The sequence below is a fragment of the Pristis pectinata genome, chromosome 10 (assembly GCF_009764475.1).
Source record: "Pristis pectinata isolate sPriPec2 chromosome 10, sPriPec2.1.pri, whole genome shotgun sequence".
NCBI classification, from domain to species: domain Eukaryota; kingdom Metazoa; phylum Chordata; class Chondrichthyes; order Rhinopristiformes; family Pristidae; genus Pristis; species Pristis pectinata.
Window position 1 is genome coordinate 450,011 of NC_067414.1, and position 72,089 is coordinate 522,099.

The window sequence follows — 72,089 nt, forward strand, 5'->3', positions numbered from 1 at the left end:
CGCCTCAGACTAACTAACGCCTCCCTCCCACATATCCCCTTATTATAAGTTCCTCCATATGCTTATCTAACAATCTCTTGAACTTGACCAACGTATCAGCCTCCACCACCACCACCCCAGGCAGCGCATTCCATGCACCAACCACTGAGTGAAAAACCTCCCTCTGATATCTCCCCTGAACTTCCCACCCATTATTTTAAAGCTATGCCCTCTTGCATTGAGCATTGGTGCCCTGGGAAAGAGGAGCTGGCTGTCCACTCTATCTATTCCTCTTAATATTTTGTATACCTCATGTCTCCCCTCATCCTCCTCCTCTCCAAAGAGTAAAGCCCTAGCTCCCTTAGTCTCTCCTCATAATCCATACTCTCCAATCCAGGCAGCATCCTGGTAAATCTCCTTTGCACCCTTTCCAATGCTTCCACATCCTTCCTATAATGAGGCAACCAGAATTGGACACTGTACTCTAAGTGTGGTCGAACCAGAGTTTTGTAAAGCTGCATCATCACTTCGCGGCTCTTAAACTCGATCCCACAGTTTATGACAGCTAACATCCCATAAGCTTTCTTAACTACACTATCTACATGTGAGGCGACGTTCAGTGATCTGTGGATATGAACCCCCAGATCCCTCTGCTCCTCTACACTGCCCAGAATCCTGCCATTTACCTTGTGCTCTGCCTTGGAGTTAGTCCTTCCAAAGTGTACCACCTCACACTTCTCTGGATTGAACTGCCACTTCTCAGCCCAGCTCTGCATCCTATCAATATCCCTCTGTAAGCTTCAACAGCCCTCCACACTATCCAAAACACCACAACCCTTGTGTCATCTGCAAACTTGCCAACCCACCCTTCCACCCCCTCATCCAAGTTATTAATAAATTTCACAAAAAGTAGAGGTCCCAGAACCGATCCTTGTGGGACACCACTAGTCACAACCATCCAATCTGAATGTCCTCCCTCCACCACAACCCTCTGCTTTCTACAGGCAAGCCAATTCTGAATCCATGCGGCCAACCCTCCCTGGATCCCTTGGCCTCTGACCTTCTGAAGAAGCCTACCATGTGGAACCTTATCAAACGCCTTACTAAAATCCATGTAGACAATATCTACTGCACTACCCTCATCAGTCTTCCTGGTAACCTCCTCAAAGTCCCCTATCAGGCTTGTGAGGCAAGATTTTCCCTTCACAAAGCCATGCTGGCTGTCCCTGATTAGTCCATAATTCTCTAAATGCTCATAGATCTTCTCTCTTAGAATCCTTTCCAACACCTTGCCCACCACAGATGTAAGGCTCACTGGTCTGTAATTCCCTGGACTATCCCTACTACCTTTTTTGAATAGGGGGACAACATTTGCCACCCTCCAATCCTCTGGTACCATTCCCATGGACAACGAGGACTCAAAGATCCTAGCCAATGGTTCCGCAATCTCCTCCCTCGCCTCACAAAGCAGCCTGGGGAATATTCCTTCAGGCCTCGGGGACTCATCTGTCCTAATATTTTCTAACAACTCCAACACATCCTCTCTCTTAATATCTACTTGCTCTAGAGTTCTACCCATATAGACTCTGTGTCCGAGCCTCCATTATGTCTCCCCGAGTGCAGCTGATATATTATCTCCAATTAGCATTGCAACTCCTCCTCTTTTACCCCTCTCTTTTCTTCTTAAAACTTCAAAACCCTGGTACATCGATCACCCATTCCTGTCCCTCCCTCAACCAAGCCTCTGTTATGGCCACAAAGTCATAGTTCCATGTACTGATTCATGCTCTTAAGTTCATCACTCTTGCCCATAATACTCCGAGCATTAAAGTACAAACACTTCAAACCATTCGTCCCATCACATCTGTTATCAGGAATCTGCCTAATACTACACTCCCTGACATCAGCCCTCCTGCCCGTTCCCTCACTTACTGACCTGTTGTTCTGGTTCCCATCCCCCTGTGAAGCGAGTTTAACCCTTCCCCAGATGCATTAACAAACCTCCCTGCCAGGATATTGGTTTCCCTCCAGTTCAGGTGTAACCTGTCCCTCTTGTGCAGGTCACCCCTTCTCCAGCAAATGTTCCAATGATCCAAAAATTTGAAACCCTGCCCCTGCACCATCTTCCCAGCCACTCATTTGTGCTGTCATCCTGTTCTTTCCTTCACTAGTTTGTGGCACCGGGAGTAATCCGGAGATTACTATCTTGGAGGTCCTGCTCTTCAGCCTCCTTCCTAACTCCCTATACTCATTTTTCAGGACCACTACCCCTCTCTTGCTTACGTCATTGGTACCAATATGCACCACGACCTCTGGCTGATCACACAACCCTCCCCCCCCCCCCCCCCCCCCCCCCCCGCCACACCTTAAGAATATTCTTTGACCGCTCCAAGACATCCAGAACCCTAGCACCCAGGAGACAACACATCACCCTGGCATATCTGTTGCGGTCACAGTCTCTTGTCTGTCTCCCTGACTATCGAGTCCCCTTTGACTATCGTTCTGCCTGACTTCACCCTTCCCTTCTGAGCCTCAGAGCCGAGCACAGTGCTACCGGCCTGGCTGCTGCTGCTTTGCCCAGATAGGTCATCCCCCTCAGCAGTATCCAAAGGGGTATACTAGTTGCTGAGAGGAATGGCCACAGGGGGATCCTGTACTGACTTCTTTTTTTCCCCCCTACCTCTCTCAGTGATCACCCATCCACCAAATAAATCCTGCCCTCTGGGTGTAACCACCTGCACAAAAGACCAGTCTATGATTCGCTCAGCGTCCCAGATTCTCCTCAGTTCATCCAACCATAGAACAAACCATAGAACAATACAACACAACACAGGCGCCTTGGCACACTATGTTGTGCCAACCTTCAAACCACACTTAAGACTATCTAAACCCTTCATCCCACATATCTCTCTATCTTAAATTCCTCCATATGCTTATCTAACAGTCACTTGAACTTGTCCAATGTATCAGCCTCCACCACCACCCCAGGCAGCGCATTCCATGCACCAACCACTCCCTGGGTGAAAAACCTCCCTCTGACATCTCCCTTGAACTTCCCACTCATTACCTTAAAGCCATGTCCTCTTGTTTTGAGCATTGGTGCCCTGGAAAAGAGGCGCTGGCTGTCCACTCTATCTATTCCTCTCAATATCTTGTATACCTCTATCATGTCTTCCCTCATCCTCCTACTCTCCAATGAGAATAGCCCTAGCCTGGTAATCCATGCTCTCTATCCAGGCAGCATCCTGGTAAAATATCTCCTCTGCACCCTTTCCAACACCTCCACATCCTTCCTATAATGAGGTGACCAGAATTGGACACAGTACTCTGTGTGGTCTAACCAGAGTTTTGTAAAGCTGCATCATCACTTTGCGGCTCTTAAACTCGATCCCACAATTTATGAAAGCTAACATCCCATAAGCTTTCTTAGCTAACCTATCTACATGTGAGGCGACTTTCAGTGATCTGAGGATGTGAACCCCCAGATCCCTCTGCTCCTCTACACTGCCCAGAATCCTGCCATTTACCTTGTACTCTGCCTTGCAGTTTGTCCTTCCAAAGTGTGCTACCTCACACTTCTCTGGATTGAACTCCATCTGCCACTTGTCAGCCCAGCTCTGCATCCTATCAATATCCCTCTGTTAGCTTTGACAGCCCTCCACACAATCCACAACACCACCAACATTTGTGTCATCCGCAAACTTGCTAACCTGGCCTTCCAACCCCTCATCTAAGTCATTAATAAATATCACAAAAAGTAGAGATCCCAGAACTGATCCCTGTGGGACACCAATAGTCACAGCCCTCCAATCTAAATGCACTCCCTTCACCACAACCCTCTGCTTTCTACAGGTAAGCCAATTCTGAATCCACACGGCCAAGCTTCCCTGGATCCCTTGGCCTCTGACCTTCTGAAGAAGCCTACGATGTGGAACCTTGTCAAACGCCTTACTAAAATCCATGTAGACCACATCCACTACACTACCCTCATCAATCTTTCTGGTCACTTCCTCAAAGAACCCTATCAGGCTTGTGAAGAAAGATCTTCCCTTTACAAAGCCATACTGGCTGTCCCTAATCAGTCCATGATTCTCGAAATGGTCATAGATCCTATCTCTTAGAATCCTTTTTAACAGCTTACCCACCACAGACGTAAGACTCACCGGTCTGTAATTTCCTGGACTATCCCTCCTAACTTTTTTGAACAAGGGGACAACATTCGCCACCCTCCAATCCTCTGGTACCATCCCCGTGGACAACAAGGACTCAAAGATCCTAACCAATGGTTCAGCAATCTCCTACCTCACCTCACGAAGCAGCCTGGAGAATATTCTGTCAGGCCCCGGGGACTTATCTGTCCTAATATTTTCTAACAGCTCCAACACATTCTCTCTCTTAATATCTACATACTCTAGAACATTACCCTCACCTACACTGTCCTCAACATCATCAAGCCCCCTCTCCTTGGTGAATACTGAAGAGAAGTATTCATTGAGAACCTCACCCACTTCCACAGCTTCCAGGCACATCCTCCCACCTTTGTCTTTAATCGGACCTACCTTTACTCTGGCCATCCTTCTGCTCTTTATGTACGAAAAAAAAGCCTTGGGATTCTCCTTAACCCTACTCGCCAAAGCCTTTTCATGTCCCCTTCTCGCTTTCCTCAGTCCTTTCTTAAGTTCTTTCCTTGCTACTCTATATTCCTCACGAGCCCTGTCCGATCCTTGCTGCTTACACCTTGTGTATGCTGCCTTCTTCTTCCTAACTAGTAGATCCACCTCTCTCGTCACCCACAGTTCCTTCACCCTGCCATTCCTTCTCTGCCTCACCGGGACAAATTTATCCCTAACATCCTGCAAAAGATCCCTGAACAACGACCACATCTCCATAGTACATTTCCCTTCAAAAATGTCACCCCAATTTACACTCCCAAACTCTCGCCTCATAGCCTCATAATTCGCCTTTCCCCAATTAAATATCTTCCCGTCCTCTTTGCTCCTATCCCTGTCCATGACAATTCTAAAGGTTATGGAGCAATGGTCACTGTCCCCCAAATGCTCACCCACCGATAGATCTGTCACCTGACCTGGTTCATTACCTAAAATTAGATCTAATATGGCATTCCCTCTAGTCGGCCTGTCAACATACTGTGACAGGAATCCGTCCTGGGGACACTCAACAAACTGCGCCCCGTCTAAACCTTTGGCACTAAGCAGGTGCCAATCAGTATTTGGAAAGTTGAAGTCTCCCATTATAATAACCCTGTTATTTTTGCATCTTTCTCCCTCCTGTCTCCCAATCTGCTCCTCAGTATCCCTACTGCTACCAGGGGGGCCTATACAATACTCCCAGGAGGATAACTGCCCCTTTCTTATTCCTAACTTCCACCCACATTGACTCTAGAGAAGATCCTTCTGCATTACCTACCCTTTCTGCAACTGTAACAGTGTCCCTGACCAGTATCGCCACCCCTCCTCTTCTCCCCCCCCCATCCGTTTTAAAACACTGAAAACCAAGAATATTCAATATCCATTCCTGCCCTGATGTCAGCCAGCTTTCTGTGATAGCCACAAATATCATAGTCCCATGTACTTATCCAAGCTCTCAGTTCATCTCCCTTATTCCTGATGCTTCTTGTATTTAAGTAAATGCACTTTAGCCCATCCCCCTTACTACTTTTACAGCCTGTACTCTGCTTCTCCTTCCTCAAAGCCTCTCTACCAGTCAGATATGACTTTCCCCATCCCCTTCTTCCTCTGACCAACTCCTCCGGTTCCCTTCCCCCTCGCAATCTAGTTTAAACCCTCCTGAACCACCCTAGCAGACCTGGCCGCAAGGATATTCGCCCCCCTGAGGTCTGGGTGTAACCCGTCCTCTCTGTACTTCACAGAAGGTACAGGTAAATTGATGTAAATCGAGGTAAATCGATGGTTAAAATAAAATAAGATGTATGATTTCTTTATTAGTCACATGTACATTCCACGAAACACACAGTGAAATGCATCGTTTGCGTAGAAGTGTTCTGGGGGCAGCCCGCAAGTGTTGCCACACTTCCAGCGCCAACATAGCATGCCCACAATTTCCTAACCTGTACGTCTTTGGAATGTGGGAGGAAACTGGAGCACCCGGAGGAAACCCACACAGTCACCGGGAGAACATACAAACTCCCTTGTCACAGCTCTTTAAGTTGGGCCATTGAGCTTTTCACAATTGCCTAAGTCAGTGGAGAGAGGCTTGGCATCTTTTAAAGGTTTAACTAGGATGAAATTTTAGAGTGGGGTCTGATCCACAATGTTGAATCTGCCAGCGAGCCAAGGCTGACAATGTCAAGAATTGTTTTGAATTTTCTGTGTTTGTGTTCTTTCTATTTTTAAATTGGAATCATTAGTTTTCAAGTGAATAATTGGGAGAATATTTGTTGATTAGCAATGATATGTACCATTTTTATGTCCATTATAAATCTTTCCAGAAGAGATCAAGTTTGTAGATGTGTTCCTGAAGCCGGATAGGGACAATTGGTTTGCTCAACAAATCCTGATCTGTTTCCACAGTTTGCATCACAGGTCTCTTAGATTTTTTGTGGGGTCTTGAAAGGTGTAAACATTTGCAAATTTAGCAATGCAGGTTGTTATAAAGTACAGTGTCTTACCAGATGTTAAGAATGCTGAATCAGACACAGATGGATTTCAGATGTTGCATCACAACAGATGTTGGCCTTACATTTCAACAAATAATTTACCTGAGAGAAGTAGTTTCTCCTGTGCATAGCTCCACGTTGCTGTCTGTCGATGCAAACACGGTTCTGTGTATTTTCTGTAGATTTATACCAACATTGACAGACAAATAAGCAGAATGCTTGAACTCTAAATTCAGAACCATAGACCTTACCTACACCTGGATTAGCAGAGGATTACTCTGTCTTCTCTCGATTACTGAAGAAATGTCCAGTTAACAATGAAGGCCATTTGCTTATTTGCCAGGATTATGATAAATTTTGACCAAATATAATATTTTGGAGGTTTCTCTGATTATATTACAGAGTTGGAAAGGATTTTTCAGTTTTTCTTGAATAGGCTGTAAGTATTTCCTGCTGTATAACAGTGCTTCACAGAGGACTAGGGGTTCAATTAAGATGACTATGAGGTGTTGCACTTTGGAAACTCAAATCCAGGTGGGACTTTCACAGTGAATGGTGGGGCCCTGGGGAGTGTTGTAAATCTATGGGCACAAGTACATGGTTTCCTGAAAGTTGAGTCACAGATAGACAGTGATGAAGAAGATGTTTGCCATGCTGACCTTCATCAGTCCGGGCATTGAGTGTGGGTGTTGGGACATTAAGCTGCAGTTGTACGAGACATTGGTGAGGCCGTACTTGGTGTATTGTGAACAGTTTTGGTTACCCCGTTGTTGGAAATGTGTCATTAAACTGGAAAGAGTGCAGAAAAGATTTACAAGGACATTGCCAGGACTTGAGGGACTGAGTTATAGGGAGATGTTGGGCAGGGTAGGAGTTTATTCCTTAGAGCGTAGAAGACTGAAGGGTGATCTTATAGAGGTGTATGAAATCATGAGGAGCATCGATAAGGGTGAATAGGGTGAATACACTCTGTCTTTTTCCCAGGGCTGGGGAATCAAGAACGAGAGGTTTAAGATGAGTGGGGAGAGATTTAATAGGAACTTGGGCAACTTTTTTTTACACAAAGGGTGGTATGTGTATGAAATGAGCTGCTAGAGGAAGTGGTTGAAGCTGGTACAATAACAACTTTTAAAAGACACTTGGACAGGTACATAGATAGGAAAGGTTTAGAAGGATATGGGCCAAATGTGGGCAAATGGGACTAGCTTAGATGGGCATCTTGGTCAGCATGGATGAGTTGGGCTGAATGACCTGTTTCTGTGCTGTAATACTCTATGATTTAGGGGTGCATCAGCGATGTATATGGTTGCACCATGCAGTGATGTGATGGTAGGACGATTGCACTTTATGTGTTTATATAAACCTAATGCAATGAAAATGAAACAGTGGATCATAAAAATTCAAATAGAAAAGAAGCAATGTGTATTTGTCTGGGGTCAGGTAATGTTTGAAGAGGGTTGCTTATTAGAACTCTAGATGGGTACTTGGATCAATACCATTTATAATTTCAATCAAAATTGGTGTCAGAAATTTACTTTGTTTGCTATTGATTCCAATCTACAATGGTTGGATTGGAACAGCAATCGGGGGCTTTTTAATTACATAAAAATCTACAAGTGGGCAGAGAAAGTGACATGTTTATACCAATTAAATATAGAGTTTGTGGAAGAAAAAAATAATGTTAATGAAGCAGTGACCAGAATTGAATGCAATAATCCAGATGGAGCCTGACCAGAGTTTTACCAAGCTGCAACATAACTTCCTGACTCTTCAACTCAATGCCTTGACTGATAAAGGCAATTAATCCATTAAGGAGCATTTGTGTTCCAATTGTGAAACACTCCATTAACCAGCCTTTCGAGTGTCAGATCCATTCCTTGCCAGGTATCAGGCGGAAAAAGATGCACTGCATTCATGGGGCAAGTGAACCATAGAACAATACAGCACAATACAGACCCTTCGGCCCACCATGTTGTGCTGCCCTTCAAACCACACCTAAGACTATCTAACACCTTCCTACCACATATCCCTCTATCTTAAATTCCTCCATATGCTTATCTAACAATCTCTTGAACTCGTCCAATGTATCAGCCTCCACCACCACCCCAGGCAGCGCATTCCATGCACCAACCACTCTCTGGGTGAAAAACCTCCCTCTGACATCTCCCTTGAACTTCCCCCCAATTACCTTAAAGCCATGTCCTCTTGTTTTGAGCATTGGTGCCCTGGGAAAAAGGTGCTGGTTGTCCACTCTATCTATTCCTCATAATATCCTGTTTACCTCTATCATGTCTCCTCTCATCCTCCTCTCCAATGGGTAAAGCCCTAGCACCTTTAATCTCTCCTCATAATGCATACTCTCCAATCCAGGCAGCATCCTGGTAAATCTCCTCTGCACCCTTTCCAACGCCTCCACGTCCTTCATACAATGAGGTCAGAGCATGGAAGTAATTGTTAAATCAATGCTGAAATCTGAAGTTGAAGAGAACAGAAGGAAACATAAACCTTGGAGATGTTAACAAGCTAGCTGAATGAGCACTGATTGTCCAATTGAATGATCACACCTGAGTCTGATAGTAATTTTGATTTGCATTTAACTAGTTGGAACTGACACTGTGTAACACATAAACTGGAGGAATGTACAAGAATGGAAAGGACATTGCTGTTTTTTAACTTTGGTAAGTGCTACAGAGTTCTAAATAATATTGAGGGGGAATCTGAAGGGGAACTTCTTCATTCAGAGGGTTGTGTGAGTGTGGAACGAGCTGCTAGTGGAAGTGGTGAATATGGGTTCAATTGTAACATTTAAGAGAAGTTTGGATAGGTATATGGAAGGGACGGTTTTGGAGGGATGTGGTCTGGGTGCAGGTAGAAGGGACTATACAGGAGATCAGGTGGCATAGGCTGAAGGGCCTGTTTCTGTGCTGTAGTACTTTAAAAAAAGACTCTTGAAATAGTTTTGCTTGGGATTTTACTCTTGATACAGTTCAATTCCATCTCTGGATGATGGGGTGAAGGTAGACTTTTATCCTAGGTGATCTTGAGTTTGAGAAGTCTCTGTTGAATTCCTAGTGGATGTGATGTAGGTACAAACCCATCTATTTCAGTAGTAATGGGCAGCATCATTCAGCCAGATTGAAGAATAGTTGATGTGGAAGATGGAAAAATAAATACCTCAAAGTCGAGTTTATTGTCATGTGCACCAGTACATGTGTGCACAGGTGCAATGAAAAACTTATCTGCAGCAGCATCACAGGCACAGAGCATCAGAGACACAATATTCATAAAAACAAATTAAACACAAACTATACAAGAAAGGACATGATTAGAACAACAAGAAATAATGTCCATTGTAGTGCAAAGTGGTCACAGTGTTGTTATACTGAGGTAGTGATTGAGGTAGTGCTGGTTTGTTCAAGAAGGAATGGTTGAAGGGAAGTAGCTGTTCTTGAACCTGGTGGTGTGGGACTTCAGGCTTCTGTACCACCTGCCTGATGGTAGTTGCGAGAAGATGGCATGGTGGGGATCTTTGATGACAGATATTGTCTTCTTAAACTGGTGCCTCATGTAGATCCTAACAATGGTGGGGAGAGATATGCCTGTAATGCATTGGCCTGTAAAGGTGTATCAGGTTACAACTGGCCCAGCCAGTGCCCTTACACACTGCACAGGCTTTTGGTGATGCCACACAGTGCACCAGGCATCTTCACATTTGTGACTTCCACACTAACCCTCATCTGAGTGTTCTGGGGCAGAATTAGGAGGTGTGCAGGGCAAGTTCTTTTATACAGTGCTGGTTGCCTGGAATGTACTGCCTGGGGTGGTGGTGGAGGCAGATACAATAGACATGTTTAAGAGACTCTCAGAAAAGCACATGAATATGCATATCCTCATAAGACTTGTTCTCCAATCCAGGCAGCACCCTCTGCACCGTCTCTAAAGCTTCCACATCCTTCCTATAATGAGGTGACCAGAACTGAACCCAATGCTCCAGTGTGGTCTAACTAGAGTTTCATAGTGCTGCAACATTACCTTATGGTTCTTGAACACAATACCCTGACTAATGAAGGTCAACATATCATACACCTTCTTAACAACCCTATTGACCTGCGCGGCAATCTTGAGGGATCTATGGACATGGACCCCAAGATCCTGCAATTGCACCACACTGCTAACAGTCCTACCAATAACCTTGTATTCTGCCTTCAAACTAAAGGTAGAGGAACCATTAGGAACTAGTGATCACAATATGATTGAGTTCAGTTTCAAATTTGAGATGGAGAAGCTGATAACTGGTGTATCAATATTTCAGTGGAACAAAGGAAATTACAGTGGTATGAGAGAGGAGCTGGCCCAAACTGATTGGAAGAGTAAACTAGTTGGAGGGACGGCAGGGCAGAAATGGATAGAATTTCTACAAGAAATAAGGAAAATGCAGGGTAGATATATTCCAAGAAAAAAGGTTTTGAATGGAAAAATGGCACAATTGTGGATAACAAGAGAGGTGAAGGCTAAAATAAGAACAAAAGGGAGGGCATACAAGGAAGCAAGAATTAGTGGGAAAACAGAAGACTGGGAAACTTTTTAAAAACCTGCAGAAAGCAACTAAGAAGGTCATTAGGAAAGAAAAGATGAATTATGAAAGGAAGTTGGCAGATAACATTCGAAAGGATACTAAGTTTTTTTAAATATATGAAGAGTAAAAGAGAGACATGGGTTGATATAGGACCAATCGATAACAGTGCAGGAGAGATTATAATGGATGATAAAGAGATGGCAGAGGAACTAAATGAATACTTTGCATCGGTCTTCACTGTGGAGGACATCAGCAATATACCGGATAGTCAGGGGTCTCAAAGAAGGGAACTGAGTTCAGTTAAGATTACTAGAAAGAGGGTGCTAGGAAAGCTAAATGGACTAAAGACTGATAAGTCTCCCGGACCGGATGAGGTGCATCTCCGGGTTCTGAAGGAGGTGGCTTTAGAGATAGTGGAAGCACTGGTGATAATTTTCTAGGAATTGATAGACTCTGGCATGGTTCCAGAGGACTGGCAGGGTGCAAATGTAGTTCTGCTGTATAAGAAAGGTGGGAGGCAGCATAAATGAAATTACAGACCTATTAGTCTGACATCGGTGGTGGGAAAGTTATGAGAATTGATCCTCAAGGATGAGGTTATGGAATACCTAGAGGTGTAAGGCAAGATAGGTCCAATCTAACACGGTTTCATGAAGGGAAGATCCTGCCTGACCAACCTATTGGAGTTTTTTGAGGAAATCACAGGTAGGGTGGATAAGGGAGAAGATGTAGATGTTGTGTATTTAGACTTTCAAAAGGCCTACGACAAGGTGCAGCACAAGAGGCTGATTAATAAGATGAGAGGTCATGGAATTACAGGTAGGATATTGGAAAGGGTGGAGCATTGGCTGGTTGGCAGAAAGCAAAGGGCGGGAATAAAGGGATCCTGTTCTGGTTGGCTACCGGTTACCAGTGGTGTTCCGCAGGGGTCAGTGTTGGGGCCGCTTCTTTTTACCTTGTACATCAATGATTTGGATGATGGAGTAAATGGTTTTGTGGCTAAGTTTGCAGACGACACCAAGATAGGTGGGGGAGTAGCGAGTATTGAAGAAATAGGAAGGTTGCAGAGAGACCTAGATAGTTTAGGAGAATGGACAAGGAAATGTCAGATGAGATTCAATGTTGAGAAATGTGCAGTTGTACACTTTGGAAGAAGAAATAAATGGGCAGATTATTATCTAGAAGGGGAGAAAATTCAAAGTACAGAAGTACAAAGGGACTTGGGGCTACTTGTGCAGGATATCTGAAAGGTTAACCACCAGGTCGGCTCGGCAGTAAGGAAAGCGAATGCTTTGTTGACATTCATTTCGAGAGGTACAGTGTATAAAAGGGAGATGTTGATGAGGATCTATGGGGCACTAGTGAGGCCTCATTTGGAATACTGTGTGCAGTTTTGGGCCCCATATCTTAGGAAGGATGTGCTGATGTTGGAGAGGGTTCAGAGGAGATTTACGAGGATGATTCCTGGAATGAAAGGATTTACGTATGATGAGCATTTGTCGGCTCTTAGACTGTACTCACTGGAGTACAGAAGAATGAAAGGGGACCTCATAGAAACATTTGGAATGTTGAAAGGACTGGACAGAGTTGTTGTGGCCAAGCTGTTTTGCTTGGTGGTTGAGTCCAGGACCAGAGGGCACAATCTTAGAATTAGAGGGTACAGGTTTAAAACAGAATTGAGGAGAAATTTCTTTAGCCAGAGGGTAGTGAACTTATGGAGTTCTTTGCCACGTACAGTAGTGGAGGCCCAATCATTGGAGGTGTTTGAGGGGGAGATAGATAGTTATCTAATTAGTTAAGGTATCGAGGGATATGGGGATAAGGTCAGAAATTGGGGCTAGAAAGGAATATTTTTTTCTCTCTCATGGACATTCCTCCATTTATCATTTTCTTTTTCCCTTTTTTTGTCCTTTGGAGCAGACTCGATGGGCCGAATAGCCTACTTCTGCTCCCTTGTCTTGTGATCTTGTGAAATTTGATCTTCCAAAGTGTATCACTTCACACTTCTCAGAGTTAAAATCCTTTCTTTCTTTCTTTTTCAATCTTTTTATTAAATTTCAAATTAATATACCTAACATTAGTGATTATACTCATGGTGCAAAGAGATCGGAATTACAATAATAACTGTTGATATATACACTCACGGAGTGAAGTATATGAGAAATGTATAATCTGAACCTTCCAATCTCTTACTAAGTGAGCATGATACAAAAGAATTTGAAAACAAATTTGATTACATAAAAAGAGAATCACAAAATTAAAAAAAAATAAACAAAAGCCAACCAAAAACTTCAAGAAAAAAAAAGCTGGACTGTTATTTCTTCAGTTAAAAAAACATTATTATGTCGTTAGCTCCGTTCCCCTATATTCAAATAAATAGCAAGTCCCAATTTATATGCAATTACCATTTAGATTAGTGACTGATTAATTTACATAATTGGGTGTTAAAATTACCAAGAAGCACAAGGACTTACTCAAAGTTAACTTTTTACCCTTAATCGATCATGTTAAACAATTATTTACTAAATGGTCCCCATTGTCTCTATCATTGATTGGTCGAATTAATACGGTTAAGATGACTATTTTACCAAAATTCTTGTATTTATTTCAGGTGGTAACAGCCTTCATCTCGAAATCCTTTGATACTATGATTCTAAAATTCTTTCATATATGTAGAACCATAAAACAATATGGCACAATACAGGCCCTTCGGCCCACCATGTTGTGCTGACCTTCAAACCACACCTAAGACTATCTAACCCCTTCCTCCCACATATCCCTCTATCTTAAATTCCTCCACATGCGCTGGCTGTCCAGTCTATCCGTTGCTCTTAATATTTTGTATACCTCTATCATGTCTCCCCTCATCCTCCTCCTCTCCAATGAGTAAAGCCCTAGCTCCTTTAGTCTCTCCTCATAATCCATACTCTCTAATCCAGGCAGCATCCTGGTAAATCTCCTCTGCACCCTCTCCAACACCTCCACATCCTTCCTATAATGAGGTGACCAGAACTGGACACAGTACTCTAAGTGTGGCCTAACCAGAGTTTTGTAAAGCTGCATCATCACTTTGCAGCTCTTAAACTCGATCCCATAATTTATGAAAGCTAACATCCCATAAGCTTTCTTAACTACCCTATCAACCTGTGAGGCAACTTTCAGTGATCTGTGGATATTAACCCCAAGATCCCTCTGCTCCTCTACACTGCCCAGAATTCTGCCATTTACCTTGTACTCCACCTTGGAGTTTGTCCTTCCAAAGTGTACTACCTCACACTTCACAAAAAGTAGAGGTCCCAGAACTGATCCCTGTGGGACACCAATAGTCACAGCCCTACCTCCACCACAACCTTCTGCTTTCTACAGGCAAGACAATTTTGAATCCACATGGCCAAGCTTTCGCGGATCCTTTGGCCTCTGACCTTCTGAAGAAGCCTACCATGTGGAACCTTGTCAAACGCCTTACTAAAATCCATGTAGACCACATCCACTACACTACCCTCATCAATCTTCCTGGTCACCTCCTCAAAGAACCCTATTAGGCTTGTGAGGCAAGATCTTCCCTTCACAAAGCCATGCTGGCTGTCTACATCAGTCCATATTTCTCCAAGTGCTTATAGATCCTATCTCTTAGAATTCTTTCCAACAGCTTACCCACCACAGACGTAAGGCTCACCAGTCTGTAATATCCTGGACTATCCCTACTACCTTTTTTGAATAAGGGGACAACATTTACCACCCTCCATGCCTCCGGTACCATCCCCATGGACAATGAGGACTCGAAGATCCTAACCAACGGTTCAGCAATCTCCTCCCTTGCCTCACGAAGCAGCATGTGGAATATTGCGTCAGGACCCGGGGACTTATCTGTCCTAATATTTTCTAACAACTCCATCACATCCTCTCTCTTAATATCTACATACCCTAGAACATTACCCTCACCTACACTGTTCTCAGCATCATCAAGACCCCTCTCCTTGTGAATACTGAAGAGAAGTATTCATTGAGGAGCTCACCCACTTCCACAGCTTCCAGGCACATCCTCCCACCTTTGTCTTTAATTGGACCTAACTTTACCCTAGTCATCCTTCTGCTTTTCACGTACAAGAAAAAAGCCTTGGGATTCTCCTTAACCCTGTTTGCCAAATCCTTTTCATGTCCCCTTTTCGCTCTCCTCAGCCCTTTCTTAAGCTCCTTCCTTGCTACTCTATATTCCTCATGAGCCCTTTCAGATCCTTGCTGCTTGCACCTTATGCGTGGAACCCTCTTCTTCCGAACTAGTTGTTCCACCTCTCTTGTCACCCATGGTTCCTTCACCCTGCCATTCCTTCTCTGCCTCACCGGGACAAATTTATCCCTAACATCCTGCAAAAGATCCCTGAACATCGACCACATCTTCATAGTATGTTTCCCTTCAAAAATGTCACCCCAATTTACCTTCCAAGTTCTTGCCTTATAGCCTCATAATTCACCTTTCCCCAATTAAATATCTTCCCGTCCTCTTTGCTCCTATCCTTGTCCATGATGTCACGAACCAGCAACAAAAGAAACACACTGAGCATGATTCAGTGTTAAAAACTATTTTATTAATCACTACTTATGATAATACGTAAAATAAAAGTAAAAATGTTAGTATGTTAGAATTCAAAAATATTAAACCTTGAACGTTAACCCCAAAACTAAACTCTTCGTGCGTGTGTGTGTGTGTGTGTGTGTGTGTGTGTGTGTGTGTGTGGCAAACTCCAAAACTCCCAGTTCCGAAATGGTTCTTAAAGTTCAGTTCCGCAAGCCATAAGGTGAAACATGAGCAAGGGCTTCTTCAACAACCACCGTTGTCTGAAGATAAGATGTAGATGTAGAAAAACATAGAGAGAGTACATATGAAATCCAAATGTTCCACGATGGAACCCAAACGACACTCCAGTGTTTACTCGGTAGTGACTTCCTCACCCTGAAAAGCATCCGAACCGTGGTCGTCCACACACAAATACCTGTTTCCTTCTACAGGTCAGCAACAAAGTGAACTCCACCGGATTACTTCCAACTTCCATACATGGATTTCAGTGGCAAACACAGTTATTGTTTCTCATCCATCGATAGAGAAAACAAGCAGGCTGGTGTCTCTCTCCCTTCTCTCTCTCTCTCTCCTTCTTCTTCTTCTAACCTCTTCAACAACGTCATTACGTCCTTTATCTTCTATTGACGTAAGCACGCCCCACACACACATACACACACACTCTCTATCTTAAAGGGACTTTCACTGAGTCCGTAACAATAACAATTCTCAAGGTTATGGAGCAATGGTCACTGCTCCCCATATGCTCACCCACTGATAGTTCTGTCACCTGACCCGGTTCATTACCTAAAACTAGATCTCATATGGCATTCCCTCTAGTCGGCCTGTCGACATACTGCGTTAAGAATACATCCTGGACACGCTTAACAAACTGAGCCCTGTCTAAACCCTTGGCACTAAGTAGGTGCCAATCAATATTTGGATCCTTGAAGTCTCCCATTATAATAACCCTGTTACTTTTGCATCTCTCCAAAAACTGCCTCCCAATCTGCTCCTCAGTATCCCTACTGCTACCAGGTGGCCTATAGAATACTCCCAGAAGGGTAACTGCCCCTTTCTTTTTCCTAACTTCCACCCATATTGACTCTGGAGACATTATCTACCCTTTCTGCAGCTGTAACTGTGTCCCCCCCATCCCTTTTAAAACACTGAAAACCAGGAGTATTCAATATCCATTCCTACCCCAATGTCAGCCATGTCTCTGTAATAGCCACAATATCATAGTCCCATGTACTTATCCAAGCTCTCAGTTCATCTCCCTCATTCCTGATGCTTCTCACATTCAAGTAAATGCACTTTAGCCCATCCACCTTACTACTTTTGTAGCCTGTACTCTGCTTCTCCTTCCTCAAAGTCTCTCTACCTGTCAGATCTGACTTTTCCCCATCCTCTTCTTCCTCTAACCTACTCCTCCGGTTCCCTTCCCCCTCGCAATCTAGTTTAAAGCCTCCTGAACCACCCTAGCAAACCTGGCCACAAGAATATTGGCCCCCCTCCAGTTCGGGTGTAACTCGTCCTCCCTGTACAGGTTCTGCTGAGTTAAAATCCATCTGCAACTTCTCAGCCCAGCTCTGCATTGCGTCAATGTCTTGTTGTAACCTACAGCAACCTTCTGCACTATTCACAGAACCACCAACCTTTGTATCATCTGCAAATTTACTAACCCACCCTTCCACATCCTCATCCAAGTCAATTATAAAAATCACGAAAAGCAGGGGTCCCAGAACAGATCCCTGCGGAACACCACTGCTCACCAACCTCCAGGTAGAATATGTTCCATCTACCACCCTCCTCTGTTTTCTGTGGGTGAGCCAATTCTAAATTCACACAGTCATGTTACCCTGGATCCCATGCCTCCTGACGTTCTGAATTAGCCTTCCATGAGGAACCTTATCAAACGCCTTACTAAAATCCACGTACACCACATCCACTGTTCTACCTTCATCAATGTGCTTTGTCACAAACTCAGAGAATTCAATCAGGCTCGTTAGGCATGACCTTCCCCTCACAGAGCCACGCTGACTGTCCCTAATCATCCTATGCTTCTCCAAATGCTCATAAATCCTGTCTGTAAGAATCTTCAGTAATTTGCCCACCTCTGAAGTAAGACTCACTGGTCTGTCATTCCCAAGGTTAACCCTACTCCCTTTCTTGAACATTACATCCTTGCTTTATCTTCTGGACTTCTCAAACTGAATGCTAACATTGCATTTGCCTTCCTTGCTACTGACTCAACCTGCAAGTTAACCTTTAGGGAATCCTGCACTGGGACTCCCAAGTCCCTTTGCACCTCCGATTTCTGAATTCACTCCCCATCTAGAAAACAGTCTGTGCCTTTATTCCTACTGCCAAAGTGCATGACCGTACACTTCCCTGCACTGTATTCCATCTGTCACTTCTTTGCCCATTCTCCCAACCTGTCCAAGTCCTTCTGCAGACTCCCTGCTTCCTCAACACTACCTGCCCCTCCACCTATCTTTGTATCATCCGCAAACTTGGCCACAAAGCCCTAAATTCTGTCATCCAGATCATTAACATATAACGTGAATAGTAGCGGTCACAACATCGACACCTGCAGAACATCACTGGTCACCAGCAGCCAACCAGAAAAGGCCCCCTTTATTCCTACTCTTTGCCTCCTGCCAGTCAGCCAATCTTCTATCCATGCTGGTACTTTTCCTGTAATACCATGGGCTCCTATCTTGTTTAGCAGCCTTGTGGGGCACCTTGTCAAAGGCCTTCTGAAAATCCAAGTAAACAACATCCATTGACTCTCCTTTGTCTATCCTGCCTGTTACTTCCTCAAAGAATTCTAACAGGTTTGTCAGGCAAGATTTCCCCTTCAGGAAACCATGCTGACTTTAGCCTATTTTATCAGGCTAACTGGCCTATAATTTCCTGTCTTTTGCCTCCCTCCCTCCCTTAAAAAGTGGAGTGACATTTATGATTTTCCAGTCCTCCAGAACCATTCCTGAATCTAGTGATCTTTCAAGATCAATACTAATGCCTCCACAATCTCTTCAGTCACCTCTTTCAGAACCCTGGGGTGCAGTCCATCTGGTCTCGGTGACTTTTCTACCTTCAGACCTTTCAGCTTCCCAAGCACCTTCTCCTTGGTAATCATGACTACACTCCCTTCTGCCCCCTGGCTTTCGAATTTCTGGTGTCTTCTACAGTGAAGACTGGCGCAAAATACTTATTCAGTGCATCTGCCATTTCTTTGTTCTCCATTACTACCTCTCCAGCATCATTTTCCAGTGGTCTGATGTCCACTCTTTATATATCTGAAAAAACTTCTGGTATACTCTTTTATATTATTGGCTAGCTTACCTACATACAGTATTTCATCTTTTATCCCCTTATTGGGCTTTTAGTTGCTTTCTGTTGGTTTTTAAAATCTTTCCAACCCTCCAGCTTCCCACTAATTTTTGTAATATTGTTTGCCGTCTCTTTTGCTTTTATGCTGTTTTTGACTTGCCTTGTCAGCCACAGTTGCCTCATCGTCCCTTTAGAATGCTGTTGCATCTTTGGGATGAACTGATCCTGAATCTTCTGAATTACTCCCAGAAACTCGTGCTATTGCTGCTCCATCGTCATCCCTGCTAGGGTCCCTTTCCAATCAACTTTGAACAGCTCCTCTCTCATGCCTCTGTAATTACCCTTACTCAATTGTAATACCGATACATCCGATGTTTAGCTTCTCCCTCTCAAACTGCGGGGTGAATTCTATCATATTTATGATCACTGCCTCCTGAGGGTTCCTTTACCTTCAGCTCCCTAATCAAATCTGCTTCATTGCACAACACCAAATCCAGAATTGCCTTTTCCCTAGTGGGCTCAACCGTAAGCTGCCCTAAAAAGCCATCTCATAGGCATTCTACAGATTCCTTCTCTCAGGATCCAGTACCAACCTGATTTTCCCAATCCACCTGCATATTGAAATCCCCCACGACCACCGTTAAATACCTTTTCCTATTTCCTATTGCAAACTGTACCCCATATCCTGGCTACTATTCGAAGGCCTGTATATAACTCCCAACAGGCTCTTTTCACCCTTGCATTTTTTAACTCTACCCACAAGGATTCTACATCTTTTGATCCTATGTCACTTCTTGCTGAGGATTTGATTTCATTTTTTAACCAACAGAGCCACGCCCACCCCCTCTGCCCACCTGCCTGTCTTTTCAATAGGATGTGTATCCTTGGATGTTTAGTTCCCAATTGTGATCTTCTTTCAACCATGACTCTGTGATGCGCACAACGTCATACCTGCCAATTTCTAACAGCTATGAACTCACCTACCTTATTTCGTACACTGTGTATGTTCAAATATAACACCTTCAGTCCTGTATTCACCTCCCTTCTTCTCAAATTTGCTTCCATGTTGCCTGAAGTTAAATTTTTATTCCTTGCACTTCACATTTCTTGCACTTTAAATTAGTTGGATAAAGCATCAGAATTGGTACGTCCTATATTCAGAATTCATCGAGTCTTTAAGATAAGATGCAGTTGTACAAGACGTTGTTGAGGCTGTGCCTGGAGCATTGTACACAGATTTGGTTACTCTGTTATAGGAAAGGCATCATTCAGCTGGAAAGAGACAAAGGTGTACGAGAATGTTGCTAGGACTTGAGGGAATGAGTTATAGGGAGAGGTAGGACAGGCTAGATCTTTATTCCTTGGAGTGTGGGAGACTGAGGAGTGACCTTATAGAGGTGTATAAAATCCTGAGGGGCATAGGTAGGGTGAATACACACAGTCTTTTTCCCAGGGAAGGGGAACGAAAAACTGGAGGGTATAAGTTAAAGGTGAGAGGGGAAGGATTTAAAAAGGGAACTGAGGGGAAATTTTTTCGCACGTGGTGGTGCATATATGGAATGAGCTGCTAGAGAGGCAGGTACGATAACATTTGAAAGACATTTGGATAAGAATAAGGAAAGGAAAGTTTTAGAGGGAAGAGCTCTCATGATTTTTATAAATGACTTGGATGAAGACGTGGAAGGGTGGGTTAGTAAGTTTGCTGATGATACAAAGGTTGGTGGTGTTGTGGATAGTGTAGAAGGTTGCTGTAGGTTACAACAGGATATTGATAGAATGCAGAGCTGTGCTGAGAAGTGGCAGATGGAATTTAACTTGGAAAAGTGTGAAGTGATACACTTTGGAAGATAAAATTTGAAGGCAGGATACAAGGTTATTGTCAGGACTCTGAGCAGTGTGGAGGAACAGAGGGATCTTGGGGACCACGTCCAAAGATCCCTCACGGTTGCTGCGCAGGTTGATAGGGTTGTTAAGAAGGTGTATGATGTGTTGGCCTTCATTAGTTGGGGTATCAAGTTAAAGAGCCGCAAGGTAATTTTGCAGCTCTATAGAATTCTAGTTAGATTGCACTTGGAGTATTGTGTTCAGTTCAGGTCGCCTCATTATAGGAAGGATGTAGAAGTTTTAGAGAGGGTGCAGAGGAGATTTACCAGGATGTTGCCTGGATTGAAGAGCATGTCATATGAGGATAAGCTGAGCGAGCTAGGGCTTTTCTCTTTGGAGAGAAGGATGATGAGAGGTGACTTGACAGAGGCGTACAAGATGATAAAGGGCATAGATCGAGTGGACAGTCAGAGACTTTTTCCCAGGGCAACAATGGCTAACACGAGGAGACATAATTTTAAGGTGATTGGAGGAAGATATAAGGGAGATGTCAGAGGTAAGTTTGTTTTTCCACACAGAGTGGTGGGTGCATGGAATGCACTGCTGGCAGAGATTGTGGGGGCAGATACATTAGGGGCATTTAAGAGCCTCTTAGACACATGAATGACAGAGAAATGGGGGCTAAGTGGGAGGGAAGGATTAGATAGATATCGGAGCAGGATAAAATGTTGGCAGAACATTTTGGGCCAAGTGGCCTGTTCTGTGCTGTAGTGTTCTATGTAATGCAGGCACGTGGGACTAGCTTCAGAGGGCACCAAGGTTGGCATGGACGTGTTGGGTCAAAGGGCCTATTTTGGTGCTGTATTCGTCTTTGACTCTGTAAGTCGGTGAATGAAAATCTTCACTAAAGCTCCCAGAAAAACTGGTGATCTTCTGGACAACTATTTACTTTGGTGACATCAATGAGACTACTTTTGTCTACCTTTGTGCCAAAGGTACCTTTGTGACTGAAGACTATTTTTGTGACTGTTTTATCACTTTGCTCCTTTGTGCTCGCCATCACTGCACTTCATTGCTTTTAACTGAAAAGGACCAAGAACCCAAGGAGGGGGAGGTCACGCACCTCCTCCTCCTGATTTCCAAACCCATCCACGTTGGTTCATTTTGGTAGGTCAAATATGTTGGCGGAATATAGTATTAATTGTAGGATTCTTGGCAGTGTGGAGGATCAGAGGGATCTTGGTGTCCGAGTCTATAGGATGCTCAAAGTGACGGCGCAGGTTGACTCTGTGGTTAAGAAGGCATATGGGGTATTGTCCTTCAATCGGGGAATTGAATTTAGGAGCCGTGAGGTATTGTTGTAGCTATATCGGTCCCTGGTCAGACCCCACTTGGAGTATTGTGCTCAGTCTGGTCGCCTCACTACAGGAAAGATGTGGAATCCATAGAGAGGGTGCAGAGGAGATTTACAAGGATGCTGCCTGGAATGCGGAGCGTGCCTTATGAAAGCAGGTTGAGGGAACTCTGCCTTTTCTCCTTGGAGAGACAGAGGATGAGGGGGGACCTGATAAAGGTGTATAAGATGTTGAGAGGTATTGATAAGGTAGATAGTCAGAGGCTTTTCCCCAGGGCTGAATTGCTGGCCACAAGAGGACATAGGTTTAAGGTGCTGGGGAGTAGATATAGCGATGTCAGGGTTAAGTTTTTTTACTCAGAGTGGTGAGTGCGTGGAATGGGCTGCCGGAAATGGTGGTGGAGGCTGATACGATAGGGTCCTTCAAGAGACTTCGATAGGTATGTGGAGCTGAGTAAAATAGAGGGCTCTGGGTAAGCCTAGTAATTTCTAAGGTAGGGACATGTTCAGCACAGCTTTGTGGGCCGAAGGGCCTGAATTGTGTTGTAATTGTTCTATGTTCTCCATTTCCCATTTCCTAAAATCCTTGAATCATTTTGTAACTAAAAATTCATCAACCTCAGCCTTAAGTAGGCTCGGTGACCAAGCATTCTCAGCTCTCTGCAGCAGGGAATTTCAAACAGTTTGACAATTTTAAAAAAAATCATTCAATTCTGACATTAGAGGTCAACCTGTAAACTTTGAAGAGGGAGAGTTCTGAATGTCAAGTATCCTTTGTGTGAAGGCAGGCATCCCAACATTACAATTGCATGGTTCCAGCTTTAATTTTAAGTTTATGTCCCTTTGTTTCAGACTGTCTCACCAGGGGATAGTTTCTTTCTACCCTGTTAAATCCTTTAATCACCTTAAACCCTTCAAGAAGATCACCTCTTAATCTTCTATTATTGGACCAAAACCTTAAATACATTAAAAGGATTAATTCTGCATATAATTCTTGATGGCCTTTTCCATTATAAATGATTTTGTCAACTGTTTCTACTATTAATTCCTTGTCAACATTTGTGATGGAAATTGCCCAACTAAAACTGTCACACTGTGGTCATATTTTTTTAACTAGTGACAGCCTTTGCTCGGTTTTGCATCTGAAACTAAGACGATGTCAGCTGAGAACAGACCAATGGACTAATGATAAACTTGTAGCAGGGCAAGATTATTCAGTTTTCTTTGAGCCTTACAATGAGTTCATGGCTGATGCATGACCCACTGCAAAAAAAACCTTGATACATTTGGTTAACAAAAATCCATCATTCTCACATTTAAGATTGACATTGATTTTGTATCAATTGATAATTCGTTTGTTATTGTCACATGTGCCAAGATGCAGTGGAAAAACTTGGTTTTGCAAGTCATCCATGCAGATCATTTCAAAACATGAATGCATTCAGGTAGTACAAAGGGAAAGGCAATAACAGAATGTAGAATAGAGTGTTACAGTTACAGAGAAAGTGCAGTGCAGGCAGACAATAAGGTGCAAGGCCCACGATGAGATGGATTGTGAGGTCAAGGGAACCTTCTTATCGTAATAGGGAACCATTCAATAGTCTTATAACAGCGGGATAGAAGCTGTCCTTGAGCCTGATGGTATGTGTTTTCAAGCTTTTGTATCTTCTGCCCGATGGAAGGGGGGAAAAGAGAGAATGACCGGGGTGTGTGGGGTCTTTGATTTTGTTGACTGCTTTACAGAGGCAGTGAAGTGCAGACAGAGTCCATGGAGGGGAGGCTGGTTTTCGTGATAGATTTCATAGGGTGAGTGCACAGTCTTTTTCCCAGGTTTGGGGAATCAAGAACAAGAGGGCATAGGTTTAAGGTGAGAGAGGAATAATAGGGACTTGAGGGGCAACTTTTTAACCGAAAGGGTGGTCAGTATATGGAACAAGCTGCCAGAGGAAGTGGTTGAGTTGGGTACATAACATTTAAAAGGCATTTTGAACAGGTACATGGACAGGGCAGGTTTAGTGCAATATGGGCCAAGCATGGACAAGTGGGACGAGCTTAGATGGGCATCTTAGCCAGCATGGACCAGTTAAGCCGAAGAGCCTGTTTCTGTGCTGTATAACTCTATCGATCTGTCTTGGGATTGTTATCAGTGTATAAGGTAGTCACAGTGTATAGGGGCCATGCCATCATCTTGCAGTTACTGTCGGGCAGGAGGTACAGAAGCTTGAAGTCCTACGCCACCAGGTTCAAGAACAGCGACTTCCCTTCAGCCATTTGGTTCTTGTACAGACCTGCACAACCCTAATCACTACCTCAGTATAGCAGCACCACGACCACTGCAAAACAATATCCTTTGTTTTTGTTCTAATTGTTTTATTTCTTGTAAAAATTGTGTATAATTTATGCTTGTGAATGTGGTATATCTAATGCTCTGTGTCTGTGATGCTGCTGCGAGTAAGTTTTTCATTGCCCCTGTGCACACATGGACTTGTGCAGATGACAATGAACTCGACTTTGACTTTAATTTTCACAGTTCAAAATATTGTGGAACTGAATTACACCAAAGTTAATCGACGGTGCTGATTTTAATTTGTGCATAATTCACCTTGCTCTGTTTGTAAACAAGAAGCGCCTATAATCAGTCACTTGAGACCATCCTCCATACCATGGACGTTGACAGCCCTAACACCATAATTACAGGCCTTGTGGGCAAATGTTAGCATCCTTTTTGTCACGGTGAACCAGGAATGGCTCACGACTGAGGTTCACCTTACCCATCATTTGTTCTTTGTTGCTGTTTAAGCCAAAGCCATGGTTCATCTCTTTGCCCTGATTTGTAGAGTGGTGTTAATGTGTGCAAGATCTGGCAAAAACCTGGAAAAATATCCTATAAACAGCAGACCCAAGTTCCCCAACATTTCTCTGCTTTCAACTATTCAGTCTTGCTGCCATCTTTCTCTTGACAGGCTACAGTCCATTCTACTCTACCTGTCAGATCAAATAAAAGTCAGTCGAGTTTATTGTCACATGTACATGTATGCACAGGTGCAATGAAAAGCTCATTTGCAGCAGCATCACGTCCACTTTATCATTAGAGACACAAGGAAAACATAATTGAAACAAATTATACAAAAAAGAACGCAATTAGAACAAAAAAGAACAAAGTCATTGTAGTGCAAAGTGGTCATGGTGCTGCTGTACTGAGGTAGTGATTAAGGTTGCGCAGGTTGGTTCAAGAACCGAATGGTTGAAGGGAAGTCGCTGTTCTTGAATACCATATCTCTTGGCAGTGTCTCTGGAGAGAAAGGGAGACCTCTTCCCCTCACCTTTTTATACTGGCTATTTCCCCTCCACTCTTTCAGTCCAGAGGAAAGAGGCAGTCGATGTTTCGAGTCAAGAAGCATTGACCGTCTATTTCTTTCATCTGGACTGAGAGTAGAGGGGAGATGTGTCCATTTCTCTCCGTAGATGCTGCCCGACCTGTTGAGTTCCTCCAGCTTTTTGTGTTGCTTCAAACTCCAGCATCTGCAGTCCCTTGTGTCTCCAGTCTAATATCCATGATAACTTGAAAAATATTAAGGAATGTTTCCTCCCTACATGGAGGCTTTGTGTTTGCATATAAACCTCGGAGTATTCATTGACAAATGAATTTGTATTGCTCAGTTCTCTTCAACTAAACAAGTACTTGGAATAAGTCAGTGTCTTTGTTCCGGGGACCTCTCACTGGGATGTAGGCAGAGCATGCGTGTCATCTTCCAAGTGGAATAAAGTTTATTGTCATGTGCACAATGTGGTGATGCATGGGAACGGTGGAAAAACTTGCAGCAGCATTACAGGCACCTAGGTACAGGCACCACACACAACGTAAACTGTACATAAATTATGTCGGACAGTGAAGAGAAACCGCACTCATGTCTTGTTTTGCACAACACAATCAGAAATGCACTCATTTGTTCAGTTTCACTGTAACCACCAGAGAGAGGGGTAATCTTGCTGGAGCCACTTCAGTGGTTGTTGCCTTATCGCTCTCTGCACCTTCACCTGCACTCTTTTTACAGCTCTCCATATCCGAGTTTTTGAGAGCTTAGGCTTTTGACCTGTGATATATTAGTATTGTATCTTGCAGCATCCAAACAGGGGGACTTCGTGCCCCTGAAGGCAAGGAACGGTCTGTGATTCTCGTTTCTGACATTGGTAATTGGTTTACTATTATCACATGTACTGGGATACGGTGATAAACTGTTTTGCATGCCATCCATGCAGGTAATTCCAGACATCAGTACAAGGGAAAAAGCCAATAACAGAATGCAGAATAAAGTGTTGCAGTTACAGAGAAAGTGCAGTACAGTTAGACAATAAGGTGCAAGGGCCACGATGAGGCAGTGTAAGGTCAAGACTTCATCTTTATTGTACTAGAGGTCCACTCGAGTATTATAACAATGGATAGAAGCTGTCTTTGAGCCTGTTGGTGTGCGTTTACAGGCTTTTGTAACTTCTGCCTGATGGAAGGGGGTAGGGGGAGAAGAGAGAATGACTGGGGTGGGAGGAGTCATTGATTATGTTAGTTGCTTTCCTGAGGCAGCGAGAAGTGCAGACAGAGTCCATGGAGGGGAGGCTGGTATGTGTGGTGGACAGAGCTGTGTCCATAACTCTCCAATTTCTTGTTGTCTTGAGTAGACCAGTTGCCATACCAAGCCGTGATGCATCCAGATAGGATGCTTTCTATGATGGATCTGTAAAAGTTGGTGAGAGTCATCAGGGATGGATAGATGCAGATTTTTGGCTCTGATTTGAGTATCACAACCCTTCCCCATCAACATGCATCGATTGTAGAGTATGGCAGTGCGGAAAAAGGCCCTTCAGCCCATCTAGTCCATCCCAGTCCGATTTTCTGCCTAGTCCTACCTACCTGCATCCGCACCATATCTGTCCAAACCCCTCCCATCCATGTACTTATCCAAACTTCTCCTAAATGTTACATTTGAACCCGCATCTACTACTTCCACTGGCAGCTTGTTCCGCACTCGCACCTCCCTCTGAGTGAAGGAGTTTCTCCTCTGATTTTTCCCCTTAAATATTTCACCCTTCATTCTAAACCCATGTCCTCTAGTTCTAATCTCACCCAACCTTAGGGGGAAAAAGTCTGTATGCATTTACCCTATCTATACCCCTCAATTTTGCATGTCTATAAAATCTGGAGGCTTGTGAGTAGTTGTGTTCCGCAGGGATCTCTACTGGGACCTCTGCTGTCTGTGATGTACATAAATGACCTGGATGAGGATGTTGATGGATGGGTTAGTAAGTTTGCAGATGATACCAAGATTGGCGGCGTAGTGAATAATGTGGAAGACTGGCGATGGATACAGCATGATATAGATCAGCTGCAGATGTGGGCAGGGAAATGGCAGATGGAGTTTAACCCAGAAAAATGTGAGGTGTTGCAGCTTGGTAGAAATAATGTCAAGAGGCAGTACACTCTTAAGGGCAAGACCCTTAACAGTGTTGAAGAGCAGAGAGACCTTGGGGGTGCAAATCCATGGCTCATTGAAAGTGGCTCCACAGGTAGACAGGGTGGTAAAGAAGGCTTATGGAATGCTTGCATTTATTAATTGGGGTATTGAGTACAGGAGTCAAGAAGTTATGATGCATCTCTATAGAAGTCTGGTTAGGCCGCATTTAGAGTATTGTGTGCATTTCTGGTCACCTCACTATGGGAAGGATATCGAGGCTTTAGAGAGGGTGCAGAGGAGGTTTACTAGGACTCTGCCTGGATTAGAGGGCATATGCTATCAGGAGAGTCTGGACAAACTTGGGCTCATTTCTCTGGAGCAGATAAGGCTGAGGGGTGATCTGTTGGAGGTGTATAAAATTATAAGGGGCATAGAGAAGGTGGACAAGCAATTTCTTTTTCCCATTATTGAGAGATCCATAACCAGAGGGCATGCATTTAAGGTGAGAGGGGGTAGGTTCAGAACAGACGTGAGGGGTAAGTTTTTTTTACTGAGAGAGTGGTGGATGTCTGGAATGCGTTGCCTGATAGGGTGGTGGAGGCAAATTCATTGGGGGCTTTCAAGAGGGGCTTGGATGGGCACATGAATGAGAGGAAAATAGAGGGAGATGGGCATTCTGTAGGTTGGAGGGATTAGCTATGTCGGCATGACATTGTGGGCCAGAGGGCTTGTTCTGTGCTGTACTATTCTATGTTCTATCTCTGCCCCCCCATTCTCTTGCACTCCAGGGAGTAAAGTCCTAACCTATTCAACCTATCCCTGTAACTCAGGTGCTCAAGTCCTGGCAGTGTCCTTCTAAATTTTCTCTGCACTCTTTCAATCTTATTTATATCTTTCCATTATGTAGGTGACCAGAACTGCACACAATACACTAAATTCGGCCTCACCAATGTCTTGTACAGCTTCAACATAACATCCCAACTCCTGTACTCAATGCTCTGATTTATGAAGGCCAATGTGCCAAAAGCTCTCTTTACGGCCCTAGCTACCTGTGATCCCACTTTCAAGGACCTATAGATCTGTATTCCCAGGTCCCTTTGTTCTACCGCACACCTCAGTGCCCTACAACTCACTGTGTAAGTCTTACCCTGGTTTGTTCTCCCAAAGTGCATCACCTCACACTTGTCTGCGTTAAATTCCATCCGCCATTTTTCAGCCCATTTTCCCAGCTGGTCCAGATCACGCTGCAAGCTATGATAGCCTTCCTCGCTGTCCACTACGCCTGCAATCTTGGTGTCATCTGCATATTTTCTGATCTGGTTTACCATATTATCATTTAAATCATAAATATAGGTGATAAACAACAATGGACCCAGCACCGATCCCTGCAGCACACCACTAGTCACAGGCCTCCAGTCAGAAAAGCAACCATCTACTACCACTTTTTGGCTTCTCCCGTTAAGCCAATGTTGAATCTAATTGGCTACTTCATCCTGAATGCCAAGCGACTTAACCTTCCGGATCAGCCTCCCGTGCAGGTCTTTGTCTACATGGACTTCAGCAAGGTCTTTGACAATGTCCACTTCCTTTCCCTCATCGACCTTCTTGGCAACCTCCTCGAAAAACTGTACAGGATTGGTTAGGCATGACCTACCACACACACAGTTATGTTGACTATCCCTAATCAGGCCCTATCTATCCAAATACTTGTATGCTGTCCACTAGAACACCTTCCAATAATTTACCCACAACTGATGTCAGGCTCACCGGCCTGTAATTTCCTCTAGGAGCCTTTCTTGAATAGCGGAGCAACGTTAGCTGTCCTCCAGTTCTCTGGCACCTCACCTATGGCTAAGGACATTTTAAATATCTCTGACAGGGTCCCTGCAATTTCCGCACTAGCCTCCCTCAAGGTCCAAAGGGACAACTTGTCAGGTCCTGGGGATTTATCCACCTTCATTTGCCTCAAGACAGCCAGCACCTCCTCTTCCATAATCCAGATACGGTTCATGACCTTATGACACTTTTGCCTCAGTTCTATAGTCTCTGCATCTGTCTCCAGAGTGTATACTGATGCAAAAATTAATTTAAGATCTCCCCCATCTCCTTTGACTCCATGCATAGATGACCACGCTGATCTTTGAGGATCAATTATATCCCTTGCTACCCTTTTGCTCTTAATATAGCTATAGAAACTCATGGGATATTCTTTTGCCTTGTGTCCTCTTTTAGCCCTCCTGATTTCTCTCTTAAGTGTTCTCTTGCATTTCTTGTACTCCTCAAGTGCCTCATTTGATCCTAACCACCTCTACCTGATATGTACCTCCTGCTTTTTCTTTACCAGGGCTTCAATAGACAAGGTTCCCTCAACCTGTTAGCCCTGCCTTTTTATTCTAACAGGAACATACACGTTCTGTACTCTGAGTACTTCACTTTTGAAAGCCTCCCACTTTCCAAGCATGTCTTTGCTGGAAAACAGCCGATCCCAACCCATGCTTGCCAGATCCCTTCTGATGCTATCAAAATTGGCCATATTCCAATTTAGAATCTCAACTTGAGAACCAGTCCTATCCTCCTCCATAATTATCTTGAAACTAATGGAATTATGATCACTAATGAATTATGTTATACTACACACACTTCTGTCGCCTGCCCCCTCACGTTCCCTAAGAGGAGATCCAGTGTTACATTCTCTCTCATTGGGACCACTACGTAGTGATTAAGGAAACTCAGCACAGAACTTCTGGTCTCATTGAAGTCTGTGTGCATCATGGCCTAATATGGAAACTCCAATGCATTGGAAAACAAGAGGCTACTGAGAGCAGTAGACTCAGCCAGTTCCATCCCTAGTACTCTCCCCTCCATTGGGGACAACTACAAGGGGCAATGTCTCAGGAAGATGGCGTCCATCATGAGAGACCCCTAACATCCATGATGGTCCCCAGATCTGCTTCTAATGTAGATGAATGCAAAGGGTAAAATGTTTGCTCATTATGAGAATGAGTTTATACTAGGAGTAGAAATAGTAGAAAAATCTGGTGAACATCTTAAGAATTTTTTAAAATTCTGATTTGTACCATCCTGGCATTGGAATCAATCTGGTGTGACACTGTAATAACATGAGAGAGCCTCGTATGCCAAGTATTGTGATACTTTAGAAAACGGAAGCTCTTTTGAAAATACAGAATCATGGCAATCAAAAGCTCTTCTAGTCTTTCACAGAGAATGAAGTTATTGTTGCTGTAGTTGTGAGACTCTGTTTCCCAGAGACCTGGTTCCAATATGTAATGCCGTCCTCATTTCAACTCTGCATCAATGTAAAAATGACAGAATACATGAAAGTTTAAGTCACACTGGATCATTGCTTGATAGAAGATTTGCTGCTGATTTTCATTCTTAATTAGAGCCATTAATAATCTTTATAAAACTTTGGTTAGACCGTATCTGGAGTATTGCTTTCAATTCTTGTCACCCCATTGCAGGAAGGATGTGGAGGCTTTGGAAAAGGTGCACCGCTTTCTCTGTACCCTCTCCAAGCCTCCACATACTAATCTAATCTAGCTGTCTGGATTAGAGAGTTTGAGCTATAAAGGAGAAGTTGGACAAACTTGGGCTGTTTTCTCTGGAGTGTCAAAGACTGAGGGAGACCTCATAAAATTATGAGGAATAGATAGAGTAGACAGTTGGTATCTTTTACCCAGGGTTGAAATGTCTAATACTAGAGGGCACATATTTAAGGTGAGAGGGGGGTAAGTTTAAAGGAGATATGTGGGGCAAGTTTTTTTTCCACCCGGAGAGTGGTGGCTGCCTGGAACGGCCTGCCAAGGGTAGTGGTGGAAGCAGATATGTCAGAGGTGTATTAAGGAACTCTTTGACAGGCGCATGAATATGCAGATAGTGGAGGGATATGGATCATGTGCAGGCAGAGGGATTATTTTAAGTAGGCATTATTAGCTTAATTAGCTTGGCACAGGATTGTAGGCTGTGGGGCCAGTTCTGTACTGTTCTGTGTTCTATATTAAGAAGGTTGAGCTTTTGAGGATGATTCTGCAGCAAAGATTTACTTATAAACAACTGGTTAATGTTCCTGCTTGGAACATCGGGATGATCAACTGGTGTGATGTTCTAATGTGACAAATCAGATGCCATCATTTGTTAATCTATTAACATTGCTTTGGTTGCATATAAAATAATGAGGTTGATTGTTAAGCAAGGGTCATCATTAAGATAATAACTTGTTCCACAGCACTGAGCAGGAATTCATCCGGGGAGGGTTGTGTCTGAGTAACCTCTTTGATTTCTTTGACAAAATGATTTTCCAAGTTCAGTGAAATAATGTTTTGCATTTCCAGGAGGCATTTAACAATGTTAAACATGAATGGCCATTAGTTAAATGCATAGCTGTGGGAATTCAGGTGTGCAGAAGTTTTAAGTTTATTTTTATCATTTGCAGACAGACATAAATGCCATGAAAATTAGCTTTTGCAGCAAAGTACATTGTAAGACGGGAACAAACATGTTAGTTTAAGTTTATGTTAACTTAAGTTGCACATGTGCAAAATTAACAACAAAATAAATATAATGACACAAGTGCAAGATCGAGAGGGAGAAAAAAAATAGTGCGTTTAATCCAAGGTAGAGTTGGGGTTTTTCAGGTCAGTTCAAGAACCTGATGGCAGTAGGGAAGAAGCTGTTGTTGAACCTTGAGGTGTGGCTGTTCCGGCTCCTGTACCTCCTGCCCGATGCCATGAGAGATTGGTTGAAAGGTGGACAACAAGAGGAATTGATGGCAGTGTATGAGATTTTGAAAGGCATCCATATTTGGTCCTGTGGGATTCTGCTGGAAAGCCCCTTTAGAACATAGAATATGATTTATTTCCTGTTTTACTTTATTGCATCTAATAAATGCCTCTCTTGACAATTTGTTCAAGGCCAGTTTCGAAAGTTTGATTGTTTTGCATCTCCAAAGTGCAGCCTCCAGCAGATCGTTCACTGTGCAGATTATCATGACTACAATATTCTATGAGGCAATGAACAGAATAACTAAACTGAAAAAAACACATGTTGAACATTCCAACCATGAAGTTTAGTTAGTTCAAAAATATCATGAAAGGTCACAAGGATAAAGGAGGTTCAAGAAGGTATGGTCTGTATGGTCCACAGCACTTTCTCTGCCATTTACTAAGATCATGGCTTATTCTGAATTTTGGGCCCACTTTTCTGAAGTACCCAATGCACAATTTGTTGAAAGCAATTTATTTATCATTCTCTTTGAACCATTTCTTTTTGCTTTAGTTCCTCATCAATAAAACTGGAGGAATTCTAAAATATCATTTGTTCAATCTACTTTTTTTCTTAATTTTCAATCATTTAACAATTTCTGACAGTCTTTGATTTTAGTATTTGGGTTCCAGCTCTGTCTTTGATAATATGCCTTCTCTAAACAGTCACATCATACAGTATTTGGTGATACATATAACTAACCCCTGAATGACTGCTGCTTAAGCAAGGACTCATTAAATACTAATTACTCTTTCATTTCTTCACTTGTTATCCATATTGAAGTACTTTTACTGTACTGTGGTTTAGCTTGAACATAAAACCTCTCTCCAAAATGTCACCTTCTCAAATGTTTTCTTGTGATATTTGCGAGGACCAAGTATGAGGGAGTGCTCATTTTACGGTAGTTTGTAAAAGGAAGGATGGAGCTACACTGAAGGACCAGATATTACATCGCCAGTTAGCACGAGTGACGAATCTACGTACTTAATTATTACGGTCTTTAAATCTGCAGAATAAAAATTAGAGTATCCCTCTATGCCCAGATCATTCAAGTACTGTGATATAACATCCCAACTCTTCCACCCAATGCCTTGGTAATCATGCCGTACACCACCTTTACCAACATGTCGACCTGTGTCGCCACTTTTAGGGAAATGAGTACCCCAGGGCCCTGCCCCATTTACTGCACAAGCCCTGACCTGGTTTAACTTCCCAAAATGCATCACTTCACACATTGTTGAGGTAACTTCCATCTGCCGCTCCTTTGCCACTTTCCCAGTTGATCCAGATCCTTTTGTAATTTCAGAAAACCTTCTATGTCCACTTTACCACCTGTGTGATATCATCTGGAAACTCATTAACCAAGTCAGTACTATTGATGACAAACAACAGGGGACTCAACATGGGCACACCGCTGGTCACACCCTTCCAACCCTCCACTACCACCCTCTGACTCCTACCACCAAACCAATTTTGTCTTGGATCCCATGTGATCTAAGTTTCCAGACCAGCCTACCATGTGGGACCTTGGCAAAGGCCTTGCTCATGTCCATTGTCAATCCTCTTGATCACCTCTTCCAAAAAAAACTCAGTCAAATTCCTGAGACATGATTTCCTGCACATAAAGACATGCTGATTATTCATAATCAGTCCTTGCCTTTCCAAATGCAAATAAATACAGTTCCTCAGAATCCCTTCCCAAATATTCCCAACACTTCCATAAGGCTCACCAGCCTGCAGTTCCCTGGCTTATCCCTGCTTGTTATTATGTAATGTAGAACTTGTGCACAACAAGGTAAGACATCCAATGATCTAAAAGCAAAAATGCTGTTGATGTTGGAAACTTGAAATTAAAATAACCAGACATTGGCGCAAATCCTCGTTGGGTCGGGTGAGATCTGTAGAGGGAGACAGTGACTGTTTCAAGTCAGTGACCTTACATCAGAACAGCATTTTCTGTCTTTAGCAGAACATAGAACAGGCCCTTCGGCCCTCGATGTCTATGCCAAACACGATGCTAAACTAAACTAATCCATTCTGCCTGTGTGTAATCCATATCCCTTCATTCCCTGCATATTTATGTGTCTGTCTAAAAACCTCTTAAATGCCACTATTACATCAACTTTCACCACCATCCTGGCAGTGCATTCCAGACAGCCACCACTGTTACTTTCTTCAAAAAAAAACTTGCCCTGCACATCTCCTTTAAACTTTCCCTCTCTTACCTAAAGAACAGGCACTGTAACATAGTGGTTAGCATAACGCTTGACTCGAGTTCAAATCTGGCCACTGTCTGTAAGGAGTTTGTACGTTCTCCCCGTGTCTGCGTGGGTTTCCTCCGGGTGCTCCGGTTTCCTCCGGGTGCTCCAGTTTCCTCCCACATTCCATAATCTATCTTCCCTTTCCTCATTGCTTGCTTAGTGGTTCTTTGTTGCTTTTTAGTTTTCCCAATCTTCCAGTTTCCATAGAACACTACAGCACAGAAAACAGGCCATTCTGCCCTTCTAGTCTGTACTGAAACTTTATTCCGCTAGTCCCATTGACCTGCACCCAGTCCATAACCCTCCAGACCTCTCCCATCCATGTATCTATCCAATTTATTCTTAAAACTTAAGAGTGAGCCCGCATTTACTACATCAGATGGCAGCCAGTTCCATACTCCCACCGCTCTGAGTGAAGAAGTTCCCCCTAAACCTTTCCCCTTTCACCCTAAAGCCATGTCCTCTCGTACTTATCTCTCTCCTAATCTAGATGGAAAGACCCTACTTGCATTTACTCTATACCCCTCGCAATTTTGTAAACCTCTATCAAATCTCCCCGCATTCTTCTATGCTCCAAGGAATAAAGCCCTAACCGGTTCAATTTTTCCCTGTAACTCAACTCCTGAAGACCCGGCAACATTCTAGTAAATCTTCTCTGCACTCTTTCAATCTTCCTGATGTCCTTCCTATAGTTAGGTGACCAGAACTGCACACAATACTACTTTCCCACTACTCTTGGTGACTTTGCATGCATGAGCTTTTAACTTGATGCCTTCTTTTATTTCCTTAGTTATCCAAGGCTGTCTCTCCCCACCCTTCCTGTCTTTGCTTTTGGCAGGAATAAACTTTGTTGAGCACCGTGAAAAATCTCTTTGAAAGTCTTCCACTGTTCCTCAACTGTCTCACTATATAGCCTGTGTTTCCAGTCTACACTGGCCAACTCCTCCCTCATCCCATTGTAGTCACCCTTGTTTAGGCATAATACACTGGTTTTAGATCAAACTATTGCACCCTCCATTTAGAAACATAGAAAAACTACAGCATAAGTCAGGCCCTTCAGCCCACAAAGCTGTGTCGAACATGTCCCTACCTTAGAAATTACTAGGCCTACCCATAGCCTCTTTTTTTTTCAGCTCCACGTACCTACCCAACAGTCTCTTAAAAGACCTTAGCGTATCCACCTCCACCACCGTTTGCCGCAGCCCATTCCATGCACTCACCACTCTGAGTAAAAAAACTTACCCTGACATCTCCTCTATACCTATTCCCCAGCACCTCAAACCTATGTCCTCTTGTGTCCACCATTTCAGCCCTGGGGAAAAGCCTCTGACTATCTACCCTATCAATACCTCTCATCATCTTATACGCCTTTATCAGGTCCCCCCTCATCCTCCGTCGCTCCAAGGAGAAAAGGCCGAGTTCCCTCAACCTGCTTTCATAAGGCATGCTCTGCATTCCAGGCAGCATCCTTGTAAATCTCCTCTGCACCCTCTCTATGGCTTCCACCTCTTTCCTGTAGTGAGGCGACCAGAACTGAGCACAGTACTCCAAGTGGGGTCTGACCAGGGACCTATATAGCTGCAACCATACTTCCCGGCTCCTAAATTCAATTCCCTGATTGATGAAGGACAATACCCCATATGCCTTCTTAACCACAGAGTCAACCTGCGCAGCCGCTTGAGCATCCTATGGACTCGGACCCCAAGATCCCTCTGATCCTCCACACTGCCAAGAGTCGTACTATTAATACTATAATCTGCCATCATATTTGACCTACCAAAATGAACCACTTCACACTTATTTGGGTTGAACTGCACCTGCCACTTCTCAGCCCAACTTTGCATCCTACCTATGTCCCGCTGTAACCTCTGACAGCCTTCCAAACTATCCACAACGCCCCCAACCTTCGTGTCATCTGCAAACCTACTAACCCACCCCTCCACTTCCTCATCCAGGTCGTTTATAAAAATCACAAATAGTAAGGGTTCCAGTACAGATCCTTGAGGTACACCACTGGTCACCGACCTCCATGCAGAATACGACCCTTCAACAACCACTCTTTGCCTTCTGTGGGCCAGCCAGTTCTGGATCCACACTGCAATGTCCCCTTGGATCCCATGTCTCCTTACTTTCTCGATAAGCCTTGCATGGGGTACCTTATCAAACGCTTTGCTGAAATCCATGTACACTACATCTACTGGTGTCCCTTCATCGATGTGTTTAGTCACATCCTCAAAAAATTCAATCAGGCTCGTAAGGCAGGACTTGCCCTTGAAAAAGCCATGCTGACTATTCCTAATCATATTATACCTCTCCAGATGTTCATAAATCCTGCCCCTCAGGATCTTCTCCATTAGCTTACCAACCACTGAGGTGAGACTCACCGGTCTATAATTCCCTGGACCATCCCTACTCCCTTCCTTGAATAAGGGAACAACATCCGCAACCCTCCAATCTTCCAGAACCTCTCCCGTCTCCATCGATGAAGCAAAGATCATCGTCAGAGGCTCCGTAATCTCTTTCCTTGCCTCCCACAGCAGCCTGGGGTAGATTTCATCTGTATGAGAAATTCAATCATGCTGTGGTCACTTTTTCCAAGAGAATCCCTAACTACAACATCATTAATTTTGCCTGCCTCATTGCACAGGACCAGAGCAGTTTCCCTTGGAGGTTCACTAACATGCTGTTCAAGAAAGCTGTCATGGATGTATTCTGTGAAGTCCTCCTCAAGACTACCTCAACCAACTTGATTCACCCAATTTATGTGGAAGTTCAAGTCCCCCATGACAACTGCTGTCTATTCTTGCATGCATCAAATATTTCTTGATTTATTGCATGTTCTTTAGTATTTGATATTTGTACCCAGGGGAAAAAGTCTCTGACTGTCTACTCTATCTGTGCCTCTCATAATTTTATAAACCTCTATCAGGCCTCCCCTCAGCCTCCTCTGCTCCAGAGAAAACAACCCAAGTTTGTCCAACCTCTCCTTGTAGCTCATGCCCTCTAATCCAGGCAGCATCCTGGTGAATCTCTTCTGCACCCTCTCCAAAGCATCCACAGCCTTCCTGTAATGGGACGATCAGAATTGCACACAATGATATTATAATGATGAGGTATTTTTTTTTTCCGTGGCTCTTGAATGGACATTGGCCAAGGCACTTGGAAGGGTTTCCCTACAGTGTTTTGAAGTAGTAGCCCAGTTCTTTGTCCACCAGAGAGAGCAGGTGGAGCCACGGTACTCTATGACTATGACTCTGACGTCAATGTTTCAATGCTCTTCATCAGCCTATCACTTGTTGCAACAGGAAAATATTTAGGCGTGCAATAGATTTCGGCAGCTGAAAAGTTTTTGCATTGAATGAGATGTTACCATATCATGAATTGGTGGAGCTCAAGTGTCACGGACTCAGTGAAAGTCCCTTTAAGATAGAGAGTGTGTGTGTATGTGTGTGTGGGGCGTGCTTACGTCAATAGAAGATAAAGGACGTAATGACGTTGTTGAAGAAGGAAGAAGAAGAAGAAGAGAGAGAGAAGGGAGAGAGACACCAGCCTGCTTGTTTTCTCTATCGATGGATGAGAAACAATAACTGTGTTTGCCACTGAAATCCATGTATGGAAGTTGGAAGTAATCCGGTGGAGTTCACTTTGTTGCTGACCTGTAGAGGGAAAGAGGTATTTGTGTGTGGACGACCACGATTCGGATGCTTTTCGGGGTGAGGAAGTCACTACCGAGTAAACACTGAAGTGTCGTTTGGGTTCCATCGTGGAACATTTGGATTTCGTATGTACTCTCTCTATGTTTTTCTACATCTACATCTTATCTTCAGACAACGGTGGTTGTTGAAGAAGCCCTTGCTCATGTTTCACCTTATGGCTTGCGGAACTGAACTTTAAGAAACCATTCAGGAACTGGGAGTTTTGGACTTTGTCACACACACACACGAAGAGTTTAGTTTTGGGGTTAACGTTCGAGGTTTAACATTCTTGAATTCTAACATACTAACATTTTTACTTTTATTTTACGTATTATCATAATTAGTGATTAATAAAATAGTTTTTAACACTAAATCATGCTCAGTGTGTTTCTTTTGTTGCTGGTTCGTGACACAAGTCAGAACTGGTGTTCCAGTGTGCCCCATTGTGAATTGTGAAGCCTACTTAAAGGGGCAGTGCTCCTGTGAGCTGAGGTGCAGTGTATGAAAACTTCCCTGAAGTGGACAGGGGTGATTAATGGAAACAAATGCTTTATCTTTAGAGTGAAATTTGGGAAGAAGGAGGTTTCTATTAATGTGGCAGAAGGCATCAGCCATCGTGCTCTGTAACATGATGCTCAGAAGGAGAAATGTTCTGATGTGCCTGAAGGGGAAAACATTCCCCTTCTAAACTGAGATTGCAACGAGCATTGTGAGAAATATTGGTCTGTTGAATACTAAGAACAATGCATAATTTTTCTGAGAATTAATTTTGAACTAACTAGATGTTTGTTTTGCATGTGTAAGTTGTGTATAATTTGGATAAATTTAAGTCTGTTAACTTGTCATGTTTGTAATGTGCAGTGCTGCTGCTGCAAAGCGCAAATTTTCATGGCATTTATGCTGTGTGTGTTTGTCTATGACAACAATAAACTTGTTCTGTAGATCCTTTGATTTTTCAAGGGGTGTATGATCCCCTTAGAATGAATTTGTGGTGGCAACACTTGAAAGAAATGTGCACAATTCTAAATGTTCCCTGTCTCCAGCTCAAAACTATCCACATGAAATCATCTCTGTTGCTCTTCTTAGGATTCACTTTATCTTCCTGCATAAGTGCTGATGCACTTAAAAGATTTGATTAATTCCCAATTTAGCAGAAAACAGCTGAATGTGGATTTGATCAAGAAGTTGTCTTTCTTTCTAGTGCAGCCTCTGTCAGATTTTAACGTCTTACAGGAGACGAGCTGTTTCAGCACTAAAAAATATTGGAGGATCTCAGCGAAATGGATCTCCATATGGAACTCTAGAAGAAGTTCAGGGGTGGAGCTTATTGAAACACAAAGCCAGCTAATGGGGACTAAGTACCGGACTTCTGTGTTTAACTACACCTGTTGAAATTGGTTTATTATTGTCACGTGTACCGAGGTACAATGAAAAACTTCTCTTGCATACCATTCATACAGATCAATTCATTACACAGTGCATTGAGGTAGTACAGGTTAAAACGACACAGAACGAAGAGTAAAGGTGCAGAATGCAGTGTCACCATGCTCTGGTGCCATCATGCCACGGGAGTTCACTTCAGCTATCTTGATGGCAGTCTACATCCTACCCCAGATGGACATGAAGCCTCACTCAATGAGCTATACTCTATGGTCACAGCCTTGAAAACAGGATACTCTGAGGCCCTCTTCATTATTGCTGGTGACTTCAACCACGCCAACCTTGAGTGGGTTGCCAAAGTACTATCAGCATGTCTCCTGTCCCACCAGGGGCCCTAACACCCTTGACCACTGCTATACAACCATCAAAGGTGCCTTCCGAGCCACCCCTGCCCTCACTTTGGGAAATAAGACCACCAGGCTGTGCTCCTTCCCCCTGCATATAAACTGAAATGGGAGGATCCATTACAGAGTCATGCAGTGCTGTCTGAGGAAATAGATGAGCTCCTACGTGACTGCTTTGAGACAGTGGACTGGTCCATGTTCAAAGACTCAGCTGCCAGCCTTGATGAGTATGCCACCACCATCACACACTTTATCAGCAAGTGTATTGACGACTGTGTACCAAAGAGGACAATATGGGTGTTCCCAAATCGAAAACAACAGATGAATTGGAAGATCCACTCCTTACTGAAGTCACGGACTGCTGCATTCCAATCAGGTGACCCTGACCTTTACACGAAATCGAGATACGACCTCCGTAAAGCTATCAGAGATGCCAAGAGACAATAGTGGTTCAAAATCGAGTCCCAGACCAGCCGTCAGTTGTGGCAAGGCTTGTGTGCTATAATGGGCTATAAAACTAAGTCGGGTATCGGTGACAACAGCGCATCCCTTCCCAATGAGTTTAATGCATTCCAAGTGTGATTTGAACAGAAGGGAATTGTTTTGTCACCACCCACCCACCCTGACAGCCTCCAATGCGACTGAACCCATGGTCACTGTCGAGGACATAAGATCAGTCTTTTGGAGAGTGGACCTGAGGAGAGCATCTGGCCCAGATGGTGTCCCTGGCCATGTGTTCAGATATTGCGCTGATCAGCTGGTGGGGGTACTTGCAGACATATTTAACCTCTCCCTGCTTCAATTTGAGGTTCCCACCTGTTTTAAGACCACTATCATCCTGGTACTGAAGAAGAGCAAGGTAATGTGCCTCAATGACTACCGACCAGTGGCTCTGACATCCACCATCATGAAGTGCTTTGAGAGGCTGGTCATGGCACGCATCAACTCCAGCCTCCCAGACAACCTCAACCCACTGCAATTCACCTACTGCCGAAACAGGTCTACAGCAGACGCCATCTCCCTGGCCCTACACTCAGCCCTGGAGCATCTGGACAGTAAAGTCACATATGTTAGACTATTGTTCATTGACTGCAGCTCTGCCTTCAATGCTATAATTCCAAGCAAAACTCATCACTAAACTCTGAGACCTGGGACTCAACACCTCCCTCTGCAACTGGATTCTTGACTTTCTGACCAAAAAACCACAATCAGTGAGGATAGGCAGCAGTACCTCCAGCACGATTATTCTCAACACTGGTGCCCCACGAGGTTGCATCCTCAGCCCTCTACTCTACTCCCTATACACTCATGACTGCGTGACCAGATTCTGCTCTAACTCCATCTACAAGTTTGACGATGATACTAACGTAGTGGGCCGTATCTCAAACAACAATGAGTCAGAGTACAGGAAGGAGATAGAGAGCTTAATGACATGGTGTCATGACAACAACCTTTCCCTAATATCAACAAAACAAAAGAGCAGGTGATTGACTTCAGGAAAGGGGGTGGTGTGCATGCACTTGTCTCCATCAATGATGCTGAGGCTGAGAGGGTTGAGAGCTTCAAGTTCCTTGGAGTAAACATCACCAAGAGCCTGTTCCACTCCAAACATGTAGATGCCATGACCAAGAAAGCTCAGCAGCACCTACTTCCTCAGGAGGCTAAAGAAATTTGGCATGTCCCTTTTGACACTCTCCAACTTTTATCGATGCACCACAGAAAGCATCCTATCTGGAGGTATCGCAGCTTGGTACAGCAACTGCTCTGCCCGAGATCGCAAGAAACTGCAGAGGGTTGTGGACACAGCCCAGTGCATAATGGAAACCAGCCTCCCCTCCATGAACTCTGTCCATATCTCTCGCTGTCTTGGTGAAGCAGCCAACATAATCAAAGACCCCACCCCAACTGGTCATTCTCTCTTCTCCCCCTCTCCCATCAGGCAGAAGATGCAGGAGCCTGATGGCACATACCACTCGGCTCAAGGATGGTTTCTATCCCACTGTGATAAGACTATTGAACAGTTCCCTTATACAATGAGATGGACTCTTGACCTCACAATCTACCTTGTTATGAATTTGCACCTAGATATTTATTGGTCACATGTACATCGAAACACACAGTGAAATGCATCTTTTGCATTACTGAGAGTGTTTCTGGGGGCAGCCTGCAAGTGTTGCCACTCTTCCGGCACCAACATAACATGCCCACAGCTCCTAACCTGTACATCTTTTTTTGAAATGTAGGAGGAAACTGGAGCACCCAGAGGAAACCCACGCAGACATACAGGGAGAACGTACAAACTCCTTAGACAGTGGTGGGAATTGAACCCGGGTTGCTGGTGCTGTAATAACATTATGCTAACCACTACACAACCATGTCACCCCAAAAATCATGTTCCTGCCCAGGATCGAACTGGGGACCTTCCACCTGTGAAGCAAATTGCACTGGACTTTCACTGTAGCTGTTACATTTTACTCTGCAATCTGTATTGTTTTCCCTTGTACTACCTCAATGCACTGTGTAATGAATTGATCTGTACGATCGGTATGCAAGACAAGTTTTTTGACTGTACCTTGGTACAAATGACAATAATAAACCAACACCAATACCAAAGTGTCACAGCTACAGAGAAAGTGCACTGCAGGTAGACAAAAAATGATGCAATTGCTGCTGTTTCAATAAATGGTGATTCGTTTGGAACTGCCAGCATTTACCACCAAAATCCAGACCAAGTCTCAAGGGTAGCTTCCACCCCTGATGTTATAAGACCCTTGAACGGGCCTTTTGTACAATAAAGATGAACTTTTGATCTCTCAATCTACCTTGCTGTGGCCCTTGCACCTTGTTATCTACCTGCACTGCACTTTCTCTGTAACTCTAACACCTTATTCCGCATTGTTTTATCCTTTTTTGTTACTACCTCGATGTACTTGTGTATGGAATGATCTAGCTGCATGGCATGAAAAAGTGTTTCACTGTGTTGCTAGATAAGCATACGGAGGAATTTAAAATAGAGGGATATGGGGAAGGTGGAGGTTAGATAGTCTTCGGGGAGGTTTAAAGGTCGGCACAACATTGTGGGCTGAAGGGCCTGTATTGTGCTGTACTGTTCTATGATCCCACTGTATCTCAGCATGTGACAATAATGAACCAATTACCATATATGCACTGAATCAGGTGTCGCCCTCCCAAGTTTCCTCCTTCCACTGGTGAGTCACCTGCTCAAAGCTCCAAGATAACCATGTCTGGTGGGCTGAAAGGAGACTTCCAGTTAATCATGCAGTGTACAGAAAATGAAGCCCTGATTACATATCTATGGAGGGTCACGGATGCACATAGTTAACTTTACCTGTATCAGTCTTGCCCAGTGTCTCTGCCTCTTAAGGGTGCATGTTTGTTGAAGACAACTTTTTTAGTATTTTGTTCACATCTTACTTTTGTACGGAAATTGTTGCACAGAAGCAAAATGAATCAGATCATCAGAACATCGAACAGTACAGCACAGGAACAGGCCCTGAGGCCCATCATGTCTGTGCTGAACACGATGCCAGTCTAAACTAATCCCATCTTCCTGCATGTTGTCCATATCCTTCCATTCCCTGTCTGTTCACGTGACTGTCTAAATGCTGCTTAAACATTGCTATCATATCTATTTCCGCCACCATCCCTGGCAGCATGTTCCAGCCACCCACAACCCTCTGTGTTTATTTAAAAAAAACTTGCTCATAAATCCCTTTTAAACTTTCCCCCTCTCACCTTAAACCTATGTCCTCTTGTATGTGACATTTCCACCCTAGAGGGAAAAAAAAACCTGTGACTACCTACCCTATCTGTGCCTCTCATAATTTTGTCTCCCCTCGGCCTCCTATGCTTCCACGAAACAGCCCAAGTTTGTCAACCTTTCTCCTTGTATCTCATACCCTCTAATCCAGGCAGCATCCTGCTGAACCCCTTTTGCACCCTCTCCAAAGCCTCCATATCCTTCCAAGAATGGGGTGACCAGAACTGTACACAATACTCCAAATGTGGCCTAATCAAAGTTTATACAGCTGGAACATGATTTGCCAATTTTTATACTCAATCCCATGACCAATGAGGCAAGCATGCCATATGCTGCCTTTACGCCCTGTTCAATTGCCTGAAGATCTACATCTCCAGGTTCAACAACAGCTTCTTCACCACTGCCATCAGGTTCTTGAACACTACCTTGGACTATATTTGTTCCTTTCTCTCAATCTTGCACTAGTGTCATTTATGTTTATTTTGTTGTCTATCTTGCACTTCTGTACGTTATGTATAAATTTATGTTAACTTGTGTTTGTCCTGTTGTACTGTGATGCTGCTGCAGAAAAACTAACTTTCATGGCATTTGTGCCCTGGGTAAGTAGGACCGATGACAACAATGAACTTGTGTTGCCACACTCGGAATCAATGTTGAGTTTATTGCCACATACACAAGTCCATGTGGTGCACAGGTGTAATGAAAGGCTTGCAGCAATATCACAGGTGCAGAGCATCAGATGAGCAGCATTCACAAGAAGAAAAACATAAATTATACACAATTTTTACAAGAAAAAACAATTAGAACAATTTATTTTTAAAAGTCCATTTTAGCGCAAAGTGATCAGAGTGTTGATAACTGTAGTGATTAGGGTTTTGCTGGTTGGTTCAAGAACCGAATGGTTGAAGGGAAATAGCCGTTCTTGAACCTGGTGGTGTGGGACCTCGGGCTTCATGTTCAGGGAACTGGAGACATCCCTCTGTATATCAATGCTCCTTGGGGGCTTGTCATTTACTGCATAACTTGTTGATTGAAGTTTGCTGTGTAATACAAGGGACAATAGGATTCAGGGTCAGGTAATTTGGGTCTCCCGAAAGCAGAGTTTTCCTTTAAACAGAAAATGCTCAGAGTAATGCAGGTACAGACCATGCATGTAAATCACATGTGCATAGTAATTAGTTCATTACCACTACTGTTATTCCATCTCGAGGGACGAAAGACTAATGACTGACTTGCTTATAATTTTTATCATTTTAATTTACTTTCTCCTTGAACATTTCCTTGGAATTCACATTCACTGGCCAAAGTGAAGGACGGCAGTGAAAACAAAGTTCTAGAAATACTAAGCAAGTCAGACAGTACCAAAGGAGAGGAAACAATTAAACTTTCGTCTTGATAACTTTTCAACATTATATGGAAATGTAGATGAGAAAACGGGTTTTGTGCAAGGCCAGACTGGGGGATAAGGGAAGATCACAAATCCTTGATTTTGTTTGGGTGAAAGATGAGAGAGAGATTAGATGATCTTGAGGGATCATCTAATGAGGCTATTTGAGTAGAACTTTTGAGATGAGAACAGGATGGTCACCTTGGTAGGGCAATATAATAGACAGCCCCTGCCCCCCACCCAATAGTCAGCAGGAACTTGAGGAGCAGATATGTCAAGAAATTGCATAGTCGGTAGTGCTTGTGGGAGATTTCAATTTTCCTGGCATCGACCGGGCCACCCAGGGTGCAAAGGGTCTGGATGGGACGGAATTTGTGTAGTGTGTCCGAGACAGTTTCCTCGCACAATGTATAGAGGAACCTACTTGGGAAGGAGCAATACTGGACCTCCTCCTGGGGAATGAAGAGGGCCAGTAATTGAAGTGGCAGTTGGGAGCACTGTGGGTCCAGTGACCACTATTCTATCTGTTTTAAAATAGTTATTGGAAAATGATAGAACAGGTCCACGGGTTGAAGTCCTGAACTGGAGCAGAGCCAACTCTGAGGGCATGAGGCAGGATCCAGCTGGGTTGTCTGGGTGACTCTATTTAAAGGCAAAGAGACAGTTGGCAAGTGGGAGGCTTTTAAAAGGAGTCCAGGTGCAGCATATTCCTGTTAGGGTGAAGGGTAGACATACCAAATTCAGGGAACCCTGGCTGAACGAGATATCGAGGCTCTGGCCAGCAAAAGAAAGGAAGTGTACATTGTGTTTAGGCAGCTAGGTACGAATTAATTCCTCAATGAATATAAAAAGTTGTAGACCAGGCTTAAGCGGGAAATCAGGAGGGCAAAAAGAGGGTATGAGATGGATTTGCAAGCAGGGTTAAAGATAATCTCAAGAGGATGTCCGTTATTAACAGTAAAATGGTGACGAGGGAGAGTCTAGGTCCTCTTAAAAACCATCAGGGCTGCCTACGTGTGGAGCCACAGGAGATGGCTGAGATTTTTAATGTCTATTTCTCCTCTGTGTTTACTAAGGAGATTATCATGGATGCCAGAGAAATGATAAGTAGTGAGGTTTTTGGAGCATATGCATATTACAAGGAAGAAGGTATTTGCAGCCTTAAAACACATTAACGTGGGCATATCCACTAGGACCTGACCGAGTGCACCCTCTGAGGTCCTTGTGATAGATATCGGCTTCATCGTTAGCTACTGGTGAAGTTCCAGAAGACTGGAGGGTGTCTAATGTTCCATTGTTCAAGAAGGGGAGCAAGGACGGGCCAGGGAAACTACAGGCCAGTGAGCCTGACATCAGTTGTAGGGAAGGTACTGGAGGGAATTCTGAGGGACAAGATCTGCCATCACTTAGATAGTCAAGGCCGGATCAGGACTAGTCAGCATGTCTTGTGTGTGGGAGGTCATGTCTGACATATCTATTGGAGTTTTCAAAGAGGTAACTAAGGGGGATAGATGAAGGTAGGGCAGTGAATGTTGTCTCTTGGGACTTCAGTAAGGCCTTTGACAAGGTCCCGCATGGCAGGCTGGTCTGGAAAGTGAGATTGCTGGGAATTCAGGGGGAACTCGTGAGGTGGATTCAGAATTGCTTTGATTGGAAGCAGGAGAGTGATGGTTGTATTGTTAGGTTCTGTGACTGGAGGCCTGTGACTAGTGGGGTGCTCCAGGGGTCAGTGTTGGGACCTCTGTTATTATTCTGTTTGTAAATGATTTGGGTATGAATGTACCAAGGCACAATTAAGTTTGCTGATGATACTAAATCAGGGTCTTGTTAATAGTGAAGCAGATTACAATGAATTGCAAGGAGATCTTGATCAGTTATGGAGATGGGCTGAGGAATGGCAAATGGATTTCAACTTGGACAATTGTGAGGTGTTGCATTTTGGACAGTCAAAGCAGGGTAGGACTTGTAGAGTGAATGGCAGGGCACTGACGAGTGTTGTCGAACAGAGCGACCTGGGAGTACAAGTGCACAGTCACTGAAAATGACCCCACAAGTAGACAGGGTGGTGAAGAAGGCTTTTGGCACGCTGGCCTTCATCAGTCAGGGCATTGTTTCGGAGTGGGGACGTCATGTTGCAGTTGTATAAGTCATTGGTGAGGGTGCACTTGGAATATTGTGCGCAGTTTTGGTCACCCTGTTATAGGAAAGACATTGTCAAGCTGGAGAGGATGCAGAAGAGATTTATGAGGATGCTGCCTGTACTGGAGGGTCTGAGTTATAGGGAGAGGTTGGCCACGCTGGATCTTTATTCCTTGGAGCATAGGAGAATGAGGGGTGACCTCATAAAAGTTAGTAAGGTCATGAGGGGTCGAGTCAAGGTTGACGTTCATAGTCTTTTCCCCAGGGTTGGGGAGTCCATAACTAGAGGGGACAGATACAAGATAAGAGGGGAGAGATATTCAAAAGAGACCTGAGAGGTAACTTCTTTACACAGAGGGTCGTGAGTACCTGGAATGAGCTGCCAGAGGAAGTGGTCGAGGCGGGTACAATTGCAACATTTAAGAGGCATTTAGATAGGTACATGGAGGGGAGGGGCTTGGAAGGTTATGGGCTGAATGCAGGCATCTGGGACTAGCAGGGAGGATGCTGTGGTTAGTATGGACCAGTTGGGCTGAAGGGCCTGTTTCCTTGCAGTATTACTTTATGGCTCTATGATTATAGGTGTCATGTGCAAAGCGTAGGGAATGGTAAGTGGGCCAGTAAAGAGAAAAGAGGTCTATAGTGGAGCTGTAAATAGCACAGCAGAGTTATTACCAGCACCTGCTCCCTGGAAAAGAAATTAGATTAATTAAAAGAATTATTGAGCACATTGTTGAACTGACACTGGAAATCACCAGAATGAAACGTGACATCCTGGTAGTAACCTCCTTCTCCACAAGACATTGGTGAGACTGCATTTGGAACATTGTGCACAGTTTTGGTCACCCTGTCCTGGTAAAGACGTCATTAAGGTGGAAAGAGTACAGAGGAGATCTACGAGAATGTTGCCAGGACTTGGGTCTGAATTATAGGGAATGGTTGGACAGGCTTGGACTTTGTTCCTTGGAGTGTCGGAGTATGAGGGGTGACCTTACTGAGGTGTTTAAAATTATGAGGGGCATAGATAGAGATGGACATTTAAAAGACACACAGATAGTACATGGATAGGAAAGATTTAGAGGGATGCAGGCAAATGGACGAGCTTGGGTGGGCATCTTGGTTGGCATGGATGAGTTGGGCCCAAGGGCCTGTTTCTGTGCAACTCTATTGTGTGACCTGATGAACTATTCAATATACTTTTATTTTAATTTAGGACTTTAAGCTTTTTGGTTTTTATTGAATGGCTTATAGCATTTTTTTTTACATCTTTCAAAAGTTAATGAAGTGGATCAGGACAGGCCTGCACAGTGGCAGAGCTGTAACAACTGTGGTCACACCACTCAAGACCTGAGTTTGATCCTAACCTCCACTGCTGTCTGTGTGCAGATTGCATGTTCTCCGTGTCTGAGTAAATTTCCCCTTGGTGCTTCGGTTTCCTTCCACGTGTCAAATATGTTGGGTTCATCAGTTAATTGGCTCCTGTAAACTGCCCTTTGTGCAGGTGGGTAGCAAGGGAATTGGTGGGGATGCAGGAAGAAATGTGGGATCGGTGCTGGTGATTGCTTACCAAGGGCTGGCATGGACTCAGTGGGCCAAATGGCCTGTATAACTACCATGACACAGAAGGATCCTCTTGATTGGATATTATGTTGAAGAATTTGTTTTAAGGGCAGTATGTTCTGTTGTTTAATGCTCCTCCATACCCATCTGTTGCTTTTCTTTACATTTACTGATAAAACACGTTACTGTAACCTGCAGCTCCATTTTACTTTAGCTATAACATCCTCAAAGTGCAGGTTGGTAACAGCCTGTTCAGTTCAATGGACACCTGCAGTGTTGGTAAAGGCAGGTTCATTAGAAAATTGGGTATTTTGTTGTCATCAGTCGATGGCAACCGTTGTGATTGGGAAGTCTGGGAATAATGACAGAAATCCTCCAACACGGGTCCGGATGATCAGATTTTCACAGCCAGAAGCAAACAAACAGAATGAACATGAGCAAAGGCTTAGAAAGTGGATGTAGATCTGGGATTTCTTCAGAAGATGGTGAGAACTTTGTAAACATCAGAAAATCCACAAATAATGAGTACGTTTAAGTTGTGGGTTACGGGGACACAAGGAAAGGAGATTCATGAAACTCTAATTCAACAAAGTTGGTACTGGACTGGCAGAATTTCCTGACTATTGGCTATTAATACCCCAACACACTTTCAATTCACTTTGTTTAAATAAAATGTTGCAGCAAAGTACCCAGTTGATGACAGGATGGTAAACAGCATTGAGGTACAGGGGTATCCTGGGGTACCATAGCTCCCTGAAAGTGGCTGTGCAAGTAGATATGGTGGTAGAGGTGGAGGCATTGGTCAGGGCATTGAGTACATGAATAAGGAAGTCCTGTTGCTGCTGTATAAAACTTTGTTTAGGCTGCACTTGGAGTATTGTGTGCAGTTCTGGTCACCCCATTATAGGAAGGATATGGAGCCTTTAGAGAGGATGCAGGAGAGGTTCACCAGGATGCTGCCTGGATTAGAGAGCATGTGCTGTGAAAATCTGATCATCCGGGACCCATATTGGATGAACTTGGGTTGTTTTCTCTGCAGTGTCAGAGGCTGAGGGGAGACCTGATAGAAGTTTATAAAATTATGAGAAACACAGATAGGGTGGGCAGTCAGAATCTTTTCCCCAGGGTAGAAATGTCAAAAACTAGAGACCATTTAAGGTGAGAGGGGGAAAGTTTAAAGAAGATGTGTAGGGCAGGTTTTTACATGAAGTGATGGGTGCTTGGAATGTGCTGCCAGGGAGTGTAGTGGAAACAGACACAATAATGGTGTTTGAGAAACTTTTAGATCAGCGGATGAATATCATGGAGTGGAGGGACATGGACATTTTGAGAGATTTGTTTCAATTCAGGGTCATGTTTGGCATCAACATCATGGGCCGAAGGACCTGTTCCTCTGTTGTTCTGTGCTGCTGAGTTTACAATAGTTTTTCCAATGAACCAAGTTGGTTTAAAGGTGGGAAACGGGGGCCCTCGAGTGAAAAGGAAATATGGGAGTGGGTTCTGCAGTGAATGGGAAGCACAGCAAACCTCACCTGGTGAACCGGATGTTAAACCATCGGGATTTGCAAATTGCTGGATCGTGGATCATCAGAGTTTCACTGTACCTTGATTCGGTGCTGTCTGTGCGACAGTTTTATTATTGTTGCAGCATTTAAACAGACAGTTAAATAGATAAGGCATAGAAGAATACAGTACTAATGTGGGCAAATGGGATCAGTGCAGATGGGCAAAATGGTTGGCATGGACACGGTGGGCCAAAAGACACGTTTCTGTCCTGCACGACTCTGTCTCTGATTCCTTCAGGATGTCTCAGTGCTCCTTAACCCTCAGTGCCTAAAACAAGCTGCTACTTATCAAAAATTTACCACAGTATCTCTTTCATCTTTGTCTCCCTTTCTGTGGAAGGAGAAATTGGATTTGACGGCATCCATTCTTTGAACGTTGTGCAATTCTTTAATGAATCCAAAATAGCATCCATTTGGACACCTGAGCAATTTATTGTTGAGGGACTGAGTGAGTTGGGTAGCAGTTTAAAGTGTGCAGACTAAGTATGATGTGTTGCAAGTAGCAGGTCAAGGTGTGTTAATGGAAGAGAAGAAAGATGTGAATAAAATCCAAAAAAACAAACTAAGCCAAAACCTCAGACAGATGACTTGCAGCAAAATTAGACTGAGCAAGTGACTGGAATTGGGACCCCCACACAGATCTGAATGGGAGTTCAATGGAGGGTTAGAGTCAGCAGGGATCTTGGGATTACCCTGGCAGACTGATTACCAAGTGGTCACCCAATGTGTGTTTGGTTGCTCCAAGGTAAAGGAGGCCAGGCTGGTCATCAGACTGGGAGAAGATGCAAGTCGCTGTCTGCAGGGGCAAGCTGAATGCAGCAAAAAATAGTGCCTTGCAATGTCACGTGGCTGGGAAAACAACTGGACGGCAGAAAGAGAATGTCAAACTGCTGGGAGGAAATGGTGGAGGACAGGGGCTCCCTTAGAACATAGAACAGTACAGCACAGAACAGGCCCTTTGGCTCAAAATGTGGTGCCGACATAGCTATTCGCTCCTGCCTACAGAATGCCCATATCCCTCTATTTTCCTCTCATTGATGTGCCCATTCAAACCCTTAAAAGTCGCCAATGAATGTGCCTCCACCACCCTATCAGGCAATGCCTTCCAGCATCCACCACTCTCTCAGTGAAAATAGTACCCTTCACATCTGTTTTGAACCTACCCCCTCTCACCTTAGATGCATGTCCTCTGGTACTGGATTGCTCAATAATGAGAAAAATATATTGCTTGTCCACCCTTGCTATGCCTCTCATAATTTTATACACCTCCAACAGATCACCCCTCAGCCTCCACCGCTCCAGAGAAATGAGCCCAAGTTTGTCCAGACTCTCCTAATAGCACATGCCCTCTAATCCAGGCAGCATCCTAGTAAACCTCCTCTGCACCCTCTTGAAAGCCTTGACATCCTTCCTGAGGTGACCAGAACTGCGCGCAATACTCTGAATGTGGCCTAACTAGAGTTCTATACAAGAATCCCTTGTTTACCTGTCTCCATCAGGCCACCGCGTATAGAAGTTATACTGCAGTTGTACAAGACATTGGTGAGGCCACATTTGGAATATTGTGTTCAGTTTTGGTTGCCCTGCTACAGGAAAGATTCCCTTAAACTGGAAAGAGTGCGGAAGAGATTGACAAGTATATTGCCAGAACTCAAGGGACTGAGTTATAGGGTGAGGTTGGACAGTCTACAAATTTATTCATTGGAGCATAGGAAAATGAGGGGTGATCATCTGGAGGTGTATGAAATCATAAAGGGCAGAGACATGGTGAATGCACAGTCTTTTTCCTAGAGTTGGGGAATTGAGAACTAGAGGGCATAGGCTTAAGATGGGAGGGGAAAGATTTAATAGGTACCTGAGGGGCAACTTTTTCACCCAGAGGGTGGTCAGTATATAGAACGAGCTGCCAGAGGAAGTGGTTGAGGCTGGTACATTAACAACGTTTAAAAGGCACTTGGACAGGTTGATGGACAGGAAACCATTTACACGGATGTGGAACCTCCCTCCAGCTCCAAGGATACAAGTCAATCAGGACCATGATTTAGAAAAAAAATCCATAAGTTAAATCCTTCATTGGAAGTTTGACCTGAAATATGAATTGTTTATTGACCTACATATGCTTCTGCAGAATTTTTTGTTTGTGTACCTTTCAACGGCGATGATTGATTCTCTGATCTGAGTGCCATTATGATTTGGAATGAAGTCCCTTGAAAGTAATGAACAAAGAAATTTGTCCTCAACTCCTTGTATATTTTATTGAATATCCCCTGGTAATTGAACCATCCACTAATGTTACAGCTTCTACTAGTTACCCTCTCTAAACCAGTTATAACTGGATGGAGGTATGCAAGATCATGATCATCCACACCTTTGTCCCAGGTAGAACAAGTTCAGTTTCTCCTGTCTAAACTTTTGGTTGAAACCTTTTATCCCTGGAACTAGTTGTGTCCATCATTACACTACCTCAGACTTTTGTCTTTTTTTTGTTTATTTTAGCAACATTTAAAAGGCAATTAGATGGGGTATATGACGAGGAAGGGTTTAGAGAGATATGGACCAAACAGACACATGAGACCAGCTTAGATGGGCATCTAGGTCAGCATCGAACAGTTGGGCTGAAGGGCCTGTTTCCATGCTGGGTGACTGGCCCAAAGGTTCAGGGCGCATGCTGGTAAATTGGATCCAAAGTTGGCTTGGTGGAAGGAGACGGTGATGGCAGAGCGTTATTTTTCAGATGGGTTGCCTGTGACTAGTAGTGTTCCACAGGGACCCTTGCTAATTGTGGTATGTGTGAATGATGTGGATACAGGAGGCATGATCAGAAAGTTTTCAGATACCACAAAGGCAGTTGACTAGGTCCCACATACTGTAAAAGGACTGGATGGGACATAGTTTGTTAAATGTGTACAGGAAAGTTACCTTCATCAATATGTAGACATCCCAAGTAGAATACAATACTGGATCTCCTCTTGGCAAATTAGACAGGGCAGGTGACAGAAGTGTGTGTAGGGGAACACTTTGGATCTAGTGATCACAATTCCATTAGTTTCGATATAATTATGGAGAAGGATAGGACTGGTCCGAGGGCTAAGATTCTAAACTGGAGGAAGGCCAACTTTGGTGACATCAGAAGGAATCTGGCAAGTGTGGATTGGGATAGGTTTTCCGGCAAAGAGATGCTTGGTAAGTGGGAGACCTTCAGGAGTGAAATATGGACAGTACAGAATTGGTAAAGAAAAAGGAGGTGCATATCGGGTATTGGCAGTTAGAATCAAATGAGATGCTTGAGGAGTATAAGAAATGCAAAAGACTTGAGAGACAAATCGGGAGGGCTAAAAGAGGACATGAGATTGTTCTGGCAGACAAGGTGAAAGAGAATCCCAAGGGTTTCTATAGCTATATTAAGAGCAAAAGGATAGCAAGGGACAAAATTGGTCCTCTTGAAGATCAGCGTGAAGATCTATGTGTGGAGCCAAAAGAGAGGGGAGAGATCTTAAGTAAGTTTTTTGCATCTGTATTTACTCAACTCATCTATAAAACTGAGGCCAAAGAGTGATAGTAGATGGTTGTCTCTCTGATTGGAGGCCTGTGACTAGTGGTGTGCTGCAGGAATCGGTTCCGGGTCCGTTGTTGTTTCTTATCTATATTAATGATTTAGATAATGTGGTAAACTGGATCAGCAAATTTGCAATGACACCAAGACTGGAAGCAAAGTGGACAGCAGGGAAGGCTATCAAAGCTTGCAAAGTGATCTGGACCAGCTGGGAAAATGGGCTGAAAAGTGGCAGATGGAATTTGATGCAGACAAGTGTGAGGTGATGCACTTTGGGAGGACAAACCAGGGTAAGACTCTCACAGTAAATGGTAGGGCACTGAGGTGTGTGGTAGAGCAAAGGGACCTGGGAATACAGATCCATAGTTTCTGGAAAGTGACATCAAAGGTAGATGGAGTCATAAAGAGAGCTTTTGGCACTTTGGCCTTCATAAATCAGGGCATTGAGCACAGGAGTTGAGATATTATGCAGAAGTTGTATAAGATGTTGGTGAGGCTGAATTTAGAGTATTGTGTGCAGTTCTGGTCACCTACAGGAAAGCTATCAATAAACTTGAAACAGTGCAGAGAAAATTTAGAAGGATGTTGCTTGGACTTGAGGACCTGAATTACAAGGAAAGGTTGAATAGGTTAGGACTTTATTCCCTGGAGTACAGGAGAATGAGGGGAGCTCTTAGAGAGATGTACAAAATTATGAAGGGTATAGATAGTCAGGGGAAATAGGAGGTTCTGTGGCAGTGAGCATGAATCCCAGATGGTATGTTGCCTCCCAGGTGCCAGGGTCCGGGATGTCACTGAGTGGGAGGGAGAACAGCCAGAAGTCATGCTTCATGTTGATACCAATGACAGAGGTGGGAAGGGGGATGAGGTACTGAATAGTGAGTTTAGCGAGCTTGGCAGAAGGCTGAAGAACAGGACCTCGAGGGTAGCAATCTCGGGATTGCTGCCAGTGCCATGCGATAGTGAAGGTCGGAATAGGAGGAGATGGCAAATAAATGTGTGGCTGAGAAGTTGGTGCAGGAGGGAGGGTTTTAGATTTTTGGATCATTGGGATCTCTTCTGGGGAAGGTGGGACCTGTACAGAGAGGACGGGTTACACCTGAACCTGAGGGGGGGCCAATATCCTTGCAGCCAGGTTTGCTAGGGTGGTTCAGGAGGGTTTAAACTAGATTGCGAGGGGGAAGGGAACCGGAGGAGTAGGGCAGAAGAAGAAGGGATGGGGAAAAGTCAGATCTGACGGGTAGAGAGGCTTTAAGGAAGGAGAAGCAGAGTACAGGCTATAAAAGTAGTAAGGTCGATGGGCTAAAGTGCATTTACTTAAATGCGAGAAGCGTCAGGAATGAGGGAGATGAACTGAGGGCTTGGATAAGTACATGAGACTATGATATTGTGGCTATTACAGAGACATGGCTGATATCAGGGCAGGAATGGATATTGAATATTCCTGGTTTTCAGTGTTATAAAAGGGATAGGGAGGTGGGGAGAAGAGGAGGAGGGGTAATGATTCTGTTCAGGGACACTGTGATAGATGCAGAAAGGGTGGATAATGTAGAAGGATCCTCTCTAGAGTCAATATGGGTGGAAGTTAGGAACAAGAACAGGGCAGTTACTCTCCTGGGAGTAATTTATAGGCCCCCAGTAGCAGTAGGGATACTGAGGAGCAGATTGGGAGGCAATTTTTGGAAAGATGTGAAAAGAACAGGGTTATTATAATGGGAGACTTCAACTTTCCAAATATTGATTGGCACCTACTTAGTGCAAGGGTTTAGACAGGGCTCAGTTTGTTAAGTGTGTCCAGGATGGATTCCTGACAGTATGTTGACAGGCCGAGTAGAGGGAATGCCATATTAGATCTAGTTTTAGGTAATGAACCGGGTCAGGTGACAGATCTATCAGTGGGTGAGCATTTGGGGGACAGTGACCATTCCTCCATAACCTTTAGCATTGTCATGGACAGGGATAGGAGCAAAGAGGACAGGAAGATATTCAATTGGAGAAAGGCGAATTATGAGGCTATAAGGCGAGAACTTGGGAGTGTAAATTGGGATGACATTTTTGAAGGGAAATGTACTATGGAGATGTGGTCGATGTTCAGGGATCTTTTGCAGGATGTTAGGGATAAATTTGTCCCGGTGAGGCAGAGAAGGAATGGCAGGGTGAAGGAACTGTGGGTGACGAGAGAGGTGGATCTACTAGTTAGGAAGAAGAAGGCAGCATACACAAGGTGTAAGCAGCAAGGATCGGACAGGGCTCGTGAGGAATATAGAATAGCAAGGAAAGAACTTAAGAAAGGACTGAGGAAAGCGAGAAGGGGACATGAAAAGGCTTTGGCGAGTAGGGTTAAGGAGAATCCCAAGGCTTTTTTTTTCGTACATAAAGAGCAGAAGGATGGCCAGAGTAAAGGTAGGTCCGATTAAAGACAAAGGTGGGAAGATGTGCCTGGAAGCTGTGAAAGTGGGTGAGGTTCTTAATGAATACTTCTCTTCAGTATTCACCAAGGAGAGGGGTCTTGATGCTGAGAACAGTGTTGGTGAGAGTAATGTTCTAGAGTATGTAGATATCAAGAGAGAGGATGTGTTGGAGTTGATTATAAGAGAGAGGTTCTATGAGCATTTAGAGAATCATGGACCGATTAGGGACAGCCAGCATGGCTTTGTGAAGGGAAGGTCTTTCCTCACAAGCCTGATAGGGTTCTTTGAGGAAGTGACCAGGAGGATTGATGAGGGTACTGTAGCGGATGTGGTCTACATGGATTTTAGTAAGGCGTTTGACAAGGTTCAGCATGGTAGGCTTCTTCAGAAGGTCAGAGGCCAAGGGATCCAGGAAGGCTTGGCCGTGCGGATTCAGAATTGTCTTGCCTGTAGAATGCAGAGGGTTGTGGTGGAGGGAGTGCATTCGGATTGGAGGGCTGTGACTAGTGGTGTCCCACAGGGATCGGTTCTGGGACCTGTAATTTTTGTGATATTTATTGATGACTTAGATGAAGGGGCGGAAGGCTGGGTTAGCAAGTTTGCAGATGACACAAATGTTGGTGGTGTTGTGGATAGTATGGAGGGCTGTTGAAGCTTACAGAGGGATATTGATAGGATGCAGAGCTGGGCTGACAAGTGGCAGATGCAGTTCAATCCAGAGAAGTCTGAGATGGTACACTTTGGAAGGACAAACTCCAAGGTGGAATATAAGGTAAATGGCAGGATTCTGGGCAGTGTGGAGGAGCAGAGGGATCTGGGGGTTGATATCCACAGATCGCTGAAAGTCGCCTCACAGGTGGATAGGGTAGTTAAGAAAGCTTATGGAATGTTAGCTTTCATAAGTCGGGGGATCAAGTTTAAGAGCCACAAAGTGATGATGCAGCTTTACAAAACTCTGGTTAGACCACACTTAGAATACTGTGTCCATTTCTGGTCGCCTCATTATAGGAAGGATGTGGAGGCATTGGAAAGGGTGCAGAGGAGATTTACCAGGATGCTGCCTGCATTAGAGAGTATGGATTACAAGGAGAGACTAAAGGAGCTAGAGCTGTTCTCATTGGCGAGGAGGAGGATGAGGGGAGACATGATTGAGGTATACAAGATATTGAGAGGAATAGGTAGAGTGGACAGCTAGCACCTCTTTTCCAGGGCACCGATGTTCAAAACAAGAGGACGTGGCTTTAAGGTAATGGGTGGGAGGTTCAAGGGAGATGTCAGAAGGAGGTTTTTCACCCAGAGAGTGGTTGGTGTATGGAATGCGCTGCTTGGGGTGGTGGTGGAGGCTGATACGTTGGACGAGTTCAAAAGATTGTTGGATAAGCCTATGGAGGAATTTAAGATAGAGGGATATGTGGGAGGAAGGGGTTAGATAGTCTTAGGAGTGGTTTGAAGGGTGGCACAATATGGTGGGCTGAAGGGCCTGTATTGTGCTGAATTGTTCCATGGTTCTAGATAGGGTGAATGCATGCAGGCTTTTTCCCCCAAGGTTGGGTGAGACTAGAACTAGAGGACATAGGTTTAGGGTGAAAGGTGAAATATTTAAGGGGAATTTGAGGGGGAACTTCTTCACTCAGAGGGTGGTGCGAGTGTGGAACGAGCTGCCAGTGGAAGTGCTGGATGTGGGTTCAATTGTAACATTTAAGAGAAGTTTGGATAGGTACATGGATGGGAGGGGTATGGAGGGCTCTGGTCCGCGTGCAGGTAGATGGGACAAGGCGGAAAACCAGGCTGGCATGGACTAGATGGGCTGAAGGGCCTGTTTGTGTTGTAGTGTTCTATGACTCCAAGTGGAGTTACTGATGATGTGAAGGGTGGTCTGAGACTTCAGGGTGATATTGATGCATTGATGTGTTGATGAAATGGGAGATGGATTTCAATCCAGATGGCTGAGATGCCTTTTGGGAATACTAATGAAGCTAGGACATAGACCATGAATGGTGGGTCTGAAGGAGTATTGAGTAACAGAGTCCTTGGAGCACAAATCCAAAGATGCTTGAGGGTGGCAACACCAAGGCATACAGTATGGGATACTGGCCTTTATTAGTGAGTACATTGAATACAAGAGCAGGGAGGTAGTGCTCCAACTGTACAAAACATTGAACCTCCACTGGCATACTGGGCACTGTGTTACAGGAAGTTGTGATATCACCGGAAAGGGTGCAGAGCAGATTGACCAGGATATTGCCTGAGATGGAGTGTTTCAGTTGTCAGAAGGGAATGGTAATTTGTTTATTATTATCACGTATAGAGAGATACATTGGAAAAACTTTGTTTTGCATGCCATCCATATCGATTTATTCAAAACATAAGTATGTTGATGTCGTACAAAGGGAAATGCATGTAATAAAATTCAGAATGAAGTGTTACTGTGACACACAGTACAGTACAAGTAGACAAATAAGGTGCAAGGTCATAATGCGGGAGAAAGATCAAGAGTTCATTTTTATCGTACAAGAATTTGATAACTGTGGGAGAGAAACTGTCCTTGAGCCTAGTGGTTAATATTTTTCTTTTGTATCTTCTATCTGATGGGAGGGTTTTTTGATTATTTTGGCTGCTTTCCCAAGTCAGCGGAGGAGAGGCTGGTTTGTGTGATGTACTGAACTGTGTTCACAACTCTCTGCAATTTCTTGTGGTCTTGGACAGAGCAGTTGTCCTTGACCTGCTGAGTTCCTCCAGCATTTTGTGTGTGTTGCTCCAGATTCCCAGCATCTGCAGTGTCATGTGTTTTCAAGTTGCCAAACTAAGTTGTGATGCATCTGGATAGGATGCTTTCTATGGTGCATCTGTTTTTAAAAAAAATTGGTGCGGGTCAATGGAGCCATGCTAAAATTTTTGTTAGTCTTCTGAGGAAGTTGAGGTACTGGCCTGCTTTCTTGGCCACAGTGTCTGTGGTTGGACCACGACAAACTATGGGTGGTGATTACATATAAAAACTCGAAGCTCTTAACCATATAAACCTTTTGTACCTCCTTTAGTGCAAAAGGTTTAGATGGGGCAGAATTTGTCAGGTGTGTCTAGGTAGGATTCTCCACACAGTGTTGAGAGACCATACTATCGAGTACTAGGAAATGAACCTGGTCAGGTGACAGACCTCTCAGTGGGCAAGCATTTTGGAGATAGTGACCACAGCTCCCTTATTTTAGCATAACCATAGACAGGGATAGGATCAGACAATATGGGAAAGTATTTAATTGGGGGGGGTGGGCTAATTACAATGGTATTAGGCACAAACTTGGGAGTGTAAATTGGGAACAGATGTTCTCGGAAAATGCACAACAGAAATGTGGAGGCTGTTAAGGGTCCACTTGCGTGGGGTTCTGGATTGGTTTGTCCCACTGAGACGGAAAGGATGGAAGGGTGAAGGAACTGTGGTTGATGAGAGGTGAAACATTTAGTCAAGAGGAAGAAGGAAGCATACTTATGGTCTAGGAAGCAAATATCAGGCAGCACTATTGAGAATTATAAGGTCGCCAGGAAGGAGCTTAAGAAGGGACTTGAGAGAGCAAGAAGGGAACATGAGAAGGCCTTGGTGAGTGGATCAAAGAAAACCCCAAGGTGCTTACGTGTAAATGAAAAACAGGAGGATGACTAGATTGAGAGTAGGACTGCTTGGGTATAAAGAGGGAAATGTGTGTCTGGGGGCAGAGGAGGTAGGGGAAGTCCTTAATGAATACTTTGCTTCAGTGTTCACTGGGGAGATGGACTTTGAATGTGAGGTCAATGTCGAACAGGCTAATGCACTGGAGCATGTTGAGGTTAAGAAAGAGGTAGTACTGGAGCTTGGTATTGTTTCATTATTGTCAATTGTACTGAGGTACAGTGAAAAGCTTGTCTTACAAACCGGTCGTACAGGTCAATTCATTACACAGTTCAGTTATATTGAGTTAGTACAGAGTCCATTGATGTAGTACATGTAAGAACAATAACAGTACGGAATAAAGTGTCACAGCTACAGAGTGCAGTGTAATAAGGTGCAAAGTCACAACAAGATAGATCGTGGGGTCATAGTCCATCTCATTGTATAAGAGAACCATTCAATAGTCTTATCACAGTGGGGTAGAAGCTGTCCTTAAGTCTGGTGGTACGTGCCCTCAGGTTCCTGTATCTACCCGATGGAAGAGGAGAGAAGAGAGAATGTCCAAGGTGGGTGGGGTCTTTGATTATGCTGGCTGCTACACCAAGACAACGAGAGGTAAAGACAGAGTCCAAGGAGGGGAGTCTGGTGTCCGTGATGCACTGGACTGTGTCCACAACTCTCTGCAGCTTCTTGCGGTCCTGGACGGAGCAGTTGCTGTAACAAGCCGTGACACATCCAGATAGGAAGCTTTCTATGGTGCATCGGTAAATGTTGGTGAGTGTCAAAGGGGACAAACCAAATTTCTTTAGACTTCTGAGGAAGTAGAGGCGCTGGTGAGCTTTCTTGGCCATGGCATCAACGTGATTTGACTAGGACAGGCTGTTGATATTCACTCACAGGAACTTGAAGCTCTCAACCCTCTTGACCTCAGCACCATTGATGTTGACAGGTGCATGTGCACCGCCCCCTTTCCTGAAGTCAATGACAAGCTCTTTTGTTTTGTTGACATTGAGGGAAAGGTTGTTGTCTTGACACCATTCCACTAAGCTCTCTATCTCCTTCCTGTACTCTGACTCATCACTGTTTGAGGTACAACCTACGACGGTGGTATCATCTGCAAACTTGTAGATGGAGATAGAGATTCTGAAAAACATTAGGATAATAAGTCCCTATGCCAGACAGGATATACCCCAGGTTGTGATAGGAAATGAGGTAAGAGATTGTAGGGACATTGATGATCTTTACATCCTCCCTGGCCCCATGAGTGGTACCAGAGGATTGGAGGATGGCAAATATTGTTATGTTGTTCATGAAAGGTAGTGGGGATAATCCCGGGACAGGATTTACGAGCATTTGGAGAAGCATAATCTTATTCGGGTTCTCCTAATGCAGAGTTGGGCAGAGAATTGACAGATGGAGTTCAATCTGGAAAAGTGTGAAGTGATGCAGCTTGGAAGATCGAACTTGAAGGCAGAGTACAAGGTTAATGGCAGGATTCTGAGCAGTGTGGAGGAACAGAGGGATCTTGGGGTCCAGGTCCATAGATCTCTCAACTTGCCACTCAAGTTGATGGGGTGGTTAAGAAGGTATATGTTGTGCTGGCCTTCATTAGATGGGGGATTGAGTTCAAGAGCCATGAGGTAATGTTGCAGCTCTATAAAACTCTGGTTACATCACACTTAAAGTACTATGTTCAGTTCTGGTTGCCTCATTATAGGAAGGATGTGGAAACTTTAGAGAGGGTGCAGAGGAGATTTACCAGGATGTTGCCTGGATTAGAGAGCATGGATTGAGGATAGGTTCAAAAAAGCATCAATATACCAGTGCCCAAGTAGAGTACAGTGAGCTGCCTCAATGACTATCGCCCAGTAGCACTCACATCTACTGTGATGAACTGCTTTGAGAGGTTGGTCATGGCTAGAATTAACTCCTGCCTGAGCAAGGACCTGGACCCGCTGCAATTTGCCTGCTGCCAAAGAGGTCTACAGCAGATGCAATCTCACTGGCTCTCCACTTGACTTTGGATCAACTAGACAACATCAATACATATGTCAGGTTGCTGTTTATCAATTACAGCTCAGTGTTCAACACCATCATCCCCTCAATACTAATCAACAAGCTTCAAAACCTGGACCTCTGTACCTCCCTCTGCAACTGGATCCTCAAATTCCTTATAGGGAGACCACAGTCGGTGTGGATCAGTCGTAACATCTCCTTCCTGACAATCAACACAGGCACACCTCAAGGATGCGTGCTTAACCCACTGCTCTACTCTCTCTACACTCATGGCTGTGTGCTAAGCATAGCTCAAACACCATCTATAAATTTGCCGATGACACCACTGTTGTTGGCAGAATCTCGGATGGCAATGAGAAATCGTACAGGAGTAAGGTCGTTTGGCTGAGTAGTGTTGCAACAGAAACCTTGCACTCAACATCAGCAAGACCAAGGAACTGATTGTGGACTTCAGGAAGGGGAAGTCGGGAGAACACACACCAGTCCTCACTGAGGGGTCAGTGGTGGAAAGGGTGAATAGCTTCAAGTTCCTGGGTGTCAACATCTCAGAAGATCTATCTCAGAGGACCCAACACATTGATGCAATCACGAAGAAGGGACTCCGGTGACTGTACTTCATTAGAAGTTTGAAGAGATTTGGTATGTCACCAAAAACTTGCAAATTTCTACAGATGTACAATGGAGAACATTTTGACTGGTTGCATCACTGCCTGGTATGGGGGGGTCCAATGCGCAGGATTGAAAGAGGCTGCAGATAGTTCTGGACCCAGCCAGCTCCCTCACAGACACAACCATGCTGTGACCATTACAGAGACTTGGTTGAGGGAGGGACAGGAATGAGTGATCGATGTACCAGGGTTTTGAAGTTTTGAGGAAGAATATCGAGGGGGAGGAGTTGCAATACTGATTCAAGATAATATATCAGCTGCACTCCAGGGAGACATAATGGAGGGCTCAGATACAGAGTCCATATGGGTAGAACTCAGGAATAGGAAGGGTGCAATCACTCTCTTAGGGGTGCACTATAGACCTCCCAATAGCCATCGGGACATTGAGGAACAGATATGCAAACAGATTAGGGAAATGTGTGTTTAAAAAAAAATTACAGGGTTGTGTTCATGGGAGACTTCAACTTCCCTGATATAAATTGGGACCTTTTTAGTACAAGGGGGTTAGATGGGGCAGAATTTGTTAGGTGTACCAGGAGGGGTTCCTAAATCAACATGTTGACAGTCCAACAAGGGGAGAGGCTATTCTGGACCTGGTGTTGGGTAATGAGCCTGGTTAGGTGACTCACCTATCAGTGGGTGAGCAATTGGGGAACAGTCACCATGGTTCATTAACTTTCAGGTTGGTTATAGATAAGGATAGGTATGGAGCTAGCGGGAGGATTTTTAAATTGGAGCAGGGCTGATCATGAAGACATAAGCCAGGAACTAGGTGGCAAGCCCATGTCGAGCCTGTGAAAAGTGTTTAAGGATCAAATACAAAATACAGGATAAGTATATCCCGATTATTAGGAAGGACATGAATAGGAACATAAGGGAACCTTGGATATCCAGAGAAGTGATGAACTTAGTCAAGAAGGAAAATGACAAGTATGTAGAGCTTCGGAAGTTAGGATCAGACAGAGCACGTGAGGACTGTAGAGAAGCTAGAAATGATCTCAAGAAAGGAATTAGGAAAGTCAGGAGGGGCCATGAAAAGTCCTGAGCAAGTAGATTAAGGAGAATTAAGGCATTCAATACCTATGTCAGGAATAAGAAGGTAACGAGGGAAAGGGTAGGACCACTTAAGGATAAAGAAGGGAATCTATGTTTGGATGCAGAGGATGTGGATGAGGTTCTGAATGAGTATTTCTCTTCAGTATTTACCCAGGAAAGGGACATGAAAGATGCAGAAATTGGAACTGAGGACAGAAACATGTTAGGGCATTTAGAGGTCAAGAAGGAGGTAGTGCTAGATCTCCTAAACAGTATTAAGGTGGATAAGTCCCCGGGGCCGAAGGGATATACCCCAGGTTACTGAGGGAGGCGAGAAAGGAAACTGCTGGAACGTTGACCAGTATCTTTGTGTCCTCTTTGACCTTGGGTGAGGTCCCGGATGACTGGTGAGTGCCTAATGTTGTTCCTCTATTTAAGAAAGGAACCAAGGGAAAATCCGGGGAACTATAGACCAGTGAGTCTCATGTCAGTTGCAGGGAAATTGCTGCAGAAAATTCTAAGAGATAGGATATTCAAGCATCTGGAATCCAATGGCTTGATTTGGGAAAGCCAGCATGGCTTTGTGCGGGGCAAGTCACTTCTTATAAACCTGGCTGAATTCTTTATCAGGGTGAGGAGAGAGATTGATGAAGGTAGAGCTGTGGATGTCATCTATATCCTCTCAATAACAGGTTTTCCGCTTTGGAGGATGTTGAGGAGGATGACTTGCAGGGATCAGGCAGCAGTAGCCAGGTCTCTGGCACTGGGCCTGGTCCTGCTGCTCAGAAGGGAAGGGAGGAGAAGAGGAAGGCAGTAGTGATAGCAGACTCGATATGGAAACAGGAGGTTCTGTGGCAGTGAGCATGAATCCCGGATGGTATGTTGCCTCCCAGGTGCCAGGGTCCAGGATGTCACTGATCGGGTCCACAGGATTCTTGAGCTGGAAGGTGAACAGCCAGAAGTCGTGGTTCATGTTGGTAACAACGACATAGGTAGGAAGAAGGATGAGGTCCTGAAAAGTGAGTTTAGCGAGCTGGGCAGAAGGCTGAAGAACAGGACCTCGAGGGTAGCAATCTCGGGATTGCTGCCAGTGCCATGCGATACTGAAGGTAGCAATAGGAAGAGATGGCAGAAAAATGCATGGCTGAGAAGTTAGTGCAGGAGGGAAGGTTTTAGATTTTTGGATCATTGGGATCTCTTCTGGGGGAGGTGGGACGTGTACAGAGAGGACGGGTTACACCCGAACCTGAGGGGGGCCAATATCCTTGCAGCCAGTTTTGCTAGGGTTGGTGCAGGTGGGTTTAAACTAGGTTGTGAGGGGGAAGGGAACCGGAGGAGTAGGTCAGAGGAAGAAGGGGATGGGGAAAAGTCAGATCTGACAGGTAGAGAGGCTTTGAGGAAGGAGAAGCAGAGTACAGGCTATAAAAGTAGTAAGGTGGATGGGTTAAAGTGCATTTACTTAAATGCAAGAAGCATCAGGAATAAGTACGAGAGGACATGGCTTTAGGGTGAAAGGGGAAAGGTTTGGGGGAACATTAGAGGGAACTTCTTCACTCAGAGAGTGGTGGGAGTGTGGAATGGGCTGCCATCTGATGTGGTAAATGCGGGATCTCTTAACTTTTAAGAGTAAATTGGATAGATACATGGGCAAGAGAGGTCTGGAGGGGTATGGGCTGGGGGCAGGTAAATGGGGCTAGCAGAATAATATTTTGGCACAGACTAGAAGGGCCAAATGGCTTGTTTTCTGTGCTGTAGTTTTCTATGGTTCTAAGAGAGATGAACTGAGAGCTTGGATAAGTACATGGGACTACGATATTGTGGCTATTACAGAGACACGGCTGACACCAGGCCAGGAATGGATATTCAATATTCCTGGTTTTCAGTGTTTTAAAAGGGATAGGGAGGGGGTGAGAAGAGGAGGAGGGGTGGCGACACTGGTCAGGGACACTGTTACAGCTGCAGAAAGGGTGGATAATATAGAAGGATCCTCTCTAGAGTCAATATGGGTGGAAGTTAGGAACAAGAAAGGAGCAGTTACTCAACTGGGCGTATTCTATAGGTCCCCTGGTAGCAGTAGGGATACGGAGGAGCAGATTGGGAGGCAGATTTTGGAAAGATGCAAAAATAACAGGATTATTATAGTGGAAGACTTCAACTTCCCAAATATTGATTGGCAGCTGCTTAGTGTCAAAGGTTTAGATGGGGCGGAGTTTAAGTGTGTCCAGGATGGATTCCTGACACAGTATGTTGACAGGCTGACTAGAGGGAATGCCATATTAGATCTAGTTTTAGGTAATGATCCGGGTCAGGTGACAGATCTCTTGGTGGGTGAGCATTTGGGGGACAGTGACCATTGCTCCACAACCTTTAGCATTGTCATGGATGGGAAGATATTTAATTGGGGAAAGGCGAATTATGAGGCTATAAGGCGAGAACTTGGGAGTGTAAATTGGGATGACATTTTTGAAGGGAAATATACGATGGAGATGTGGTCGATGTTCAGGGATCTTTTTCAGGACGTTAAGGATAAACTTGTCCCAGTGAGGCAGAGAAGGAATGGTAGGGTGAAGGAACCATGGGTAACGAGAGAGGTGGAACAATTAGTTAGGAAGAAGGCAGCATACATAAGGTGTAAGCAGCAAGGATCGGACAGAGCTCGTGAGGAATATAGAGAAGCAAGGAAGGAACTTAAGAACAGGCTGAGAAGGGGTCATGAAAAGGCTTTGGCGAGTAGGGTTAAGGAGAATCTCAAGGCTACTTACTTGTACGTAAAGAGCAGAAGGATGGCTCGGTCCGATTAAAGACAAAGGTGGGAGGATGTGCCTGGAAGCTGTGGAAGTGGGTGAGGTTCTCAATGAATACTTCTCTTCAGTATTCACCAAGGAGAGGGGACTTGATGTTGAGAACAGTGTTGGTGAGAGTAATGTTCTAGAGTATGTAGATATCAAGAGAGAGGATGTGTTGAAGTTGTTGGAAAATATTAGGACAGATAAGTCCCCACGGCCTGACAGAATATTCCCCATGCTACTTTGTGAGGCGAGGGAGGAGATTCCTGACCTTTGGCTAGGATCTTTGAGCCCTTGTTGTCCACAGGGATGGTACCGGAGGATTGGAGGGTGGCAGATGTTGTCCCCTTATTCAAAAAAGGTAGTAGAGATAGTCCAGGGAATTACAGACCAGTGAGCCTTACGTCTGTGGTGGGTAAGCTGTTAGAAAGGATTGTAAGAGATAGGATCTATGATCATTTTGATAATCATGGACTGATTAGGGACAGCCAGCATGGATTTGTGAAGGGAAGATCTTGCCTCACTAGCCTGATAGGGTTCTTTGAGGAGGTGACCAGGAAGATTGATGAGGGTAATGAAGTAGATGGATTTTAGTAAGGCGTTTGACAAGGTTCCACATGGTAGGCTTCTTCAGAAGGTCAGAGGCCTAGGGATCTAGGGAGGTTTGGCCATGTGGATTCAGAATCGGCTTGCCTGTAGAACACAGAGGGAGTGCATTTGGATTGGAGGTCTGTGACTAGTGGTGTCCCACAGGGATCGGTTCTGAGACCTCTACTTTTTGTGATATTTATTAATGACTTGAATGAGGGGGTGGAAGGGTGGGTTAGCAAGTTTGCAAATGACACAAAGATCGGTGGTGTTGTGGATAGTGTGGAGGGCTGTCGAAGCTAACAGAGGGATATTGATAGGATCCAGAGCTGGGCTGACAAATGGCAGATGGAATTCAATCTGGTGAAGTGTGAGGTGGTACACTTTGGAAGGACAAACTCCAAGGTGGAATACAAGGTAAATGGCAGGATTCTGGACAGTGTAGAGGAGCAGAGGGATCTGGGGGTTCATATCCACAGATCTTTGGAAATTGCCTCACAGGTGGATAGGGTAGTTAAGAAAGCTTATGGAATGTTAGCTTTCATAAGTCGTGGGATCGAGTTTGAGTCGCGAAGTAGTGATGCAGCTTTACAAAACTCTGTTTACGCCACACTTAGAGTACTGTGTCCAGTTCTGGTCGCCTCATTATAGGAAGGATGTGGAGGCGTTGGAAAGGGTGCAGAGGAGATTTACCAGGATGCTGCCTGGATTAGAGAGTATGGATTATGAGGAGAGACTAAAGGTGCAAGGGCTTTACTCATTGGCGAGAAGGAGGATGAGGGGAGACATGATAGAGGTATACAAAATATTAGGAGGAATAGATAGAATGTACAGTCAGTGCCTCTTTCCCAGGGCACCAGTGCTCAATACAAGAGGGCATGGCTTTAAGGTAGTGTGTGGGAAGTTCAAGGGAGATGTCAGTGGGAGGTTTTTCACCCAGAGAGTGGTTGGCGCATGGAATGCTCTGCCTGGGGCAGTGGTGGAGGCTGATACGTTGGTCAAGTACAAGAGATTGTTAGATAAGCATATGGAGGAATTTAAGATCAAGGGATATGAGGGACGAAGGGGTTAGATAGTCTTAGGTGTGGTTTGAAGGTCGGCACAACATGGTGGGCCGAAGGGCCTGTATTGTTCTTTGGACTCAGTAAGGCATTTGACAAGGTTCCACATCGGTTAATCAAAAAAGTTGGGATGTGTGGGGTCAGTGGAGAATTGGCTGTGTGGATCCAGAACTGGCTTGCTTGTAGAAGATAAAGGGTGGTGGTTGAAGGTACATATTCAGACTGGAGGCCTGTGAGTAGTGGTGTTCCGCAGGGATCTGTGCTGGGACCTCTGCTGTTTGTGATGTACATAAATGACCTGGATGAGAATGTTGATGGATGGGTTAGTATGTTTGCAGATGATACCAAGATTGGTGGAGTTGTGAATAGTGTAGAAGACTGCCAATGGATACAGCGTGATATAGATCATCTGCGGATGTGGGCAGAGAAATGGCAGATGGAGTTTAACCTGGATAAATGTGAGGTGTTGCACCTTGTTAAGACTAATGTCAAGAGGCAGTACACTCTTAAGGGCAAGACTCTTAACCGTGTTGAAGAGCAGAGAGGCCTTGTGGTGCAAGTCCATGACTCATTGAAAGTGGCTACACAGTTAGACAGGGTGGTTAAGAAGGCTTATGGAATATGTGCATTTATTAATCGAGGTATTGAGTATAGGAGTTATGATGAATCTCTATAGAACTCTGGTTAGACTGCATTTAGAGTATTGTGTGCATTTCTGGTCACCTCACTATGGGAAGGATGTTGAGGCTTTAGAGAGGGTGCAGAGGAGGTTTACTAGGATGCTGCTTAGATTAGAGGGCATCTGCTATCAGGAGAGGCTGGACAAACCTGAGCTTTATTCTCTGGAGCTGTGGAGGCTGAGGGGTGATCTGTTGGAAGTGTATTAAATTATGAGGGGCATAGATAGGGTGGACAAGCAATTTCTTTTTCCAATTATTGAGTGATCCAATACCAGAGGTCATGCATTTAAGATGAAAGGTGGTCGGTTCAGAACAGACGTGAGGGGTATGTTTTTTACTGAGAGAGTGGTGGATGCCTGGAATGTGTTGCCTGATAGGGTGGTGGAGGCACATTCATTGGGGGCTTTTAAGAGGGGCTTGGGATGGGCACATGAATGAGGGGAAAATAGAGGGAGATGGGCATTCTGTATTTAGGAGGGAATAGCTATGTCAGCACAACATTGTGGGCCGAAGGGCCTGTTCTGTGCTGTACTGTTCTTTGTTGTAGCCCTCCCTACCATCGAGGACATCTTCAAGTGGCAGCACCTCAAGAAGGCGGCATCCGTTATATAAGGAACCTCACCACCTCGGACATGCCCTCTTCATGTTACTATAATCAGGGAGGAGGTACAGGAGCCTGAAGTCCTACAGTCAACATTTCTGGAACAGCTTCTTGCCCTCCAGCATCAGATTTCTGGTCCATTAACCCATTAACCCATCCTCTTTTGCTCTATTTATTTTTGTAGTAATTTTTCTCTGTCTTTATGCACTGTACTGCTGCTGCAAAACAACAAAATTCACAACATATGTCAGTGATAATAAACCTGATTCTGAAGTTGAGTGAGCTGGGGTTTTTCTCTTAAGAGCAACACAGGTTGAGAGGTGACTTAATAGAGGCATACAAGATTATGAGGTGCATAGATAGCGGGACAGTCAACACCTTTTCCCAAGGAGGGCAATAACCAATAACAGAGGACATCCATTGAAGGTGAGCAGAAGAAAATACAGGGGAGATGTCAGAGCTAGGTTTTTTTTAAGTGGTGGGTGCCTGGAACACACTGCTGCGGGTGGTGGTAGAGGCTGATACATGGACTTTAGCAAGGTCTTTGACAAAGTTCTGCATAAGAGTCTGCTCCAGAACGTTAAGTTGCTTGCCGTTCAGGATGAAGTAGTCAATTAAATTCAACATTGGCTCAGTGGGAGAAGCCAAAGATTAGTGGTAGATGGCTGTCTCTCTGACTGGAGGCCTGTGTCTACTGGTGTGCCACAGGGATCGGTGCTGGGTCCATTGTTGTTTATCATCTATATTAATGATTTAGATAATGTGGTCAACTGGATCAGCAAATTTGCAGATGACACCAGGATTGAAGGTGTAGTGGACAGCAAGGAAGGCTATCATAGCTTGCAGTGTGATCTTGACCAGCTAGGGAATTGGGCTGAAAAATGGTTGATAGAATTTAATGCAGACTGCCTACAGACTGTATAACATCTACCTACAGGAAAGCTATCAATAAGCTTGAAAGAGTGCAGAGAAAATTTGCACAGATGTTGCTGGGACTTGAGGCCCTGAGTGAGAGGGAAAGGTTGAATAGGTTAGGACTTTATTCCCTGCAGCACAGGAGAATGAGGCGAGATCTTATGGAGGTATACAAAATTATGAGGAGTATGGATAAGGTGAATGTATGCAGGCTTTCTCCTCTCTGGGTGAGCTAGAACAAGATTACATAGGCTTCAGGTGAAAGGTGAAATATTTCAGGGGAATCTAAAGGGAAACTACTTCACTCAGAGGGTGGTGCGAGTGTGGAACAAGCTGCCAGCGGAAGTGGTGGATGTGGGTTCAATTGTAACATTTAAGAGAGGTTTGGGTAGGTGCATGGATGGGAGGGGTTTGGAGGGATATGGTCTGGGTGCAGGTAGATGGGACTCGGCAGAAGATCAGGTTTGGCATGGACTAGATGGGCTGAAGTGCCTGCTCCTGTTCCGTAGTGCTTTGTGACTCCACTCCAGGTGAGCACTTGAATCACCCAGGCTTAGAAGGCTGTCGGCCAAGTGCTGGGCAATTTTGGTTCATACAGAAAGGTGCCCAGTGGTTGGTGTTTCTGTGCTGAATGACTCAGTAACGCATAGACACAATCTACCTGATAATTCCTTCAGTACCAACATTCAACTCCCTGTGGTTTTACACTCCTGCGCAACTCTTCAACAAATATATATGTTGCAGTTTATGCGGTTAGTTGTCACAAGTGGTAATGCCACCCTTTCAAATACCCCAGCTGCTTTTGTCGCAAGGTGTTGTAGCTAATGTCAGTATTTAGTTCACAAACATCTGGTGTTTGTTGCTACAATGCATTGATATCCTATTGTGAATGTCAGTGTGCATCAGGGGAGCTGGTCAACAGTGGGGTGAACAGGGAGAAAAACCACAAAGGTAGAAATTAAATCAATCAAATCTGGTGTATTGCCAGCAGCATGTTCACTCGTATAGTTTGCTTTTTAACTTGTGATGTTTACCATGTGGTTTTAGATTAATATCTAATACTGGAGAACATGCAGGCACGGTAGTGTAGCGGTTAGTGTAACACTATTACAGCGCCAGCAAGCCAGGTTCAAGTCCGGCCGCTGTCTGTATGGAGTTTGTATGTTCTCCCCGTGTCTGCGTGGGTTTCCTCCGGGTGCTCCGGTTTCCTCCCACATTCCAAAGACGTACGGGTTAGGAAGTTGTGGGCATGCTATGTTGGCGTCGAAAGCATGGCAACACTTGCGGGCTGCCCCCAGAACACTCTACACAAAAGATACATTTCACTGTGTGTTTCGATGTACATGTGACTAATAAAGAAATCTTATGGTGAGAGGGGGAAAGCTTTTCAGAGTGGAGGGTGCCTGGAATGCGCTGCCAGTGGTGGTGGTGGAGATAGATATGATAGAGGTGATTACAAAGCTCTTGGAT